The sequence below is a fragment of the Heptranchias perlo genome, unplaced genomic scaffold (assembly GCF_035084215.1).
Source record: "Heptranchias perlo isolate sHepPer1 unplaced genomic scaffold, sHepPer1.hap1 HAP1_SCAFFOLD_70, whole genome shotgun sequence".
NCBI lineage: Eukaryota > Metazoa > Chordata > Chondrichthyes > Hexanchiformes > Hexanchidae > Heptranchias > Heptranchias perlo.
In genome coordinates, this window is record NW_027139729.1 from 313,263 (window position 1) to 374,210 (window position 60,948).

General features: G+C 44.0%; 1 protein-coding gene and 2 long non-coding RNA genes across 3 annotated transcripts; 1 reads left to right on the forward strand and 2 right to left on the reverse strand.

The window, feature by feature from the left end:
- The first annotated feature begins 17,796 nt into the window (after positions 1–17,796).
- Positions 17,797–27,214, forward strand: LOC137318450 (uncharacterized). Its single transcript, XR_010961913.1, has 3 exons — positions 17,797–18,324; positions 18,698–18,784; positions 25,283–27,214. It is a non-coding gene; the product is annotated as an uncharacterized lncRNA (long non-coding RNA).
- A 16,540-nt stretch (positions 27,215–43,754) lies between these two features.
- Positions 43,755–44,144, reverse strand: LOC137318374 (histone H2A-like). Its single transcript, XM_067981262.1, has one exon. It carries the CDS (start codon positions 44,142–44,144, stop codon positions 43,755–43,757), a length of 390 nt encoding a protein of 129 aa, XP_067837363.1.
- Positions 44,145–49,744: 5,600 nt separating this feature from the next.
- Positions 49,745–59,544, reverse strand: LOC137318437 (uncharacterized). The gene is made up of 3 exons (XR_010961902.1): positions 59,296–59,544; positions 58,584–58,670; positions 49,745–51,914 (listed from the first exon to the last, which is right to left on the reverse strand). It is a non-coding gene; the product is annotated as an uncharacterized lncRNA (long non-coding RNA).
- Between the last annotated feature and the right edge of the window lie 1,404 nt (positions 59,545–60,948).

Sequence of the window (60,948 nt, forward strand, 5' to 3'; positions counted from 1 at the left end):
ACGGGGGTAATGGTCAAAAATGAAACTGGGAAATAAATCTCAACAATGCGCCACATTATGACATCAGTGATAACGACCAGGAGATCGGCCGCCGCCATTCCCACCAGGTAGCGAGTGATACATTTGGAGAGTCCGCACTTTCCTCGGGACAGGATCACAATCGCCACCAAGTTAACTGTAAGAGAGAGAAACGGAAGGAGAGAAATTACTGATCAGACCTGGAGACAATGCAGCAGTTTGAGAGGATCTGGGGTGAAATTTCCAGCTTTTTTGCTGCATCAAACGGTGGAAACTGATTCACTGACCTGGGCAGCGCTTTTGGGCAGAAAAAAGTTTTTAAACACAATTTTCAATCATGCATTGCGAAATTGATACAGAACGTGAATAAAATGATCACCGGATCGACTGGAAGGGCCGAGTGAGGGGGCAGTGCCGGTGGGGAAGGGAGAAGGGGCTGAAATGTGCGGCAATCCAACGGGCAAAATTCGGATTAGGCTCCAGAGGGACGGGAAAGTGAGCGAGGGCCGGAAAGGTGAGGGGACAGGGAGAGCTGCTGTTGGGTTTGTTGCTGTGGTTGAAGAGAGCCGACAGGGGCTGGCACAAAACGGGAAAGACCGAGATCCGCGGCGGTGTTTTTGAGGCTTTGAATCGGATTGGAATTGGCAGCTGCAGGCCGAGCCAGTGAGTGAGGGAGGGAGGGAGACGATGAAAAGGACATGTAGGAGGTGGAGGGGAGTGAGGAGCAGATGGTTTGGGAAAGGGGATAAACAGAAGTATCGGATGAGGAGACAGAGGATTCAATGCAGTGGGAGGAGAGGCTGGGATTCAGAGGGAGAGACTGCAGCAGAGTGTTGGAGGAAATCTATTTTATAGGTCCCACTCACACAATCCAAACAATAAATTCAACCATTGATTTCTGTGGTTATTGTTGTCAGGGAATATTTCGTTCATTACATAATGTTTCAATAAATTGACTTTGCACATTCGATTAAAACTAAATCAAAATGCATTAATTGAATTAGCTTCGTTCTTTATTGAATTAAGCTGACACATAGCTTCTAGAATAGAGTATCCTAATAATTCAATGCGATCAAGAAATCACTGATTTTATTCTTTGAATACATTTCAATTAAATTCAAGTAAATTGAACATTCACGTAAACAGACTGAGGACCTGATAGCGATAAGCACATCCGGAGGGAGCACAATAAAACTCTCACAATCTGACAACATCCTAATAACACCTTCAAGTGACATTTCCTTTACATAATTGCACTGGAAGTTTCAGCAGTTTATTCCGATGAATTATTCACAACGCTGCTGCTCTCTAGCTCTCTCTCATTCTCTGTATCCCTCTCTCTCTCTCTCCCATTCTCACGTTCCTTCTCCCCCTCTCTTTCGTTTTCCTTCTCGGTCACGTTCTCTTTCGCACCTCTCTATCTCTCCGCACTCTCTCTACTCTTTCTCAATGACCCTTTTCATATCCGAGTAAATCCTAGCATCCCGCGCCTGCTTTCTCCTCACCAGCCCAGCGTTCCAACGATCCTATTCTTAGTGTAAGTTTGTTAAATGGTGAACCCTCTGTGAACAGTTTAATGTTTCTACAGATCATCCCGTTCTCCACCTGTTCACCGACACTGTTCACTTCATCTACAATGCATGGAGTGAACAGAATCGAATCCCTCTCCCAGACACACCTCACAACAATTGAAATTCCTTCTCCTGTAATTACAAAGTACAGCGTTAGATGGCGGCATTGTTCAATTAACAAAACACCAACATCACCGCTGCTGCAAAAAATCCACAGATAAATGGAAGGGCTCATGATTCCATCAGATAAAGTGCAAACTGATAAAACATAACATCAAAACATTGCATTTTACAGTGAATTCATCGACAGTGAAGCAGAGAATGAGGTGTAAAAGTATCAGCAGCAAACTCAGTTCAATAGGCAGACATCTGAAGCGGCGTCAGATGCACACACAATTAAATAAACTTTCAGAATAGTGATAACCAATAAATACATTGAAATCCCAGTTAAACTGAACCATGTTATTGTGGAGGGAAGGCATTGCGCTGCCTCCTTGTAACACTGAGACCGTGAGCTGTCTCATTATCAATCACTAAAAACATGTCCATGAAAAAAATATTCCAGGACAGGTTAGTTCCACAACATGAAACTGTGAAGAACTCCTGATGGTCTGAGACCAGCTCTTAGCCCAGACACCTGATTCCAATACAATCAGCACAGAGAATAATCCAGTAACAATGCCAGAATTGGATAAACAAAATCGTAAAGCATATAATGCAGCTGCTCGAAGACCAAAAGAGCAGAGACTGAGGACAGAACAGTCCACTGTGTAATACAAGATGGGAGGAAAAAAAAGTATGAAGTACAGCAGCAGATTTAATAACGATTTATACCTTGAACAGCTGAGATAATGGCTTACCTGTGATTCCAACGGCTGCGAGAACTGGATAATAAATACATTCTATCAGATACATTACTGAATATCCCATTTCCGTGAGAAGCAATGATTTCTGTTGGCCTGGAAACCGCAGCTCCGGCAGGCACTCTGTGTGGATTCATTGCAGCGATCCCTGATTTATACAGGGGGTAAATCTCCACTGACACGGTTATACCCCTGATCATTGCTATTAGTTACAGTCATTTGAACAAACAGGCCACATCAGCAGCTTTGACTCCGATGTAAATGATGACGTGGATATATCACAAACTTCTCAAAGTTCAGAACCTTGTCTTAATGAGACCTCTCTCAGGAATAAAGTGAAAAGCTGTGCTCAGAAAGGACTGGTCCAACAATGAGCGGCTTCATTTACAGTTTTCATATAATTGTATTGACCATGTTCACTTTTACCGATTCAATTATAAATTTTATAGATTTCTCCACATTATACAGTGAATCCAGGGACACAAGCAGACCCGTTTCACTCTGTTCCTGCAGTTTCCCAGTGAAAATATGAATGTTGACACGAAGACAGCCTCTAAAAGTGTCCCCATCCTTTCAGGCAGTGCTTAACAACACTCCGTGTGAAAAATGTTCTCCTTATTTCCCCTCTAGTTGTTTTGCCAATTATTGTAAACCGATGACCTCTGGTTATCAATCCAATTATTTAATTACCCCTATTTGCTCTATAAAAACGCCTCATTATTATGATTACCTCTTTTTGATCTCCCCTTAACCTTTTCTGCTCGAAGGAGAACAAGCCCAGCTTCTCCAGTCTCTCCACATAACTGAAGTCCCTCATCCCTGGTATCACCCTGGTAACTCTCCTCTGTAGCCTCTCCAAGGCCTTTACATCCTTCTTAAAATGTGGTGCCCAGTGTTGGATACAATACTCCAGCTGAGGCCTCACCAGTCTTTTGTAAGGGTTTAACATGACTTCCCTATTTTTTTATTCAATGCCCCTCTTTTACAAACCCATGTATCCCATCCGCTTGCTTAACCACCTTATCAACTTGCCCTGCCACCTTCAAAGATTTGTGAATATGCGCCCCCAGGTCCCTCTGCTCTTCCACCACCCCCAAAATATTACATTGAGTTCCATCGAGTTATTCGAAATTACAGCACAGAAACAGGCCATTCGGTCCAACTTGTTTATGCCAGCATGTATGCTCCATACGAGCCTCCTCCCTCCCTACTCCATCTAACCCTATCAGGATACGATATTCCATTATGCCTCTTGTGCTTATCTACCTTCCCCTTAAATGCATCTACGTTATTTCCCTCAACTACCCCTTGTGGTAGCGCATTGCACATTCTTACCACTCATTCGGTAAAGAAGTTTTACCTGAATTCCATATTGGATTTATTAGTGACAGTCTTATATTTATGAACTCTAATTTTATACTCCCTCCCAAGTGGAAGCATTATCTCTTCATCTACCCGACCAAATTCTATCATTATCTTAAAGACTTCTATCAGGTCACCCCTCAGCCTTCTCTTTTCAAAAGAAAAGAGTCCCAGCCTGTTCAGCCTTTCCTGATTAGGATATCCCCTCAGTTCTGGTATCATCCTTGTGAATCTTTTCTGCACCCTCTCCAATCCCTGTATATCCTTTCTATAATATGGAGACCAGACTGTGCACAATAATCCAAGTGTGGCCGAACCAAGGCTCCACACAAGTTTAACATAACTTCTTTGTTTATCAATTCTATCCCTCTAGAATTGAACCTCAGTGCTTGACTCGACTTTTTGTAAACCTGCGTCGCTACTTTTAGTGATTGGTCTATTTGTGCCAGAAAATTTTATTAAAATTTCAAAATATGCATTATTTCATAAAATTTAATGATACACACATTTCAATGAAAATGTCACAATTACCGTTCAAACAATACAATACAGATCGTGCAAACTAAGATCTCATGATTACAATTCAAAACACAGTACAGATCTTCTAATACATTCTGTACCGTACAAAGTGACATGTCCTTAAATGGTCGCCTTTCCTCAAAGAACCTTTACGTAGGCAGCAACTCACTTCAGTGCGTCCCTCAAAACATACTCCTGAACTTTGGAGTGTGCCATTCGGCAACAGTCGGTCGTGGACAGCTCCTTCAACTGGAATCCAAGGAGGGAGTGGCCCTGGGAGTCCTCAACATTGACTCTGGACCCCATGAAATCTCATGGCATCAGGTCAAACATGGGCAAGGAAACCTCCTGCTGATTACCACCTACCGTCCTCCCTCTGCTGATGAATCAGTCCTCCTCCATGTTGAGCACCACTTGGAGGAAGCACGAAGGGTAGCAAGGGCACAAAATGTACTCTGGATGGGCGACTTCAATGTCCATCACCAAGAGTGGCTCGGTAGCACCACTACAGACTGAGCTGGCCGAGTCCTAAAGGAAATAGCTGCCAGACTGGGCCTGCGGCAGGTGGTGAGCGAACCAACACGAGGGAAAACCTGCTTGACCTCGTCCTCACCAATCGACCTGTCGCAAATGCATCTGTCAATTACAGTATTGGTCGGAGGGACCACCGCATCGTCCTCGTGGAGATGAAGTCCCGTGTTCGCACTGAGGACACCATCCAACGTGTTGTGTGGCACTACCAACGTGCTAAATGGGATAGATTCAGAACATAGAATCATAGAAACATAGAAGTTTACAACATGGAAACAGCCCCTTCGGCCCAACATGTCCATGTCGCCCAGTATACCACTAAGCTAGTCCCAATTGCCTGCACTTGGCCCATATCCCTCTATACCCATCTTACCCATGTAACTGTCCAAATGCTTTTTAAAAGACAAAATTGTACCCGCCTCTACTACTGCCTCTGGCAGCTCGTTCCAGACACTCACCACACTTTGAGTGAAAAAAATTGCCCCTCTGGACCCTTTCGTATCTCTCCCCTCTCACCTTAAATCTATGCCCCCTCGTTATAGACTCCCCTACCTTTGGGAAAAGATTTTGACTATCGACCTTATTTATGCCCCTCATTATTTTATAGACTTCTATAAGATCACCTCTAAACCTCCTACTCTCCAGGGAAAAAAAGTCTCCGTCTATCCAACCTCTCCCTATAAGTCAAACCATCAAGTCCCGGTAACATCCTAGTAAATCTTTTCTGCACTCTTTCTAGTTTAACAATATCCTTTCTATAATAGGGTGACCAGAACTGTACACAGTATTCCAAGTGTGGCCTAACTAATGTCTTGTAGAACTTCAACAAGACATCCCAGCTCCTGTATTCAATGTTCTGACCAATGAAACCAAGCATGCTGAATGCCTTCTTCACCACCCTATCCACCTGTGACTCCACTTTCAAGGAGCTATGAACCTGTACTCCTAGATCTCTTTGTTCTTTAACTCTCCCCAACGCCCTTCCATTAACGGAGTAGGTCCTGGCCCGATTCGATCTACCAAAATGCATCACCTCACATTTATCTAAATTTAACTCCATCTGCCATTCATCGGCCCACTGGCCCAATTTATCAAGATCCCGTTGCAATCCTAGATAACCTTCTTCACTGTCCACAATGCCACCAATCTTGGTGTCATCTGCAAACTTACTAACCATGCCACCTAAATTCTCATCCAAATCATTAATATAAATAACAAATAACAGCGGACCCAGCACCGATCCCTGAGGCACACCGCTGGTCACAGGCTTCCAGTTTGAATAACAACCCCCTACAACCACCCGCTGTCTTCTGCCGTCAATCCAATTTGTATCCAATTGGCTACCTCACCTTGGATCCCGTGAGGTCTAACCTTATCTAACAACCGACTATGCGGTACCTTGTCAAAGGCTTTGCTAAAGTCCATGTAGACCACGTCTACTGCACAGCCCTCATCTATCTTCTTGATCCAGCAGCTCAAAACTGGGCATCCGTGAGGCAATGTGAGCCAGCGGCAGCAGCAGAATTGTATTTCAGCACAATCTGTAACCTCATGGCCCAGCATATTCCTCACTCTACCATTACCAACAAGCCAGGGGATCAATCCTAGTTCAATGAAGGGTGTAGAAGAGCATGCCAGGGGCAGCACCAGGCGTACCTAAAAATGAGGTGCCAACCTGGTGAAGCTACAACTCAGGACAACATGCATGCTAAACAGCGGAAGCAACATGCTACAGACAGAGCTAAGCGAGTTCACAACCAACGGCTCAGATCAAAGCTCTGCAGTCCTGCCACATCCAGTCGTGAATGGTGGTGAAAAATTAAACAACTAACGGGAGGAGGAGGCTCTGTGAACATCCCCATCCTCAATGATGGTGGAGTCCAGCACATGAGTGCAAAAGACAAGGCTGAAGCGTTTGCAACCATCTTCAGCCAGAAGTGCCGAGTAGATGATCCATCTCTGCCTCCTCCTGATATCTCCACCATCACAGAAGCCAGTCTTCAGCCAATTCGATTCACTCCAAGTGATATCAAGAAACGGCTGAGAGCAGTGGCTACAGCAAAGGCTATGGGCCCCGACAACATCCCGACTGTCGTGCTGAAGTCTGGCGTTGCAGAACTAGCTGCGCCTCTAGCCAAGCTGTTCCAGTACAGCTACAACACTGGCATCCACCCGACAATGTGGAAAATTGCACAGGTGTGTCCTGTCCACAAAAAGCAAGACAAATCCAATCCGGTCAATTACCGCCCTATCAGTCCACTCTCAATCATAAACAAAGTGATGGAAGGTGTCGTCGACAGTGCTATCAAGCGGCACTTACTCACCAATAACCTGCTCACCGATGCTCAGTTTGGGATCCGCCAGGACCACTCGACTCCAGACATCATTACAGCCTTGGTCCAAACATGGACACATGAGCTGAATTCCTGAGGTGAGGTGAGAGTGACTGCACTTGACATCAAGGCAGCATTTGACCGAGTGTGGCACCAAGGAGCCGTCGTAAAATTGAAGTCAATGGGAATCAGGGGAGAAACTCTCAAGTGGCTGGAGTCATACCGAGCTCAAAGGAAGATGGTAGTGGTTGTTGGAGGCCAATCATCTCAGCCCCAGGGCATTGCTGCAGGAGTTCCTCAGTGAAGTGTCCTAGCCCCAAGCATCTTCAGTTGCTTCATCAATGACCTTCCCTCCATCATAAGGTCAGAAATGGGGATGTTCACTGATGATTCCTCAGTGTTCAGTTCCATTCGCAACCCCTCAAATAATGAAGCAATCCGAGCCCGTTTGCAGCAAGACCTGGACAACATCCAGGCTTGGACTCATAAGTGGCAAGTAACATTCGCGCCAGATAAGTGCCAGGCAATGACCATCTCCAACAAGAGAGAGTCTAACCACCTCCCCTTGACATTCAATGGCATTACCATCGCCGAATCCCTCACCATCAACATCCTGGGGCTCACCATTGACCAGAAACTTAAATGGTCCAGCCACGTAAATACTGTGGCGACAAAAGCAGGTCAGAGGCTGGGTATTTTGCAGCGGGTGACCCACCTCCTGACTCCCCAAAGCCTTTGCACCATCGACAAGGCACAAGTCAGGAGTGTGATGGAATACTCTCCACTTGCCTGGATGAGTGCAGCTCCAACAACACTCAAGAAGGTCGTCACCACCCAGGACAAAGCATCCCGCTTGATTGGCACCCCATCCATCACCCTAAACATTCACTCCCTTAACCACGGGCGCACAGTGGCTGCATTGTGTACCATCCACAGGATGCACTGCAGCAACTCGCCAAGGCTTCTTCGACAGCACCTCCCAAACCCGCGACCTCTGCCACCTAAAAGGACAAGAGCAGCAGGTATATAGGAACAACACCACCTGCACGTTCCCCTCCAAGTCACACACTATCCCGACTTGGAAATATATCACCGTTCCTTCATCGTCGCTTGGTCGAAATCCTGGAACTCCCTTCCTAACAGCACTGTGGGTGAACCTTCACCCCACGGACTGCAGCGTTTCAAGGCGGCGGTTCACCACCACCTTCTCAAGGGCAATTAGGGATGGGCAATAAATGCCGGCCTCGCCAGCGATGCCCACATCCCATGAAGGAATAAAAAAAACACACGTAGCGTTGTAAATAAAGTAGGTGATCTGCAGGCTCAAGTCGCCACATGGGACTACGATCCAGTGGCAATAACAGAGACGTGCTTCAAAGAAGGGGAGGATAATATTTAAAAATATTTATTTAAAAAGTCGTCACCTTGTAGCTCGGTTGAAAATGTAGTCAACTTGAAATTGTAGTTAGCAGTGAGGAGGATAGTAGCAGACTTCAGACAGACTGGTAATAAAATGGGCAGACACATGGCAGATGATATTTAATACAGAGACGTGTGAAGAGATGCATTTTGGGAGGAAGAATGAGGCGAGGCAATATAAACTAAATAGTGCAATTTTAAAGGTGTTGCAGGGACAGACAGACCTGGGGGTGTATGTACACAAATCATGAAAGGTGACAGTACAAGTCAATAAATCTGTTAAATAAAACTTATAGGATCATTGGCTTTAAAAATAGAGGTATAGGGAAAAGAAGCAAAGAGGTTATGCTAAACCTTTATAAATCATTGTTTTGACCGCAGCTGAAGTGCTGCGTCCAATTCTGGGCACCACATTTTAGGAAGGATGTCAAGACCTTACAGAAGGTACAGAGGAAATTTATTGGAATGATATCAAGGATAGGGAACGTCAATTAATTGGAGAGACTAGAGACTCTGGAATTGTTCTCCTTCGAGCAGAGAATGTTAAAGGGCCATTTAAGAGAGGTGTTCAAAATCATGAAGGGTTTTGATAGAGTAAATAAGGAGAACATGTTTCCACTGGCAGAAGAGTCGGTGGCCAGAGGGTCAGATTGAAAATTATTGGCAAAAGAACCAGAGGCGAGATGAGGAGAATTTGTGTACACAGTGAGGCCTATCAAGATGTCCGTTTGCAAATAATTCCAATAATCAATGGTCACTTTCAAAAGGTGGCCTTGAGCCTATTGACACAAAACAGCGTGAAAATTTCTTCAAAATGCAAAAAAGCCCTGGTTTGGGACAGAGTGAAACCGTCACTGAAAGATAAAGGAAAGCAGCTGGGTTGGGTGTGTGTCCAAACATTGTGCATTTTTACAGATTCCCACATCTCCACACCATGAAACAGAATTGCATTAGAAGTGTCGGAGCTCTATTATGGGATGGATGGATGGATGCATTAACGGTGGGAATTGATATGGAAACATTGGGGATTAAAAGCTTCATGCTGATCCCAACGGGCAACTGCAGCACTGAGTTTATTGAAGGACATTAGTCTCCACCCACTGTACAGATCTATATCTCAGTGATATGGTCAGCTCTAGCATACTGAAAGAGGAAGTGGAGTCTAAATAATGAGAACCGAATGGTGTTAGAATCCACTGGAAACCGGTACTTTGAGAGACACTTTACTCACTGTCACGAACATCATAATATGAGTGTCATCGCTTTGGAGTGCGGACTAAAAATCCAAGATAAATAAGTAAAGAATTTGAAAATATTATATGGTACATTTTGGTAGAAGGATTAAGGAGGCCACGTACTCCCTGGAAAATAAGCGTCGAAATTGGACACAGGAGCGAAGCAATGTCGGGGTACAGATTCACAAATCATTAACAGCAGCAAATAAAGTTAACAAGGCCATAAATTGCAAACAAAGCACTGGGGTTCATTTCTAGAGCAATAGAATTGAAAAGCAGATGAGTTATGTTAAACTTATATCGAACCTTGGTGAGACCACACTTAGAATACTGTGCACACTTCTGGTCGCCATATTAAAAAAAGGATGCAGTGGCAGTGTAGAAGGTGCAAAAAAGAATTACAAGAATGAAACCAGAACTGAGTGGTTACGCCCATCAGGAAAGATTGAACATGCTGGGGATCTTTTCTCGAGGAAAGAGAAGGCTGAGGGGTGACATGATAAAGGTTTTAAACATTATAAAGTGGTTCGATAGGGTAATCGTAGAGAAGATATTTCCACTTGTGAGACAGTCCAAATCCAGGAGCCCTAAATATAGAATAGTCACAATAAATCCAATCGGGAATTCAGGAGAAACTTCTTTCCACAGAGAGTGGTGAGAATGTGAAACTTGTTACCACATGGAGTAGTTGGGGCGAATAGTATAGAAGCCTTTAAGGGGAGGCTAGATAGGTACATGAGAGATAAAGGTGTAGAAGGAAATGCTGATCGGGTTAGCTGATGTAGGATGGGGCGAGACTCGCGTGGAGCATAAACACCGGCACAGACCAGTTACGCCGAATGGACTGTTTCCATGCTGTAAATTCGATATAACATCAGGTTGAAGTTACCAGTGAGAGCAAATACATAAAAAGGAAACCTGAGGTTAAACATTTTGAACGTAAATTCACTGTGTTAATCTTTCTGATATGCTTTCAACTGAAAGTTAATTTCAAATAATTATTTAATTATTTGAAAACCACCAATATTAGAGGTGTAGTGACAGACTTATTCATGGTCATTGATTTATTAATAAATTCAATTCAATTCACTTAAAATACGTAGACATATTTAATATTGCAACTAATATCGCCTAAGCCATGAATAAGGAGATGTATTTAGGTACAGCATTCAATCAGAATGGGAGAAAGCAGAGGAAACAAACAGTCTCACGGCAAGAGGAGGACAGTACCTGAGGAAACTGACCATTCACAATTTCAGCTGGTTTGGGGCCCGGAATGGAAGTTGGGTAGTCAGCTGTTTACACCGAATAAGGTCAAGGGAGCAGGAGGTGGGTCTAATGGGCAAGCTCAGCTCGGAAAGTACATGCGTGGAGATCGGAGGGAAACTCGAAAAAGGCTCAGGATCAGGGCTGGATGATGGGGGAGCCTTAGGAGAGGTTGGGCTTGGTGATATTGGGAATTGTGGGATGCAGCATCGGCATCTGAATGGATGGTCTTAATCTTAGTGACTTCGGTTATGTAGAGAGACTGGAAAAACTGGGATTGTTCTCCTTAGAGCAGAGAAGGTTAAGTGGAGATTTAATAGGGGTGTTCAAAATTATGAGGGGTTTTGTTCGAGTGTGTAGTGAAAAATAGTTTCCACTGGCAGGAGGGTCGGGAATCAGAGGATACAGATTTATGTTAATTGGCAAAAGAACCAGAAGGAAATGAGGATAAATGTTGTTACACCGCAAGTTGTTCTGATCTGGAATGGTGGTGGAAGCAGATTCAATAGTAACTTCCAAAAGTGGATTGGATAGAAAGTTGAAAAGGGAAAAAATGCTGAGAGATGGTGAAAGATCAGGGGAGTGGGATGAATTTGATTGCTCATTTAAAAGCTGGCACATGCATGACGAGCCGAAAGGCCTTCCTCTGTGCTGTAAGACTTCATGAAGTTCAGTAGGTCCTCGTATTTTTTGTTGGAGGAGAGTGTGGAGGGGGCTGGGAAAGAGATTTATGGAGATTGTGTGTTGTGGGCAAAAGAAGCTGGAGGTTATCTTTGGTCCCCAGGGTCATTCTGGAGCAGCAGGCGGTTTTCAGAGAGGACATAGTGTTTGTTCTAATTCTGGGTCAGCCATATCTGGTGATGGATGGCTGAACCAGTGGTGATCCAGATATGCTCAAGTCTGCACCCCTTGGAATTAAACCAGCAGGAACGATCAGGATAGAAGAGAGTAAACGTTTTACTCGGGGCAAAGGCATCAACGGTTGAAGAACGGGAGTGGTTGAGAAGTTCCACAGCCGCAGAAGTATGATGACAAATGGCGGGTCAAAGTCTCGGCAACAGGGAATGTGAAAGTATTTATTCCAAAGTTGGAACGCAGAAGTAATTTGATTTGAAGTAAGTAAGGAGATGTAGGTCATGATGGTTGCAAGGAAGTGACTAATGCCTTGGCAGTGTACAACTCTGGGCACCACACTTTAGGAAGGATGTCAAGGTCTTGGAGAGGGTAACGAGGAGATTTACCCGGATGATACCAGGGAAGAGGGACTTCAGTTATGTGGAGAGATTGGAGAAGCTGGGGTTGTTCTCCTTAGAGCAGGTAAGTGTAAAGGCAGACCTAATAGAGGAATACAAAATAATGAGGGGCTTTGATAGAGCAAGTCGAATGAAATTGATTCCGCTGGCAAGTGGTCTGTAACCAGAGGTCACAGATTTCAAATAGTTGGCAAAAGAACTAGAGGGAAATGAGGAGTAATGTTTACATAAAGAGGTTTGCGAAGATCTGGAACACACTACCTGAAAGGGGGATGGAAGCAGATTCCATTGGAACTTTCAAAGGGCAATTGGACATGTACTTGAAGGGGACTAATCTGCAGGGTTATGGAGAAAATAATTGGGGTGTGTTACTAATTTGGATAGCTCGTTCAAGGAGCCAGCATAGACTCGACGGGCCGAAAGGCCTCCTTTCACGTTGTAAGATTCTATGATTCTATGATTCTTGTCAACTTGAAATGTTAGTAAGCAATGAGAAGGTTATCGGCAGAGCTCAGGAGGACATTGGTAGATTGGTGAAATGGGGAAACACATGGCAGATGACATTTAATGTAGAGAAGTGTGAAGTGATGTATTTTGGAAAGAAGAGTGAGAAGAGGCAATATAACCTAAATGATCAAATTGCACAGCGGGAGCATTAACAGAGAGACCTGGGGATTCACATACACAAATCTTTGAAGGTGGTCGTTGGAGATTAAACGATAAATGCCGACCCTCCTGCCAGTGGAAACAGTCTCTCCCCAACTTCTCGATTAAAACCTTTCATTATTTTTTTCTGAGCAACGGTCAGCAGTAGCACTGTGTTTATTTAAGGACATTAGTCTCCACTCACTGTGCAGATCTATATCTCAGTGATGTGGTCAATTGCAGCATACTGAAGGAGGAGGTGGAGTCTAAATAATGAGAACAGAATGGTGTTTGAACTCACTGGGAACCGATACTTTTACAAACAGTTTACTCATTGTTACAAATGTCACAATTCGGGTGAACGGTATGGAAGGAGGAAGTAAATTGAACATGAATAAGTAAAGAATCTGAAAATATTGCAGGCAGAATTTAACAGTGATATCAAATAATTAGAACGGAAACCAATGGTTTCAGCTCAGAAGCGCTTCACCTCGGACAAAGAGGAAGTTTAACCGCTGACAGTAAGGACAGTCAGCAGAACAAGAGTGTGTTTAAACACACTGAATGAAAATTCATTGTGCCAATCATTCTGATTTTCTTCCAACCGATGGTTATATTCATTAATTCTTTGAAATCAACCACTATTAGAGGTGCATTAACAGATATATTCTCAGGCATTCATTTATTAATAAAATACAATTCAAGAAACTTAAAATGAATAAAAATATTTAATGTTGCAACAAACATCTCCGATGCTATAATTAAGGGGATCTATTTAGGGACAACACTCAAACAGAATGGGAACCCCTGACAGTAAGAACATTGTAGCAGAACCAAGAATGTGTTGAAATATATTGAATCAAAATACATTGTGGCAATCTTTCTGATAGGCTTTTAACCGAGTAATTAATTAATTCTTTGAAATCCACCCCTAATAGTGGTGCAGGAGCACACTGATTATCAGGCATTCATTTATTCATAAAATTGAATTGAATTCACTTGAAATCGATAGAGATGTTTAATATTCCACCTAATATCTCCTAAGCTAGCAATAAGGGGATATATTAGATTGTGCCCCCTTGTTCTCCATTTCACCATCATAACTGAATAAGGTCGATCGAGAGGTGTAAATTTGTAACTAATTCCATTAATCCATGGTAATTATCAATCGGTGCACTTGGGTCTAATTACAAAAAACAGCATGAAAAGTTGGAGATAAGGGGTTAATGCTGAGCACAACTTGCAGCTGCAGCACTGTGTTTATTGAGGAACATTAGTCTCCACCCACTGTGTAGATCTGTATCTTAGTGACATGGTCAATTCCAGCACACTGAAGGAGGAAGTGGAGTTAAAATAAATTCCTAGAGCTGAATACCGCCTGAGTTATTCACCAGAAACATTTATTCGTACAGACAGTACACACACGCTTTTAAATATCACAAAACCCCGAAAATCGAGATGCAAGATGGAATAGAGAATGAAAAATAAGCAAGCAAACTGAAAATGGCCAGTACTGAAGAGAACAGTAAGAGCAGTTGGCTTCATGGCGGAAGACAGCGGTTTCAACTCAGAGGAGGGTTAGTTCAAAGAAAGAGGAACTTAAACTCTGACAGAAGGAACAATGTCTCAGCACCAACTGAATAACTATAAATATATTTACTAGATTATCCACTGAATGTGTTCAAATTTTTCTTCTCCCTTTTTTCTCTCTATCTCCCCCAAAGACGTGTATTCACGAAGGGAGTTGCTCAGGGCCGCCCTCCAATACCCCACCGCATTATCTGCTCATGTCTGAGTGCAGGGGGTTGATTGACCTGAGGTCAGCCGTGGTCACCCCTGGATAACTGTACCCTCCTAACGCGCATGCTCACTTCCAAGCATGGAACATATGGTATCATAGAATCATGGAATCAGAGAAGGTTACAGCACGGCAGCAGGTCATTCGGCCCATCGAGTCCGCGCCGGCTCCATACATGAGCAATGAAGCTAGTCCCACTGCCCCGCCAGAAATAGCAGGGCTCGTCCGAGATGCAATAAGATGCGATAAGGCGACACTTGGCCGATATTTCATTCAATGGCTTTGGGGCACTGAGCCCACTGGTATCGCTGCTATCACTCATCCCCACCCCGCACCCCCCCTCCCCGCCCCTTGATGGAGATCAGCAAACTCAGTGGATGTTGATTGTTGAATTTTCCTTTTATATACATCTTACTCCTACACTGTAGACAGTAACTGGGCAATCGGGAGACCAATATCTCCCCTTTTCACCCCGTCTCAAGGCGCCTCATGGGAGCGTTATCAAACAAAATGTGACACCGAGCCGCTAAATGAGATGTTAGGTCAGGTGACCAACAGTTGGTCAAAGCTGTAGGTTTTAACAGACAGATTCTCAAAGATTCAATTGTCAAAGAAAAACTAGATCCGAGATACTTTAATACCGATATGAAGAGAGATTGTCCCCTCTCCGTTACACTCCCCTCACCGTTACCCGCAGAGAATTCAGCACAAGCAAGCAACCGCTCTGAATGCTTTCCAATGTCGAGGGCTCCACGCCAAATTATGAGTTGCTTTCATCCACTGAGATACCGGAGTTCGGACACCGCCTGGTTCAGTCGCACTCTCCCGCTTACAGTTGCCCACTCAGACCGGGAATTGGTATAAAATTGTTTCACGACTCACCAAACAGCAGTAAAAAGCCGGTTGTATCCATTTTCGAAGAAGTGCTACTTTGAGGCATGAGAGCTGCAAAGAACGGCGACAGAATCACTTGCTCCAACTCACAGAAGGACAAACCCGGAAGGGTTGAGACTTGAGAGCGGATATGGAGGATGGATGGGAATGAGTTGGTCCCCACAATTAAAGCAACAGCACCGAGTTTTGTGCAACCTGAAATAAGATGTGGTTTGGAACATTGCAATGATCCAATATGGCGGCCTTTGACTATTAGACGGTGATCATAGGATGAAGGGGTTAGAATGGACCATTTACCCAGAACAACACCGTAAATCATTTGTGTTCAGTTAGAACGATTGCTCCCATCATGGTCAAGATCTCCATTGCTGGGAAGGGACTGTGTCCCACTTCAGGCACTCGGTGTCAGCATCAAGCACCCAAAATTCAGGCGCAGCAAAATGTAACAACAAAGTGCCTCAACCCAAACCTCAGAAGAGCTGCTGTATCGATCATTGCTTTTCTATTTCCCAAAACAGCCCTCCCGTGGGCTTGTTTCGTGAAGTGTTTTCCTTATTACATTACAGACGATTAAAAATAAAACTGGAACATCCAAACCCGGTAGCAATTTAGTTCCACGGATGTCTGGTACAATGAATATAGATGGATATGTTCAATGTGACTCTGATATTGAGTTGGTTTACTCTCTCATATCGCCCTGGTAACGACTGTGAGAATGAAAATACCACCTCCAGCTTTCTCCAACCGCCAATTTCAAACCGTTTCTCGACAATAGAACCAAAACACAGCGCTCCGCACAAACCCTTACAGACTCGGTCTTCATATTCACGGATTCCCAGAAGCCCGGAGCTTTTAAATAAACCCCGTTACAATTAACAGTCAGTAATATTCCTGCCTAAATACAGTCCCTTCGATAACAAGTCAACCCGCCTCCTTCCATTGCAGTCCCAGACCCGATTCTATCTCCCCACACATCCCCTCGCAGACGGGTTCAGCAGTTTACAAACACCTTATTCCAGCTGATTTGGAGAATCTCGTGTGTTGGTGTTTGAGTTGTGGCGCAGAATTTCTCCGCCAGTGTTACCGTCTCACAGACACTCTCGCCCTGAATCTGTTAAAAAAAAATGAGCATGAACTGGGACTGGAGCCGAACACATCCCCAGTTACTGTGAGGCCCTGCCCGGACATCTCATTCTCTCTGTTTTATATCAGACGGTCTCCCACCTTCATGTTCAGCACTCGAGAGAGACAAACACACACTGTCAGTCTTACACTTCCAATCAGTGTGTCTACATCACGCTTGCCAACAGTATCCAACATACGTATACAGCACCAGAGAGAGAGAGAACGACAGACATATACAGTATTTGATCCAGACTGATCTGTAAAGTTGCGTTTTATCCAGAAAGATCCCGTTGGAGAGACAAAAGATGCGGGCTCATCTCTCACTGTTATTGTACCAGAGACAGGCACGCATTTAATCCCAAACTCAGGGACAGTGCAGAGAGTGACAAAAACAATGGGCGACATTTAACCCTCTTTTGCCTGTTCTACCATCTGCAGTTATGCAGCTCAGGGCCTTTTGGTATAACTCTCATTGACCGAGAGTTTCACTCCGGTTAAGTTAATCTGTGACTTTTGCTGTCAGATATGAATGCTATACGGTCCCAACAAACACACCGACTCACTCTTACCTCGTCTGTTTCTCCAGGATTGGTTTGAGAAATCCTCGCATCAGTTTTATCAGTAAAGGGGCCAAGAATGAACAGAATCCATAGGTTCATTTCAGAACCGCTGAGAGAAACAGCAGGGATGGAAACATCTAGTTTAATAGTTAGAGATTGTAAAGTCAGTCTGGATTCCAGCGTTAGGCACTGGTGGAATCCCATCTGTTTTCCATTCTGGTGCCTGTTCCTGCACTGCCTGTGGACCCCATTCCCTCTGACCTTTCCCCCAGACCCACTTCCTTTGCTCAGACTCGGAAAAATTCCAATTGGGGAAAGTTTCCATCGATTTTTGTATTGGGAATTAAACCAGTTATCTGCGCATGCGTGACTCAGCCCCGCCCCCAGCGCTGATTCATGGGGAACAGAAGAGCGCATGCGCGCTGCCCTCCCCCAGCTCGGCCTGTGGGCGCCATTCCCTCAGTGAGCGGAAGAAGATGGTTTAAAACAGCCGGGAATGGAGAGATCACGGCCCCCGGGGGAAGGGAGCAAAGAGCAGCCTCGTTACAGCAGCTCATCGCTTCGGGACCGTGTCCGCAGATGGGCTCAGAGATCGGCATTGAGTCCGGGGGAAGGTCAGGGGGAGTCCGGGGGCTGTTTGTAAGAGGCGGAGTGGATCAGGAACTGGTCCCGGAACATGGAGTGAGCGGGGGAAGGGAGAGGTCATTCTCGGGCTGTGTGTGTCCAGGGTGTGTCCAGGGTAAAGGAGACAGAATGGGAAGAACCTGCTATTTAAAATCATTGCTGCTTTCTCTCCCCAAAGCAGTGGTGAATGTTCCTCGTTTAGTTCCAGTCTCACGCTGTTTATTGTTATTGGACAGTGAAGAGTGGAAACAGAGCTGGACAGTCAGGATGTGGGGAGTTATACAAAGAGCATCAATTGCAGGCATCAGGTGAGAAGTGTGAAGGACACATTTTAAACAGCGGCTGTTTGGTTTCCTTTGAACGGTTAGTCCCATGGGAGAGGGGATTAGAATCCTGACCTGTACAAACGTCCCAGCCCCATCGGGTCGTCCCATTCATTTGTTAGTGGAGGGGTTGGGTTGTGTCTGGATGTCAATATATTGTTGTAAAACAGCCCAACAACCTGGTGTGCAGAAGCTGGGTGCTGCAGTACTGCAGTGGAGTCAGACACTGACACTGTTTGAATCGCTGATTTACATTTATGGATATTCAAAATAATTATTAACAGATATTAAACTGATCACTTCTGTATTTTCTTCATCACCTGTTCTTGAGTTACCAGACATACGTTTCTTTCTACAGGCAAACCCTTGAAGGATCCATAATAAATGTGATGTTTCCTCCACCCGAGGCACAAGGAACAGTGCAGTCAGCTCCTTCTCACACACAGTAAGTACATTATCACACACAGAGCACGGAGTCACAGACAGGTCAACAGTTCCACAGTCTCAGACAGCAGAAGTACTCAGTCCCACAATGATCCCAAGTTCCAGAGACACATTTTCAATCCACAGTCAAACAGAACAGGTGAGGCAGACACTGTTCCATTTCCCCCGAACTCAGTCCCGCTGACAGGGAGATACAAAAATCCAAGTCCAAAATCACACTCTCAGATTGTCTATCTCACAAAGGGGCAACATTAGCCATGAATTAAATACCAGATAGAAATCACACATGGTACCCGATTGAAAGGTAAAGAATGAATCCCAATAACGTTCCTCGAGATTCCTATTGAATTCGAGCCCAGAACTCTCACACACATGTGAGTTTAATACATGCAGTATCCATTCAAATAGTGTACCATTCGAATACAAATTGCTAGTGCAAAACTCACGTACAGTATCAGATTGAGAAATGCTGTGACAGTGTAACCTGAGAAACAAATTAGATACCAGTTTATAATACACTCATAGTATGAGATTAAAAGATACTGTATCAATTCTGTTCATCCAGACCGAGATACACATTACACACGAGTCCAAAAATCTTATGAAACAAAGTTTAAAGTTACAGTATCAATTCCTTTAGTGCAGACTGATCTACACATTAAATACCAATTCACAATATCATTTTGAAAGATTCATTATCATTCACAATAGTAATCACAGAAATACACATTTAATACGAGTCCAAAAAGCACACAAATTATCTGATTAAAACCTCCAGCATCAAATCCTAAAGTGTATCCATTTTGACCAATTAAATAATGTGAAAAACTATTTAAACATTAAGACATTAAAGCTACAGTATTGAATACCATAATGTAATCTGAGAGAATAATTCCATACAGATACAGAATGAATCTCACACGCAGATACAGTACAGAGACACACAGACACAGAATGAATCCCACACTCACATACAGTACGAGAGGTTGCCAGACATAAATTCAATCCCACACTGAAGTACGGTACAAGAGATGACAGATACAGAATGAATCCCACACTGGCCATACAGTACCAAGGACTGACAGATATCAAGTTCATCCCACACTCTCATAAAGCACTAGAGACTTACAGGTAAAGTATGAATCCCACACTCACACATAGTACCAGAGACTGACAGATACAGATTGAATCTCACACTCACACACAGCACCAGAGACTGACAGATACAGAATGAATCCCACACTCACACACAGTACCTGAGAACTGCAGATATAGAATGAATCCCACACTCACACACAGTACCAGAGACTGACAGATACAGAATGAATCCCACACTCACACACAGTACCAGAGACTGACAGATACAGAATGAATCCCACACTCACACACAGTACCTGAGAACTGCAGATACAGAATGAATCCCACACTCACACACAGCACCAGAGACTGACAGATACAGAATGAATCTCACACTCACACACAGTACCAGAGACTGACAGATACAGAATGAATCTCACACTCACACACAGTACCAGAGACTGACAGATACAGAATGAATCCCACACTCACCCACAGTACATGAGAATTGCAGATATAGAATCAATCCCACACTCACACACAGCACCAGAGAATTGCAGATATAGAATGAATCCCACACTCACACACAGCACCAGAGAATGACAGATACAGAATGAATCCCACACTCACACACAGTACCAGAGATTCACAGATACAGAATCAATCCCACACTCACATACATTATGAGAAACTGCTTATACGGAAATAATTCAACACCCACACACAGTACTGGAGAATGTATATACAGAATGAATCCCACACTCAAATTGAGTACCAGAGAGTGACAGATACAGCATGAATCCCAAACTCACATGCAGTACCAGAGACTGAGAGATGCAAAGTGAATCTCACAGTCACCTATATTCGTGCAGGCTGAGTTACAAATTACTTACCAGAGCAAAAATCTCACAGTCACAGATTGAAAGATAACGTATCAATTCCATCAATGCAGGCTTGGTTACACATTACGTACCAGTCCAAAAATCTCACAGTGTCAGATTGAAAGATACAGTGTCAATTCCATTAGTGCAGACTGAGCTACACATTAGAAACCACGACAACAAAACTGTTACAGATTCAGACTGAAATATACAGTATTCTATTCATGCAGACTGAGCTCCACATTATATACAAGTTCAAAAATGTCACCATATCAGTTTGGAAGATGCACAAATTCACAATTGTTTTCCCATCGATACAGATTTAATAGAAGTCCAAAAATAGATGCCCACATTATCTGATTATATCCGACAGCATTACATTTTAAAACATATCATTATCTACCAATTAAAGACTGGGAAATAATATTCATACATTAAGGTATTAAAGATACAGATTTGAACACCATACTGTAAACGGAAATACAAATTAGATACAGATAAAGAATGAATCTCACACTCCGATAGAGTGCCAGAGACTGATACATAGAATGAATCCCAAACTCATACAATCTACCAGAGACTGACAGATTCAAAATGAATCCCACACTCACACATTATCGCACAGACTGACAGATACAGAATTTATCTCACTGATCCACAGCATCAGAAATTGTTAGATACAGAATGAATGTCTCACCCACACACAATACTAGAGACTGACAGATACAGAATGAATCCCACACCCACACACAATACCAGAGACTGACAGATACAGAAGGAATCCCTCATCCACACACAATACCAGAGACTGACAGATACAGAATGATTCCCACACTCACATAGAGTACCAGGAACAGAATGAATTTCACTCACATACAGTAGCAGAAACTGACAGATACAGAATGAATATCACAGTCACATTACTGCAGACTGAGTTACACTTTACAGACCAGTCCAAAGATCTCCTGGTGCCAGATTGAAAGATACAGTATAAATTCCATTAGTGCAGACTGAGCGACATATTTGATATATTGGTAAATACTCAGTATTATACTGAAATAAATAGTATCAATACCATTGGTACAGACTGAGCTACACATTATATACCAGTCCAAAAACCTCATAAATGAGCAGACAGGAAGATACAGTTTCTATTCTATTAGTACCACCTGAGCTGTACAATACATACAAGACTGAAAATCCCATACAACATTAGACTGAAAGATACAGTATCGATTTCATTAGTGCAGACTGAGCCACACATTATATAGCAGTCCAACAATCTCATATCCTATCAGACTCAAAGATACAACATCAATTCCATCAGCACAGACTGAGCTACATGTTACTCACCAGTCCTAAAATCTCAGAGAATGAGATTGAAAGATTCAGTATCACTTCCATTATTGAAGACTGAGCTACACATCACATTCCAGTCCAAAAATCTCATACAGTATCAGACTGATAGATAGAGTATCAATTCCTTTAGTTCAGGATGAGCTACATATTGCTTACCAGTCCAAAAATCTCACACAGTGTTCGACTCCGATACAGAATTAGTCCCATTATTGCAGACTGAAGTACACATTACATACCAGTCCAGTAATTTCAACATGAACAGATTGAAAGGTACATTGTCATTCACAATAGAGTTTAGAGATTAATATGTAATACCACTCCAAAACTCACACACATTCTTTGATTAAGGAAAATCAAAAGAAATCCATATTTACAAATTAAATAATCAACGGAGAACTATATATAATTTAAAGTATTAAAGATACAGTTTCAAATAAGATACTGTAAACTGAAATAAGAATACAGAATGAATTCAGACTTGCACATTGTCTCAGAGGCTGAATTACAGAATGAATCCCACACTGAGATAAAGTTGCAGAGAATGGCAGATACAGAATGAATCCCACATTCACATACAGCACCAGAGACTAACAGATACAGAATGAATCCCACACTCACATACAGTACCAGAGACTGACAGATATAGAATGAATCCTACACTCACATACAGTACCACGAACAGAATGAATCTCACTCATGCACAGTACCAGGGGCTGACAGATAAAAAATGAATCTCACACTCACAAACAGTACCAGAGACTGACAGATACAGAATGAATCTCACACTCACAAACAGTACCAGAGACTGACAGATACAGAATGAAGCTCACACTCACATACAGTACCAGAGACTGACAGATACAGAATGAATCTCACACTCACAAACAGTACCAGAGACTGACAGATACAGAATGAATCTCACAATCACATTACTGCAGACTGAGTTGCGCATTACATACCAGTCCAAAAATCTCATCGTGTCAGATTGAAAGATACAGTGTCAATTCCATTGGTGCAGACTGAGCTACATATTCGATATATTGGTAATACTCATGTTATACTGAAATAAACATTATCAATACCATTGGTACAGACTGAGCTGCACATTGCATTCGAGTCCACAAACCCCATAAATGATCAGACTGGAAGGTATAGTTTAAATTCTATTCACACCACCTGAGCTAAAATTATATAACAGCCCAACAATCTCATACAATATTAGACTGAAAGATACAGTATCGATTCCGTGAGTGCAGACAGGGCCACAGATTATATAGCAGTCCAACAATGTCACAACATATCAGACTCAAAGATACAATTTCAATTCCATTAGCCTGGACTGAGCTATCTGTTACTCACCAGTCCAAAAGTCTCTCACAGTGTTAGACTCCGACACAGAATTCATCCCATTATTGCAGTCTTAGCTACACATTACATACTAGTCCAATAATTTCAAAGTGAACAGATTGAAAGGTACATTATCATTCACAATAGAGTTCAGAGATTAAGATGTAATACCACTCCAAAACTCACACACATTGTTTGATTAAAGAAAATCGAAAAGTGTATCCATATTATCAAATCAAATACTCGACAAAGACCTGTATATAATTTGGAGTGTTAAAGATACAGTTTCAAGTACGATACTCTGAACTGAAATAAGAATATGGAATGAATTCAGACTTGCACATTGTCTCAGAGACTGAATTACATAATGAATCCCACACTGAGATAAAGCAGCAGAGAATGGCAGATACAGAATGAATCCCACTCACACAGACAGTACCAGAGACTGACAGGTACATAGTTAATTCCACACTCACACACAGCACCAGAGACTGGCAGTGATGGAATTAACCTCACACTGACATAAAGCACCAGAAACTGTCAGATACAGAATAAACCCCACTCTCATGTACAGTATCAGAGATAGACAGATACAGAATAAACCCCACTCTCATGTACAGTATCAGAGACTGACCTCTACTGGACGTAAGCGAGAACTGTAAAAGAGCGGAACAAATTCACATTATCTGTGGTGGTTACAGAAACAGGACAATGTGCAATGTGAGGAAAGTTTCTGTCTGTAACTTTTACTCTTCTATTTTAGCACATTTTGACAGTGAAACATGAAGACAATTGATTAATAATAATTTTTTTGTTTCAATCATTCGATAGTTGTGAATTTGCCCCATTATATTTCACTGTACATTGCGCAGTGTTTCTCTCTGATTTCTTAGGACACGATTTACATTGCTCCTCTACCCCATTTAGACTCTTATTTTCCATGCAGTATGTGGCCTCCTTATTCCCCGTAGCGAAATGTAGCATCTCACACCTTTCCATATTGAAATTCAATGGCCATTTACACGGCCGTTCTGCAAGTTTATTTTATCCCAGTCTTCCTCAGTATTGACAATACCCCCGAAATCTATTTGAAGAATTTAACAGAGTATTAGAAGTAGTGTTTGGTCAAACCAAATGTACTTGCAGCTCGTCTCCATTCCCAGTTTTTCTAAATCCCACCCGTGCAATATAATGTGAAGAATGAGTTTATCTTCTGTCCCTCTCTCATCTGTAAACTTCAATGACCCGGGGTTTGGGGACATCTACTGGCCGGAAGCAAAACTGCAACAGTTCGGAACAAATTGCTGAAACCGGACAATGTGCAGTGTGAGCGTGTTTGTGATTGGTGGCAGGTATTAAATCTGATTTTTTTAAACCCACCCATTAAACTTTAGTGTTTGTTATTGAACAGTAAACAGAGCCGGACAGTAAGGATGTGGGGAGTTATACAAAGAGCATCTATTGCAGGCATCAGGTGAGAAGTTTGAAGGACACATTTTAAGCAGCGGCAGTTTTGCTTCGGTTGAACGCTTAATCCCAAGGGAGAGGGAAATAGAAATCTGATATGTGCAAAGGTCCCGTCCCCATCGGGTAGTCCCAATCATGGTTGGGTTGTGTCTGGATGTCACTAAATTGTTGTAAAACGGCCCAAGACAACTGGTGTGCAGAAGCTGAGTGCTGCAGTACTGCAGTGGAGTCAGACACTGACACTGTTTGTATCGGTGGTTTTCATTTGTGGATATTAAAATGATTATTAACAGAGATTCAATTGATCACTTTTGTATTTTCTACTTCACCTGTTCTTGAATTACAAGAGATACTTTTTCTTCCTACAGTCAAATCCATGAAGGACCCAGAATCAGTGTGATGTTTACTCCACCCGAGGCACAAGGAACAGTGCAGCCAGCTCCTTCTCACACACAGTATGTACATTATCACTCACAGTGCACAGAGACACAGACAGGTCATCAGTCCCACAGTCTCAGACAGCAGAAATAGTGAGTCCCACACTGATCCCAATCCAACAGTCAAACAGAGCAGGAGAGACAGACGGAATTTCCATTTCACAACAACTCAGTACCACTGATCGGCAGATAAATAATTCCCAGTCCAAAATCACACCCAGTATCAGATTGAAAGGCACTGTGTCAATCTCACATTAGTTCAGCCTTAGCTACAAATTAACTACCAGATGGAACTGACACATGGTACCGATTGATAGGTACAGAATGAATCACAATAGTGTACTCCAAGATTCAAATTAAATACCAGCCCACAACTCACACACATTATGAGTTTAAAGATGCAGTATTCATGTCAATATTTTACCCTGAGATACAAATTAGATAACAGTTCAGATGTTACCCATATTTGACTCACATATATGTACAAAAACCTCATAGTGTCAGAATGAAATGTCCAGTTTCAATTCCTTTACTGCAGATTGAGGTACACATTAGATACCAGTCCAAAATTCTCATACAGTATAAGATTGAAAGACACAGTTTCAATCCCATTAGTGCAGATTGAGCTACACATTATATACCAGTCCAAAATTCGCATGCAGTATTAGACAGGAAGATAAAATATCAATTCCTTTACTGCAGACAGAGGATCACATTAGATACCTGTCCAAAAATCACGTACAGTATCATACTGAAAGATATAGTATCGATTTGATTCGTACAGACTGGTCGACACGATACATGCAAGTGCACAAATCTCACACAGTATCAGACTGGAAGATGCAGTATCAATTCCATTAGTGCAGACTGAGCTACACCTTACAAACCAGTCTAAATATATTGCACAGTGTCAGACTGAAAGGTACAGTATGAATTCCATTAGTGCAGACTGAGCTACACATTATATACCGTCCAAAATTCACATACATCATCATACTGAAACAGACAGTGTGAATCCTATTAGTGTAGACTCAGCTACACATTAGAAACCAGTCCAAAAATCTCTCGCAGTGTCTGACTGAAAGTTAAGAGTGTCATTTCCATTAGTACACACTGAACCACACATTACACACCGGTCCAAAAATCTCATAGAATGTCAGACTGGAAGATACAATATCAATTCCATTAGCCCAGACTGAGCGACACAATAAATACCAGTCCAATAATTTCACAGTAAAAGATTGAAATGTACATTATCTTCACAGAGATTAAGATGTAATCCTAAAACAAAACTCACACACGTTGTTTGATTTAAACAAAATCCAAAAGTGTATCCATATTTACAAATTAATGAAAAATTTGCATACATTAATGAATTAAAGATACAGTTTCAAGCAACATACTGTAACCTGAAACAATATTACAGAAGGAATCCAGACTTGCACTTTGCCCAGAGACTGAGTTACAGAATGACACCCACACTGTGATAAAATACCAGAGACTGCCAGTCACAGAATGAATGCACCACTCATACACATTCCCAGAGATTGACTGATACAGAATGAATCCCACACTCACAGAATGAATTGGAGACTGATGGATATAGATTGAATATCACACTCATATACAGTACCAGAGAATTAATCCCACACTCACGTATAGTCTGACATCTACTGGCCATAAGTGAGAACTGTAACAGAGTGGAACAAATTCACATTATCTGTCGTTGTTGCAGATTCAGGACAATGTGCAATGTGAGGAAATAGTTTCTCTCTAACTTCTACTCTCGTATTTTTTCATATTTTGTTCGTGAAAAATTAGACAATTGATTCATAATAAAGTATTTGTTTTGCTCATTCGAAAGTTGCCCCATTATGTTTCACTCTACATTGCGCAATATTTCTGTCTGATTTCTCAGGACACGATTTATATTAATTCAAATAAACCGAACTGAAACACAAATAAAAACAGAGCGCTAATCTGGAAGTTTCAATGACGACCGTCAGCAGTGAAAGGGATAAAACATAGAAAAAATTAAAACTGAAAATGCTGGAAAGACTCAGCAGGTCCGGCAGCATCTGTGGAGAAGGGAAGCTCGTGTTAACTGTTCAGGACTATGACCCTTCTATAGATCAGAAAGGTTAATCCGACATAATTTAAATAAAGAACGGGAATCAGCAGAGGAAAAGACTGCAGAAAATCAATTAATTTCACTGAATCTGGGCAATTGTGTCCCGCATCCACTGTACAGATCAGCATGAATAATAATACAAAGGATCAGAGTTAAATTCAACGTTATGGGGGAAATACATTAATTTAAAACATTTTTAAATATAAATTAGACCCGTTTGTGTTTTGGAAACACTATCCCCCTGAACATCATCAAATTCGGTTCCAGTCTTGGTGTTTCTGAATTCAGCGTGCTGGGATTCAAACCTGTTGGAATTAACTGCTTGGAAGGCAGCTATACTCACCATTATAGCGCCTTATTTCACCAGGAGGGAGAAATGGAATGTTTCTGTGGAGTTTGGGACCGAATTGCTCCCTTTGGGTTTCTGGCACTACAAACATAGACAATAAATATTTCCCAAACATCAGCCCCTGAACAGACACAACAAGCTGATGGAATTTCTCTTTTATAGATAATAAATAAGAGGATGACAAAAGCGAATAGGAAGAGGTTGGGAAGAAGTCACAAAAACAATTAGGGAAGGAAACAGGAACCACGAAATCAAATTATCAAGGAATATCAAAAGAAATAATAAATTGTTCCACAGACACAAAAATAACAAAAGGAAAATCAGAATATCTTGAGGGTCACCCGGGGATTCACAAGATAAACTCACAGGGAACGTTAGCGAAATGGCAGAAATATTGAGGTTTGGGGACTTCTACTGGCCGGAAGCAGAACTGCAACAGTTGGAACAAATTGCTGAAACCGGACAATGTGCAGTGTGAGCGTGTTTGTGATTGGTGGCAGGTATTAAATCTGATTGGATATCTGAAGAAACCAATCAGAGAATGAAAGTAAATGTTTTGTGTCCTCACTCCCAATGACCCAATCACAATCATTGCCTTCCCCCATCCCTCATTACCATAGGGCTGTGGGGCTGCCTATTTAATCCGAGCTCGGAGCGGATTTGGGTCATTTCTGGGTCTGAAATTGAGTTTGAAAATGCCTGAGGACAAGAAAGCAGCTCCCAAGAAGGGCGCCAAGAAAACCTTGAGTAAAGCACCAGCCAAGGGCGGCAAGAAGCGGAGAAAGTCGAGGAAGGAGAGTTACTCCATCTACGTCTACAAAGTGATGAAGCAGGTTCACCCCGACACCGGCATCTCCTCCAAGGCCATGAGCATCATGAACTCCTTTGTCAACGATATTTTCGAGCGCATCGCGAGTGAGGCTTCCCGCCTGGCCCATTATAATAAACGCCACACCATCAGCTCCCGGGAGATCCAGACCGCCGTGCGCCTGCTGCTGCCCGGGGAACTGGCCAAGCACGCCGTGTCGGAAGGGACAAAGGCGGTGACCAAGTACACCAGCTCCAAGTAAAGCTCCACAACGTACTGAAAAAAAACAACGGCTCTTTTAAGAGCCACCCACAACCTCTCTGAAGGAGCTGCATTTCCTATATATTTACTTAGGATTGTTCTAATACTGTAATATTATTCCATCTTATTATGAAGTGATACTGTAACTGCCCCGTTGAAATCCCTAACCCATAAACTGATCCGCTCCTTCGCCTTTGCTTCGCTCTTAAAGCGTTACAATTCTGTCTCGCTCCCTTCGTGTTTCATTTAACTGTAAGAATCCAGTCTCCGAATGTTTACTAGCTGATGTGAAAATCCTCACATCAACAGCAAACCCACCCCTTGCAGAAACACAGCGGAATAGGGTCAGAATGAGAGCTCCGTCCGGGTCCGTCTTTTCACAGAAACACTCCCGGCCCTGTGAGAAGGGACCAATCTATAACGTGTCACTTTTATAAAGACTAAATTGAAACGTGTCCCTTCACGGAATGCTGTGAATGGGGATTTAGTCCCGAACGGTACAGTTTGAAAGCGATGATAGAATGAGCCATAATTTAAAGCAGATTTTAAAATAGCTCCAGCGATTGGTGACGGGTAGCGCTGAATAAGACAAGATAAAAAGAACGGGTTTAAAATCTTGTGCTCAGGGCGACATTGATCGAAATCCGGTCCTTTACTACACTGAAATTGGCGGGCTTTTTGAAATTCATCAAATTCCTGGTCTGACCGTTGAGGCCGGTAAATCCCGCCCTCTTCTGATTCCCAGCTATCTGATTGGTTAATGAAATAGGCAAATAAGGTGTGTTAAAGAACAACCAATCAGATGACCTTTCAGTCTATAAGAAGGGTCAATACGGAAATCATTCTTCATTCTTTGTGAAAGTGTTTGTGAGATTGTGGAAATGTCTGGAAGAGGAAAAACCGGCGGTAAAGCTCGGGCCAAGGCCAAGTCTCGCTCATCCCGGGCCGGACTGCAGTTCCCTGTGGGCCGTGTTCACAGGCACCTGCGAAAGGGGAACTACGCTGAACGTGTGGGTGCCGGAGCCCCGGTCTATCTGGCTGCTGTGCTCGAGTATCTGACGGCTGAAATCCTCGAGCTGGCCGGCAACGCGGCCCGGGATAACAAGAAGACCCGCATCATCCCCAGACACCTGCAGCTGGCCATCCGCAACGACGAGGAGCTCAACAAGCTGCTGGGACGGGTGACCATCGCTCAGGGCGGGGTGCTGCCTAATATCCAGGCCGTGCTGCTGCCGAAGAAAACCAGCACTGTGAGCTCCAAGAGCAAGTAAAGCGGCCAAGATTTAATCTGATAACCCAAAGGCTCTTTTCAGAGCCACCCACTGTATCTGTGAAAGGGCTGGTTACTATCTGTAGGGTCAGGAATTAATTTCATAAGGACTTGATTCCGATTCTGGAAACGAACAATAATTTCTAAAACACAAATGATCCATATCGGTCTGTTGCAGTACTCGCTTCCGGACCGCAGATGTCGCCAACCTCCAATAGATTGAAATTTGCAGTTTGTATGGTGAATGAGACAAAATACCGGAACCGTTAGAATTGTCAACTGGGCGGGTGGGATACAAAAATACCACAGTCGCTAATTATTAGTGTTCCGTCGTCGGATAACACTGGCTCAGTGTGTTATTTTACCCAGATTTGTACAACAGATGCTGACTAATGTGCTGTTTATTGTATCAGCGATTGCTGAATTAAGAATGTGAGTGAAATTTGTGTTTGGATGTGAGTGAGGTATTTATTCTGTCCATGTCCGTCTGAAATCAGCTGCCCCCCTTTATACATTTCCCGTTTAAGCAAATTTCTCACGGCTCTGCCATTTCAACCCAGGAGATCACAGCTCTTTCCATCGCCGATTTGGTGGCTCTGAAAAGAGCCTTTGTTGCACTTGGTGCTGAAGCCGGGTCGGGTTTAGGCGCGCTCCCCGCGGATGCGGCGGGCCAGCTGGATGTCTTTGGGCATGATGGTGACTCGCTTGGCGTGGATGGCGCACAGGTTGGTGTCCTCAAACAGCCCCACCAGGTAAGCCTCGCTGGCCTCCTGCAGGGCCATGACGGCCGAGCTCTGGAAGCGCAGGTCTGTCTTGAAGTCCTGAGCGATCTCTCGCACCAGGCGCTGGAAGGGCAGTTTGCGGATCAGCAGCTCGGTGGATTTCTGGTAGCGGCGGATCTCCCTCAGAGCCACAGTGCCGGGTCTGTAGCGATGAGGCTTCTTCACTCCGCCCGTGGCTGGAGCGCTCTTCCGGGCCGCTTTGGTAGCCAACTGTTTGCGAGGAGCTTTACCGCCAGTCGATTTACGCGCTGTCTGCTTGGTCCTGGCCATATTCTGAACAGATCTCAACACAACCTGAAATACAGAGACTGTTAATACGGAGTGCGCTCTGGGGCCGCCTTTTAAAGGGTCTAAGGGGATCCGCCCCTGGCTTCTGATTTGCTGACGACCAACACCCTATCAGGGAGTGACCGTCCCGGGCCTGTGATTGGCAGGTTTGTACCGAGCTCTGACAGACAGACCGAAACGGCGGGAGGTATTGGGCCCCAATTGGCTGAGCTGAAATTAATCATCAATTTCAAAAAGCCCGCCAATTTCAGAGCATCAAATAACAGTTTCAAGAAAATCTAATTTCCTTCCAGCAATTTAAGAATCTCTCTCTTTATAATCTCCATTATTTCCTACTCCTCAGCTCAAACCTCAGGCTGTTTCACATTCCGGTTCATTCTCTGATCTGTCTGTAAACGGGCGGGAATAAAGCCCCGGTCATTGCTTTCCGTAACGGGACAAAGTCCAGCTTCAATTTCAAAAATCCCGCCAGTTCCGGCCCGGTGAACCGCTCCTCAAACAGAAACTTCACATCGAACTGATAATTGAATGAGGGCAGGAAATAAAGACCGAGTAGAGAGGACACAGCGGGAGAGGGAGTGAGGAGGGATTTTACTCTGAGCGGAGAATGTAATGTCTGGGGAAAGAGTCTGTATGCCCGCCTGTTCATTTATACCGTGAAACCGGGAATTCCGCTCCTTCTCTCGGGTTGGCCGAGAACCCCTGTACCGAGTGTTGGGGAATCTCCCCATACTAATTAAATATCGGAAACTGCTTCCCCATCCCGAGATCTTTCCTCTCCGCGTTCCCAGGTCAGTGCTCTCTCTGTGAGGCGGTGGGTGGCTCTTAGAAGAGCCTTTGTTTTGTGTTAGGTTTGAAAGGGTCGAGTTGTTCAGCCGCCGAATCCATAGAGAGTGCGGCCCTGCCGTTTCAGAGCGTACACCACATCCATGGCAGTGACCGTCTTGCGCTTGGCGTGTTCAGTGTAGGTGACCGCGTCCCTGATCACATTCTCCAGGAAAACCTTCAGCACCCCGCGGGTTTCCTCGTAGATCAGACCCGAGATCCGCTTGACACCGCCACGGCGAGCCAGGCGGCGGATGGCTGGTTTGGTGATCCCCTGGATGTTATCACGAAGCACTTTACGGTGCCGCTTTGCTCCGCCTTTGCCCAGTCCTTTGCCTCCTTTACCTCTGCCAGACATGATGATTCTTCACTCAAATCGCTGCTGAATGAATAACAAACTTATGCTGCTTCCGTTTTTATGCAGCCTGCCCCGACCTGACTGAAACAGACACAGGGAGGGGAGGAGACAGAGTGAGATATTAAACAGAGAGGGGAGGAGACAGAGTGAGATATTAAACAGAGAGGGGAGGAGACAGAGTGAGATATTAAACAGGGAGCGGAGGAGACAGAGTGAGAGGACAGAGAGGGGAGGAGAGAGTCAGAGTGACGTACAGAGCGGAGAGCGGCCTCTGATATTCCAGCTCCACCTCCAGCTTTCTCCACCCGCCAATTTCAAACCGTTTATCGATAATAGAACCGAAACACAGCGCTCCGCACAAACCCTTACAGACTCGGGCTTCATATTCATGGATTCCCAGAAAAACAGAGCTTTTAAATAAGCCCCGTTACAATTAACAGTCAGTAATATTCCTGCCTAAATACAATCCCTTCTATAACAAGTCAACCCGCCTCCTTCCATTTCAGTCCCAGACCCGATTCGATCTCCCCACACATCCCCTCCCAGACGGGTTCAGCAGTTGACAAACACTTTATTCCAGCTGATTTGAAGAATCTCATGTGTTGGGGTTTGAACTGTGATAGCGGCGGATCTCCGCCAGTGTTACCCTGTCACGGACTCTCGCCCTGAATCTGTGAGAAAAAATGAACTGGGACCGGAGCCGAACACACGCCAGTTCCAGTGAGGCCCGGCCCGGACATCCCATTCTCTCTATTTTATTTCAGACAGTGGGCGTGTGGCGAGGATAGCGAATGTCAGCGAGTCACCAGGACCCTGGGTTTATTTGAAATGATTTCTATCTGAAATCTGAGCCAGGCCCCGGGACAGGAATCATCTGATTCCGGGATCAGCTCTTTTCTGAGAGACGTGGGTGGCTCTGAGAAGAGCCGTTGGGTTCAGATGGTCACAAGTTGCACTTGATATTTTTACTTCTTTTTGCCCGCTGCTTTCTTGGGCTTTGCTGACTTCGGCTTGGGCTTGGCCCTCGGTTTTTCCACCTTCTTCGCCTTCGCCTTCACTGGCTTGGGGGTCTTGGGCTTCTTCGCCGCCGCTTTCTTCTTAATTGGTGATTTCGCCGCCTTTTTCGTGGTCGATTTCTTGACCGCTGGTTTCTTGGCCGTTAATTTCTTGACGGCTGTTTTTTTGGCCGCTGGTTTCTTTCCGGGAGATTTCTTGGTCACTTGTTTCTTCACCTTCTTTACCACTTTTGCCTGGGTTTCCTTCTTAGCGACTCTGAAGGAGCCCGAGGCGCCCGTGCCCTTGATCTGCACCAGGGAGCCTTTTTCCACATTTCTCTTGATACTTAATATGATCTGGGACCGGAGCTTCTCCACATCCAGGCCTTTGGTAGCCAGAACCTTCTTTATCGCGGCCAGGGATATCCCCTTGCGATCCTTGCACTCCGCCACAATCTTGAGGATCTGTTCGCCCAACGGGGGACCGGTGGACTTGGGTCTGGGAACCGCCTTCTTCTTCTTGGGAGCCTTGGGTGGAGCGGCGGCGGCAGGAGGTGCCGTTTCGGCGGCTGCAGTGTCTGTCATGTCCGGGACTCTGTCGAAAATCTCTCTGACAGTCAGAGCTGGGTCAGAAATGAAACGAGAGGCGGCGGCACAGAGCAACTTAAAGGCACAGAGCGGACGGGGCGGAGATACCCTGCTGTCAGCTCCCGGCCCCTCCAGCCTCTCTGTGTTTCTCTCTCCTCTTAAACTCCCCGATTCCAATTAAAATCGGGCACTCCAGAGTCCCAGACTAGCCCCTTCCCATCTCTAACACCGGGATGTTTGCTGTCGAAAAACTTTCACCGGAATTAAAAGCACCAGTTTCGATTTAAACCCGTTTCATTGCTGCACTGATCGCGCTCTCTCACCCGATCGCCGACATGATCTCCGTTTTTCGGCTGAAATCTTGAATTGAACTAAAACCTTACCTTAAATTTCCACTTCGGAGCTCGGCAGGGGACGAGGACGTTCCTTTGACAGGGATTTTTTAAAATTTTACTCAGAATAGACTTGGAAATCCGGCGATGAGACCGGCCACACAAACACAGTGACATTAATCTAACCCACCCGCCCCTTTAACACACTCTCTCTGACACAATGTTCACATCTTCACATTCACAGGACAAACTGTTCGCCAGATTGACAATTCCCGGGACAGGCTTTCCTCCCCGCTCGGCCTGTGCTGCAGATTCTCGGGGGTTAGTTGTCGTTTCCCAGCTCAGTCACTGTTGAACACTCTGACGCCGGCGCTCCTCACAGTGTCTGATCCACAGATTCAGGGACAGGAGCCAATCACAGCTGTGGATGTGATAATCCACATCTGGTTTTACATTATTATATTGTTCGACACAGAAATATGTTTGATTAAGATGAAAATACAAATTATCCGCTCTGGGCTCCTCCAATCTCTCTGTGTCTCTCTCTCCTCCGAAACTGACTGACAGACAATCGTAACTGGTGTCCTATCCGTCCCGTTCTCAATCCCCTGAGACGGCTAGTTACTGAATATATTCAACACTAACAGGCAGTCCAGTGTCAGACAGTTACAGGCTGTTTCTCTCCAACTTTCCTTACTGAACTGGAGACAGTTAAATGCACCGTCAGACCGGCGCATACATAATAGAAGGGACAGTGACCGTCTGACCAACAGAACCGGAGGTCTGTTCACAGACACAGAATGAGTCTTTACCTTACAACAGGGTATCTATATTACGCTCATTAACAGTATCCTGCTTTCATGTACAACACTAGAGAGAGAGAGAGAAAGAAAGACCGACAGATAAACAGAGAGAGAGACATACACACAGACACAGTATCAGTCTCACACTTCCTATCAGTGTGTCCGTTTCACGCTCAGTAACAGTATCCCACCTTCATGTACAGCGCTAGTGAGAGAGATACAGAGAGGCACAATATCAGTCTCACATTCCCACCAGTGTGTCCGTTTCACACTCAGAATGGGAAGAACCTGCTATTTAAAATCATTGCTGCTTTCTCCCCCCAAACCAATAGTGAATGTTCCTGGTTTAGTTCCAGTCTCACTCTGTGGTTGGACAGTGAAGAGTGGAAACAGAGCCGGACAGTATGGATGTGGGGAGTTATACAAAGAGCATCCATTGAAGGCACCAGGTGAGAAGTGTGAAGGATACATTTTAAACAGCGGCTGTTGGGTTTCGGTTGAAAGGTTAGTCCCATGGGAGAGGGGATCAGAAACCTGACCTGCACAAAGGTCCCTGCCCTCTCACACTCACATACAGTTCCACGGACTGAGAAATACAGAATGAATCCCACACTCACACACAGTACCAGAGAGTGAGAGATACAGAATGAATCCCACACTCACACACAGCACCAGAGACTGACAGATACAGAATGAATCCCACACTCATACACAGGACCTGAGACTGACAGATACAGAATGAATCCCACACTCACACACAGGACCAGAGACTGAGATTCAGAATTGCTGCTTTACTCGGTCATCATCCTTTGAATCTATTGGGGAAATTGAAAGAAAGTCAGTGAAACCGCCCCATTTTAATGTTTGTCTCTGTAGAATTTACGACCCAATAAAGTGAACACGGGTCCGGGGTCCGTTCAATGCCCCTTTTGCTTTGCTCTTGCTCTCATTCAGATTTGCACCGTCCCCGGTTTTCACGTTAACAATCACTTTCAGGGCTAAGAATCAGAATTCAGTTCCTTCCTCTTTCTCACTGCGGAGCCAATCTCTGAAATAATTAGTTACTGACGTTAATATCCCGCATATTAGCAGCACGTTCCCCGCAGTGTAACAATCCAGAATGAACGCCTCGGGGAAAAGAACAGGCTCATTTTCAGGCTTCGTCAATGATTCCGTTTTCAGGACACGCGGCTCCTGTTCAGTCCCTGCAACGGAATCAATCGATAACCTGTAATTTGTTATTTTTACAGGTCGAAGTGAAATTTGTCCACATCAGCAATCTATGAATGGGGTTTTATTCCGCAAGTTATGGACAATGTGTTTTTAAACAGCGCTAGGAATCTGGGACGTGTAATACGGAATAACATTATTACAAAGAGATTTTAAGTCTTTGTCTGAAAACGACATGTCCGAGTAATTCACTGATTTCATACACTGAAATTGGCGGCCTTTTTCAAATTTTAAAAAATCGGTCAATTCTGGCCAATAATTTGCTCTGTTTTCTTATTGACGTCTCTCCGATTGGTTAAGGAAATTAGTTTTCAAGCAAAGCAACCAATGAGAAGTAGCCTCAGTTTGGAGCGGGCTTTGAGAGTTGGGCCTGTGGTAATTCCAGGTCCCCAATGACTGAGCTCAAACGGTTCAATTTCACAAACCCTCTCAGTATCAGTGTCAGAAACAACCGTCAGAGGGAAAGTCCGTATCACAAGCTGGGCCCTTATCACAGCGGCTCAGCTTAACCTGTTCTCCCATGGAAACCCCCGGTCCCACATCACAACATCTGACTGAGAAACAGAACCAAAACAGAGCGAATGGAGTGAAGGAGCATTTCACTGAGGGGGGGGGGGGAATGCAGGTCCGGGTAAACTCACTTGTAACGTTCCCTGGACAATTCAGTGCACTCATTAAGGGAAATGTTGCCCGAAGTAACCGGTTCAGCACGCCGCCGATACCACGTCGCCGTACAGCTGAGAGGAGCCGAGCCGAGCGGAGGGAGCGTCCGATAAAAGGCGGGATTTCAGAGCGCTGAGAGGAGCCGAGCGGAGGGAGCGTCCGATAAAAGGCGGGATTTCAGAGCGCTGAGAACAGCTGAGAGGAGCCCAGCGGAGGGAGCGTCCGATAAAAGGCGGGATTTCAGAGCGCTGAGAACAGCTGAGAGGAGCCGAGCCGAGCGGAGGGAGCGTCCGATAAAAGGCGGGATTTCAGAGCGCTGAGAGGAGCCGAGCCGAGCGGAGGGAGCGTCCGATAAAAGGCGGGATTTCAGAGCGCTGAGAGGAGCCGAGCGGAGCGGAGGGAGCGTCCGATAAAAGGCGGGATTTCAGAGCGCTGAGAGGAGCCGAGCGGAGCTGCGACCGAGTTCGAAGTGACGTCAGGAATCAGATCGGGACGCGACACAGGGGAGGCACCTGATTGGTGAGTAGGTTCAGGTGAGTATTTCTCCTTATCTGCAGTAACTGAAGTAAAAGGAAAGGGAAGGTCTGCAGGTCTTATAGGAAGTAGCGTTTATTTTTTTAGTGAATCAAGGTCCCTAGTGTAGTTAACATTCTCTAAATTGAGAACAATTTAAAGGAGTAAACTCCTTAAAGGGAGTGGTAAGTAGTTTTTCTTTCCTTTTTTTTTCTTGACATTGTAGTTGTTCTTAAGCTAATTTAAGGGTTAAGTCATGGCAGGAGATCCCAGCGCCGTGTCATGTTCCTCTTGTGGGATGTGGGAATTCAGGGATCCTTCCTGTATCCCTGATTCCTTCACCTGCGGGAAGTGTGTCCAGCTGCAGCTATTGTTTGACCGCTTGACGGCTCTGGAGCTGCGGATGGACTCACTTTGGAGCATCCGCGATGCTGAGAAAGTCGTGGATAGCACGTTCAGTGAGTTGGTCACACCGCAGATAAAAATTACTGAGGGAGATAGTGAATGGGTGACCAACAGACAGAGGAAGAGTAGGAAGGCAGTGCAGGGGTCCCCTGCGGTCATCTCCCTCCAAAACAGGTATACCGTTTTGGATACTGTTGGCGGAGATGGCTCACCAGGGGAAGGTGGCAGTGGCCAGGTTCATGGCACCGTGGCTGGCTCTGCTGCACAGGAGGGCAGGAAAAAGAGTGGCAGAGCTATAGTGATAGGGGACTCGATTGTAAGGGGAATAGACAGGCGTTTCTGCGGACGCAACCGAGACTCCAGGATGGTATGTTGCCTCCCTGGTGCAAGGGTCAAGGATGTCTCGGAGCGGCTGCAGGACATTCTGGAGGGGGAGGGTGAACAGCCAGTTGTCGTGGTGCATATAGGCACCAACGATATAGGTAAAAAAACAGGATGAGGTCCTACAAGCTGAATTCAGGGAGTTAGGAGTTAAACTAAAGAGTAGGACCTCAAAGGTAGTAATCTCAGGATTGCTACCAGTGCCACGGGTTAGTCAGAGTAGGAATGACAGGATAGCTAAGATGAATACGTGGCTTGAGAGATGGTGCAAGCTGGAGGGATTCAAATTCCTGGGCCATTGGAACCGGTTCTGGGGGAGGTGGGACCAGTACAAATTGGACGGTCTGCATCTGGGCAGGACTGGAACCAATGTCCTAGGGGGAGTGTTTGCCAGTGCTGTTGGGGAGGGTTTAAACTAATGTGGCAGGGGGATGGGAACCGATGCAGGAAGTCAGTGGGAAATAAAGTGGTGACAGAAACAAAAGGCAGTAAGGGAGAGTGTACAGAACATGACCGGACAGATGGTCTGAGAAAGCAGGGCAAAGACCAAGGGAAGTCTAGATTAAACTGCATTTATTTCAATGCAAGAAGTCTGATGGGCAAGGCAGATGAACTCAGGGCATGGATGGGTACATGGGACTGGGATGTTATAGCTATTACTGAAACATGGCTAAGGGAGGGGCAGGACTGGCAGCTCAATGTTCCAGGGTACAGATGCTATAGGAAAGATAGAGCAGGAGGTAAGAGAGGAGGGGGAGTTGCGTTCTTGATTAGGGAGAACATCACGGCAGTAGTGAGAGGGGATATATCCGAGGGTTCGCCCACTGAGTCCATATGGGTAGAACTGAAAAATAAGAAGGGAGAGATCACTTTGATAGGATTGTACTACAGACCCCCAAATAGTCAACGGGAAATCGAGGAGCAAATATGTAAGGAGATTACAGACAGCTGCAAGAAAAATAGGGTGGTAATAGTAGGGGACTTTAACTTTCCCAACATTGACTGGGACAGCCATAGCATTAGGGGCTTGGATGGAGAGAAATTTGTTGAGTGTATTCAGGAGGAATTTCTCATTCAGTATGTGGATGGCCCGACTAGAGAGGGGGCAAAACTTGACCTCCTCTTGGGAAATAAGGAAGGGCAGGTGACAGAAGTGTTAGTGAGGGATCACTTTGGGACCAGTGATCATAATTCCATTAGTTTTAAGATAGCTATGGAGAAGGATAGGTCTGGCCCAAAAGTTAAAATTCTAAATTGGGGAAAGGCCAATTTTGATGGTATTAGACAGGAACTTTCAGAAGTTGATTGGGAGAGTCTGTTGGCAGGCAAAGGGACGTCTGGTAAGTGGGAGGCTTTCAAAAGTGTGTTAACCAGGGTTCAGGGTAAGCACATTCCTTATAAAGTGAAGGGCAAGGCTGGTAGAAGTAGGGAACCTTGGATGACTCGGGAGATTGAGGCACTAGTCAAAAATAAGAAGGAGGCATATGACATGCATAGGCAGCTGGGATCAAGTGGATCCCTTGAAGAGTATAGAGATTGCCGGAGTAGAGTTAAGAAAGAAATCAGGAGGGCAAAAAGGGGATATGAGATTGCTTTGGCAGATCAGGCAAAGGTGAATCCAAAGAGCTTCTACAAATACATAAAGGGCAAAAGGGTAACTAGGGAGAGAGTAGGGCCTCTTAAGGATCAACAAGGTCATCTATGTGCGGAACCACAAGAGATGGGTGAGATCCTGAATGAATATTTCACATCGGTATTTACGGTTGAGAAAGGCATGGATGTTAGGGAACTTGGGGAAATAAATAGTGATGTCTTGAGGAGTGTACATATTACAGAGAGGGAGGTGCTGGAAGTCTTAACGCGCATCAAGGTAGATAAATCTCCGGGACCTGATGAAATGTATCCCAGGACGTTATGGGAGGTTAGGGAGGAAATTGCGGGTCCCCTAGCAGAGATATTTGAATCATCCACCGCTACAGGTGAGGTGCCTGAAGATTGGAGGGTAGCAAATGTTGTGCCTTTGTTTAAGAAGGGCGGCAGGGAAAAGCCTGGGAACTACAGACCAGTGAGCCTGACATCTGTAGTGGGTAAGTTGTTAGAGGGTATTCTGAGGGACAGGATCTACAGGCATTTGGAGAGGCAGGGACTAATTAGGAACAGTCAGCATGGTTTTGTGAGAGGAAAATCATGTCTCACGAATTTGATTGAGTTTTTTGAAGGGGTAACCAAGAAGATAGATGAGGGCTGTGCAGTAGACGTGGTCTACATGGACTTCAGCAAAGCATTTGACAAGGTACCGCATGGTAGGTTGTTACATAAGGTTAAATCTCATGGGATCCAAGGTGAGGTAGCCAATTGGATACAAAATTGGCTTGACGACAGAAGACAGAGGGTGGTTGTCGAGGGTTGTTTTTCAAACTGGATGCCTGTGTCCAGCGGTGTGCCTCAGGGATCGGTGCTGGGTCCGCTGTTATTTGTTATTTATATTAATGATTTGGATGAGAATTTAGGAGGCATGGTTAGTAAGTTTGCAGATGACACCAAGATTGGTGGCATTGTGGATAGTGAAGAAGGTTATCTAGGATTGCAACGGGATCTTGATAAATTGGGCCAGTGGGCCGATGAATGGCAGATGGAGTTTAATTTAGATAAATGTGAGGTGATGCATTTCGGTAGATCGAATCGGGCCAGGACCTACTCCGTTAATGGTAGGGCGTTGGGGAGAGTTATCGAACAAAGAGATCTAGGAGTACAGATTCATAGCTCCTTGAAAGTGGAGTCACAGGTGGATAGGGTGGTGAAGAAGGCATTCAGCATGCTTGGTTTCATTGGTCAGAACATTGAATGCAGGAGTTGGGATGTCTTGTTGAAGTTGTACAGGGCATTGGTGAGGCCACACTTGGAGTACTGTGTACAGTTCTGGTCACCCTATTATAGAAAGGATATTATTAAACTAGAAAGAGTGCAGAAAAGATTTACTAGGATGCTACCGGGACTTGATGGTTTGACTTACAGGGAGAGGTTAGACAGACTGGGACTTTATTCCCTGGAGAGTAGGAGGTTAAGGGGTGATCTTATAGAAGTCTATAAAATAATGAGGGGCATAGATAAGGTCGATAGTCAAAATCTTTTCCCAAAGGTAGGGGAGTCTATAACGAGGGGGCACAGATTTAAGGTGAGAGGGGAGAGATACAAAAGGATCCAGAGGGGCAATTTTTTCACTCAAAGGGTGGTGAGTGTCTGGAACGAGCTGCCAGAGGCAGTAGTAGAGGCGGGTACAATTTTGTCTTTTAAAAAGCATTTGGACAGTTACATGGGGAAGATGGGTATCGAGGGATATGGGCCAAGTGCAGGCAATTGGGACTAGCTTAGTGGTATAAACTGGGCGACATGGACATGTTGGGCCGAAGGGCCTGTTTCCATGTTGTAACTTCTATGATTCTACAGAAAACTGCTTAATTATAAAACTATTCCCGAGCCCCATATATCCCGCACCAGTTCCCAGGTCAGTGCTCTCTCTGTGAGGCGGTGGGTGGCTCTTAGAAGAGCCTTTGTTTCGTGTCCGGTTAGAAAAGGTCGAGTTGTTCAGCCGCCGAATCCATAGAGAGTGCGGCCCTGCCGTTTCAGAGCGTACACCACATCCATGGCAGTGACCGTCTTGCGCTTGGCGTGTTCAGTGTAGGTGACCGCGTCCCTGATCACATTCTCCAGGAAAACCTTCAGCACCCCGCGGGTTTCCTCGTAGATCAGACCCGAGATCCGCTTGACACCGCCACGGCGAGCCAGGCGGCGGATGGCTGGTTTGGTGATCCCCTGGATGTTATCACGAAGCACTTTCCGGTGCCTCTTGGCTCCTCCTTTGCCCAGTCCTTTGCCTCCTTTACCTCTGCCAGACATGATGATTCTTCACTCAGATCGCCGCTGAATGAAAAACTCTCGCCTTTCTTCTCTATTTATAAAGCCCGCCCCGACCTGGTTGAGAAAGGCACATTATCGGAGAGGCCGGGGAGGAGTGTTTGAATGACAGACAGAGCATGAAGTGCGGCAGGGAGGAGACTGGCTCAGAATGACGGACAAGCGGACGTGTAACTTCGAGCTCCGCCTCCAGGAATTAGTTACCGTCCTTTATAAAATTTTCACCAGCATCAAATGCGAAATACAAATTCAGACACAATCCTTACAGACTCCGGCTTAATATTCAAGGATTGCTCGGAAAAAAAGGCGGAAAATACAATTTAAATTCAATAATTGAGGCACACTACATTTCCAATACAATCACTATCATAACAGAATCAATCAGTGCCGCTCCGGGACCGTTGGAAGAGGGAGTTTTAGTTTTCAGATTTGTAGCTGACAGAAGGCGCCCAAAAGTTCAATCAACATAAATCGGTGTGGAAGGCACCCGATACCTTTCCGTGCTTGGGTCAGTGTGGGAATGGATAGATTCAGGCACCGGGATGGATGGAGACTGGTCCTGTGTGGGGACTGGATAGATTCAGAGACTGGGATGGACAGAGACAGTTCCTGTGTGAGTGCAATGAGTTTCATTAGAGCTGAGGTCATTGGGGACTGGATAGATTCTGGGAACGGAATGGATGGTGACACATCCTATGTGGGACTGGATAGTTTCAGGGACATGGATGGATGGAGACTGGTCCTGTGTGGGTTTATTGAGTTGAATTCGAGCAGGAGTCAGTGTGAAACTGGATAGATTCAGGGACCGGGATGGAAAGACCCAGATCCTGTGTCGGGACTGGATAGATTCAGGGACCGGGATGGACAGAGACTTGCCCCGGGCCACTGTGTGAGCCGGAATCTTACCTTTCGCAACCTTGGCGTCCAATCTGACCCTGAGACGGGTATCCGACCACATATCGGAATATGGGGAAAGGGCGGGAAAGTGGAGTTGAGGTAAAAGTCAGATCAGCCATGATCTCATTAAATGGCAGAGCAAGCTCGAGCGGCCGAATGGCCTGCTGCTGCTCCTTTCTCTTATGGTCTTTTCCACTCCATCACCAAGGCCGCCTACTTCCACCTCCGAAGCATTGCCCGTCTCCGCCCCTGCCTCAGCTGATCTGGTGCAAAAACCCTCATCCATTCCCTTGTTACCTCCAGACTTGGCTATTCCAATGCTCTCCTGGTCAGCCTCCCATCTTCCGCCCTGTGCAAACTTGAACTCCTCCAAAACACCGTTGCCCTATTCTAATTCCCACCAAGTCCCGTTCACCCATCACCCATGTGCTCGCTGACTGACATTGGCTCCCATTCCTTTAACCGCTGTAGCGATGTAATATATTAACGTAGACCGGGGATAACTGTGATCAATAGGTCAGTCTCTCCAGACAGTGACCAGCCCATTCATAGATACAGTGGGTGGCTCTGAAAAGAGCCTTTGGGTTGTCAGATTAAATCTTGGCCGCTTTACTTGCTCTTGGAGCTCACAGTGCTGGTTTTCTTCGGCAGCAGCACGGCCTGGATATTAGGCAGCACCCCGCCCTGAGCGATGGTCACCCGTCCCAGCAGCTTGTTGAGCTCCTCGTCGTTGCGGATGGCCAGCTGCAGGTGTCTGGGGATGATGCGGGTCTTCTTGTTGTCCCGGGCCGCGTTGCCGGCCAGCTCGAGAATTTCAGCCGTCAGATACTCGAGCACAGCAGCCAGATAGACCGGGGCTCCGGCACCCACACGTTCAGCGTAGTTCCCCTTTCGCAGGAGCCTGTGAACACGGCCCACAGGGAACTGCAGTCCGGCCCGGGATGAGCGAGACTTGGCCTTAGCCCGAGCTTTACCGCCAGTTTTTCCTCTTCCAGACATTTCCACAATCTCACAAACACTTTCACAAAGAATGAAGAAATCCTCCCGCACTCGCCCTTCTTATACCTTCTGGAGGAGGACAGTGGGGGAAATTGTGATTGGTTCATCTGTCCTCAATCTCATTGGTTCAACGAACAGCCCAATCAGAGAGATGTTTCATTCACCAATCAACAGCCGGCAATGAGAAAAGGCGGAAAATACCGAACTGAACCGTTTTTTTGAAATTTGAAAAGCCCGCCAATATATTTGTAACACAAGAAGCGGATTTGGGAAAAAAAACTCGCCTTAAGACAAAGATTTAAAAATCTCTCTCCTTTTACTCTGTTGTTCCACATTTCCCATCACAACTTCCATAATCTTTTACAATCCGGTTAAAATCCGGCTTCATTCACCGTTCGCTTTCAATCGGGCTCCAACAAAGTCCCATTTTGTAACTGGACAGATTCCAGCTCAATCTTTGTAAAAGTAACAAACCACAGATTGTGGATTGATCCCTGTTCACAGGAGCTGCAGCGCGATCGAAACCGGAGCCGAGACTCCTGGTGTAAGAAGTCGAACAGTGACAGATCCTTTAGACTATTCTGTACTCGGTGTGAAGTCCCTTTCAGGGTTGCTGCTTTACAAAGGATTGCGGTTCTGAAAGTGATATTCCCGAATAATGAACAAACAAACGTGAAAAGGAGAAAGAAATGACTGAAGTCTAATCCACCGCCTGAAAACGGCTCTGAAGGGGCAGATGCGGGGGAAGGGGTGGAAAATCAACGGGAATGAGAGGATCAGGGACACGTTTTTGGTTATTGGGACTAAATAAAAAAGCGACACACAGATTAAACCGGGCTGTGATTATGAGAATCTTCCAGATTTCAAGAGAAACTACAAAAACACAAGAGTTATAGAGAGACAGTTAGTATCAAACTATCTACAGTAAAATGATTCCATACAGAGGTGTCGGTACAGCGTCTTCAGAGAGACTGTGGGTGGCTCTTAAAAGAGCCTTTGTGTTTATTTTTTTTCAGTACATTGTGGAGTTTTACTTGGAGCTGGTGTACTTGGTCACCGCCTTTGTCCCTTCCGACACGGCGTGCTTGGCCAGTTCCCCGGGCAGCAGCAGGCGCACGGCGGTCTGGATCTCCCGGGAGCTGATGGTCGCCCGTTTATTATAATGGGCCAGGCGGGAAGCCTCACCCGCGATGCGCTCGAAAATATCGTTCACAAAGGAGTTCATGATGCTCATGGCCTTGGAGGAGATGCCGGTGTCGGGGTGAACCTGCTTCATCACTTTGTAGACGTAGATGGAGTAACTCTCCTTCCTCGACTTTCTCCGCTTCTTGCCGCCCTTGGCTGGTGCTTTACTCAAGGTTTTCTTGGCGCCCTTCTTGGGAGCTGCTTTCTTGTCCTCAGGCATTTTCAACTGAATTTCAGACCCAGAAATGACCCAAATCCGCTCCGAGCTCGGATTAAATAGGCAGCCCCACAGCCCTATGGTAATGAGGGATGGGGGAAGGCAATGATTGTGATTGGGACTGATGTCACAATATTTTTCCTTTATCGATCTGATTGGATAACTGAAGAAACCAATCAGATTTAATACCTGCCACCAATCACAAACACGCTCACACTGCACATTGTCCGGTTTCAGCAATTTGTTCCGAACTGTTGCAGTTCTGCTTCCGGCCAGTAGATGTCCCCAAATCCCGGGTCATTGAAGTTTACAGATGAGAGAGGGACAGAAGATAAACTCATTCTTCACATTATATTGCACGGGTGGGATTTTCAAAAACTGGGAATGGAGAACATTTTATAGATAAAACATTAGTTGTAATGCTGTATTAAATGCTTGTAATGAATTTAGGGGGTATTATCTATACTGACTTTGATAAGCTTGCTGAAAGGCGGTGCAAATGGCCTTGGAATTTCCATATAGAAAGGTGTGAGGTGGTGCATTTTGCTCGGGGGAATAAGGAGGCCACATACTGCTTGGAAAATAAGAGTCTAAATGGAGTCGAAGTGTAAAGGGATTTAGGGGTACAGATTGACAAATCTTTAAAAGTAACAACACAGGTTGATAAGTCCATAAATAGCAAACACAGAGGTTTGTTTCTGGAGGAGTAGAATTGAAAAGCAGATAAGTTATGTTGAACTATAATTTAAACTTTCAAACCTTCTGTCAAACTGTTAAACCTTCCCTTTCTGAAATCCGTGCTGACTATTCTTTGTTATATTTTCGGTTTCTCGATGTTTTTCTATTGCAGTCATGATGTGGAGATGCCGGTGATGGACTGGGGTTGACAATTGTAAACAATTTTACAACACCAAGTTATGGTCCAGCAATTTTATTTTAAATTCACAAGCTTTCGGAGGCTTCCTCCTTCGTCATTTTCACATCGTTCACCTGACGAAGGAGGAAGCCTCCGAAAGCTTGTGAATTTAAAATAAAATTGCTGGACTATAACTTGGTGTTGTAAAATTGTTTACAGTTTTTCTATTGCAGCATTGAGTGAAAGATTCCATGATCATTCCGACCACCGGCCTTTAGTTAACTGGTCTATAGTTCCCTGGACTTGTTCTATCTCCTGTTTTAAAATATAAGAATCACATTAACTGTCATCCAGTCCTCTGGCACTATTCCTTTTTGTGATGATTTTTTCTATATATGTAACAGTGCCTCTGCTATCTCTTCCCTTGCTTCATTTAATATGCACGGATACAATCCATCTGGACCAGGAGTTTCACCACCCTTTCTAACTTAAATGTCTTGATATCTTTATTGACCTCTTCCCCTAATATCATGTTTGTAAACAATTTTACAACACCAAGTTATAGTCCAGCAATTTTATTTTAAATTCACAAGCTTTCGGAGATTTTCTCCTTCCTCAGGCAAATGTTTCAAGATCTCCTTGAAGCCTACGCATTTATACATATTGAACAATACATGGTGTTTACAGACTGCCCCTGCAACTGCCCGTTGCCAAGGCAATCACCGTGTTCAGACAGAGAGGTGTTACCTGCAGAACCTCCGAATACACATTCAACAAAAAAACAAACAGGGAAAAAAAACAGAGAAAAAAAAAACACAGAGAGAGGCAGAAACATCCGGAAGGCAGAGAGAGCCAGCAAATGACCCATTATATTAAAAACAGATAACATTTGTTCGCTGGTGGGGTAACGTGTAGCGTGACATGAACCCAAGATCCCGGTTGAGGCCGTCCTCATGGGTGCGGAACTTGGCTATCAATTTCTGCTCGACGATTTTGCGTTGTCGTGTGTCTCGAAGGCCGCCTTGGAGTACGCTTACCCGAAGGTCGGTGGATGAATGTCCATGACGCCCTAGTAAGAACGGGATATGACGCTCGACTCATCGATCGACAGTTCCGACGGGCCACAGCAAAAAATCGCATAGACCTCCTCAGGAGACTAACACGGGACGCAACCAACAGAGTACCCTTTGTCGTCCAGTACTTCCCCGGAGCGGAGAAACTACGCCATGTTCTCCGCAGCCTTCAACATGTCATCAATGAGGACAAACACCTCGCTATGGCCATCCCCACACCTCCACTACTCGCCTTTAAACAGCCACCCAACCTCAAACAGACCATCGTTCGCAGCAAACTACCTAGCTTTCAAGAGAACAGCGTCCACGACGCCACACAACCCTGCCACGGTAACCTCTGCAAGACATGCCAGATCATCGACACAGATACCACCATCACACGAGATGACACCACCCACCAGGTGCATGGTTCATACTCCTGTGACTCAGCCAACGTTGTCTACCTCATACGTTGCAGGAAAGGATGCCCCAGAGCATGGTACATTGGCGAGACCATGCAGACGCTGCGACAACGGATGAACGGACACCGCGCAACAATCGCCAAACAGGAGGGTTCCCTCCCAGTCGGGGAACACTTCAGCAGTCATGGACATTCATCCACCGACCTTCGGGTAAGCGTACTCCAAGGCGGCCTTCGAGACACACGACAACGCAAAATCGTCGAGCAGAAATTGATAGCCAAGTTCCGCACCCATGAGGACGGCCTCAACCGGGATCTTGGGTTCATGTCACGCTACACGTTACCCCACCAGCGAACAAATGTTATCTGTTTTTAATATAATGGGTCATTTGCTGGCTCTCTCTGCCTTCCGGATGTTTCTGCCTCTCTCTGTGTTTTTTTTTTTCTCTGTTTTTTTTCCCTGTTTGTTTTTTTGTTGAATGTGTATTCGGGGGTTCTGCAGGTGACACCTCTCTGTCTGAACACGGTGATTGCCTTGGCAACGGGCAGTTGCAGGGGCAGTCTGTAAACACCATGTATTGTTCAATATGTATAAATGCGTAGGCTTCAAGGAGATCTTGAAACATTTGCCTGAGGAAGGAGAAAATCTCCGAAAGCTTGTGAATTTAAAATAAAATTGCTGGACTATAACTTGGTGTTGTAAAATTGTTTACAATTGTCAACCCCAGTCCATCACCGGCATCTCCACATCATGACTAATATCATGTTCACCCTGTTAATCTCCCGGGTAAATACTGAAGGAAAGTAATAATTCAATATTTCTGGCATTTCGCTGACGTTATCTGTTAGTTTATCTTGTGCATTCCTTCGTGGCCCTCAGATATTCTGATTTTCCTTTTGTTATTTTTGTGCCTGTGGAATAATTTACTATTTCTTTTTGTATTCCTTGATAATTTGATTTCGTAGTTCCTGTTTGCTTCCCTAATTGTTTTTGTGACTTCTTCCTAACCTCTTTCCATTCGCTTTTGCCATCACCTTATTTAATATCAAAGAATGAGAAACTCCATCAGCTTGTTGTGTCTGTTCAGGGGCTGATGTTTGGGAACTATTTATTGTCTATGATTAAAGTGCCAGAAACCAAATGGAGCAATTCAGTCCGAAACTCCACAGAAACACTCTATTTCTCCCTCCGAGTGAACTAAGGTGCTATAATGGTGAGTAGAGCTGCCTTCCAAACAGTTAATTCCAACAGGTTTGAATCCCAGTTCGCTGAATTCAGAAACACCAAGACTGGAACCGAATTTGATGATGTTCAGAGCGATAGTGTTTCCAAAACACAAACGGGTCAAATTTACATAAAAATACTTTTAAAATTCATTTATTTCTCCCATAACGTTGAATTTAACTCTGATCCTTTGTATTATTATTTGCCCTGATCTGCACAGTGGATACGGAACACAATTGCCCGGATTCAGTGAAATTAATTGATTTTCTGAAGTCTTTCCCTCTGCTGATTCCCGTTCCTTATTTCAATTATGTCGGATTAACCTTTCTGATCTATAGAAGGGTCATAGTCCTGAACCGTTAACCCCAGCTTCCCTTCTCCACAGATGCTGCCGGACCTGCTGAGTCTTTCCAGCATTTTCGGTTTTAATTTTTTCTATATTTTATCCCTTTCACTTTTGACGGTCGCCGTTGAAACTTGCAGATTTGCCCTCAGTTTTTATTTGTGTTTCAGTTCGGTTTTTTGAATTAATATAAATCGAGTCCTGAGAAATCAGACAGAAATCTTGTGCAATGTAGAGTGAAACATAATGGGGCAACTTTCGAATGAGCAAAACAAAAACTTTATTATGAATCAATTGTCTAATTTTTTACGGACAAAATATGAAAAAGTACGAGAGTAGAAGTTACAGAGAGAAACTATTTCCTCACATTACACATTGTCCTGAATCTGGAACAACGACAGATAATGTGAATTTGTTCCACTCTGTTACAGTTCTCACTTATGGCCAGTAGATGTCAGACTGCATGTGAGTGTGGGATTAATTCTCTGTCTGTCAGTCTCTGTTACTGTATGTGAGTGTGATATTCATTCTGTATCCGTCAGTCTCCAGTACAGTCTGTGAGTGTGGGATTCATTCTGTATCTGTCAATCTCTGGTACTGTATGTGAGTGTGATATTCATTCTGTATCCGTCAGTCTCCAGCACAGTCTGTGAGTGTGGGATTCATTCTGTATCTCTCAGTCTCTGGTACTGTATGTGAGTGTGGGATTCATTCTGTGACTGTCAATCTCTGGGAATGTTTGTGAGTGTGGGATTCGTTCTGTATCTGTCAATCTCTGGTGCTATCTGTGAGTGTGGGATTCATTCTTTGACTGTCAGTCTCTGGTATTTTATCTCAGTTTGGATTCATTCTGTAACTCAGTCTCTGGGCAAAGTGCAAGTCTGGATTCGTTCTGTATTCTTATTTCAGGTTACAGTATGGTGTTTCAAACTGTATCTTTAAGTCATTAATATATGCAAATCTTTCATCTAGCATTAATTTGTAAATATGGATACAGTTTCGGATTTTATTTTAATCAAACAACGTGTGTGAGTTTTGTTGTCGGATTACATTTTAATCACTGTGAAGATAATGTACATTTCAATCTTTTACTGTGAAATTATTGGACTGGTATTTATTGTGTAGCTCAGTCTGGGCTAATGGAATTGATATTGTATCTTTCAGTCTGACACTATGAGATTTTTCGACTGGTATGAAATGTGTGGTTCAGACTGTACTAATGGAATTGACACTCTAACTTTCAGTCAGACACTGCGAGAGATTTTTGGACTGGTTTCTGATGTGTAGCTGAGTCTACACGAATAGGATTCACACTGTCTGTTTCAGTATGATGATGTATGTGAATTTTGGACGGTATATAATGTGTAGCTCAGTCTGCACTAATGGAATTCATACTGTACCTTTCAGTCTGACTCTGCGCAATATATTTAGACTGGTTTGTAAGGTATAGTTCAGTCTGCACTAATGGAATTGATACTGTATCTTCCAGTCTGACACTGTGTGAGATTTTTGTGCTGGTATGTAACGTGTCGGGCAGTCTGTACTAATCAAATCGATACTATATATTTCAGTATGATACTGTATGTGATTTTTGGACAGGTATCTAATGTGAACCTCTGTCTGCAGTAAAGGAATTGATATTGTATCTTCCAGTACGATACTTTATGCGAATTTTGGACTGGTATATAATGTGCAGCTCAATCTGCACTAATGGGATTGATAGTGTATCTTTCAACCTGACACTGAGATTTTTGGACTGGTATGTGATGTATAGCTCAGTCTGCAATAATGGGATTGATACAGTGTCTTTCAATCTGATACTGTATGAGAATTTTCGACTGGTATCTAATGTGTACCTCAGCCTGCAGTAAAGGAATTGAAACTGTACATTTCATTCTGACACTATGAGGTTTTTGGACATATGTGAGTCAAATATGGGTAACATCTGAACTGGTATCTAATTTATATCTCAATGTACACTATTGTCATGAATATGGCATCTTTAAACTCATAATGTGTGTGAGTTGTGGGCTGGTATTTAATTTGAATCTTGGAGTACACTATTGTGATTCATTCTGTATCTATCGATCAGTACCATGTGTCAGTTCTACCTGGTATTTAATTTGTAGCTAAGGCTGAACGAATGTGAGATTAACACCGTGCCTTTCAATCTGATAGTGGGTGTGATTTTGGACTGGGAAATATTTATCTGCCGGTCAGCGATACTGAGTCATTGTGAAATGGAAATTATGTCTTTCTCTCCTGCTCTCTTTGACTGTTGGATTGGGATCAGTGCGCGACTGACTATTTCTGCTGTCTGAGATTGTGGGACTGATGACTTGTCTGTGTCTCTGTGCTCTGTGAGTGATAAGGTACCTACTGTGTGTGAGAAGGAGCTGGCTGCACTGACTGCTCCTTGTGCCCCGGGTGGAGTAAACATCACACTGATTCTGGGTCCTTCAAGGATTTAACTGTAGGAAGAAAAAGTATGTCTTGTAATTCAAGAACAGGTGAAGTAGAGAATACAAAACTGATCAATTGAATCTCTGTTAATAATCATTGTAATAACCACAAATGAAAACCAGCGATACAAAGTGTCAGTGTCTGACTCCACTGCAGTCCTGCAGCACTCAGCTTCTGCACACCAGGTGTGTTGGGCTGTTTTACAACAATTTAGTGACATCCAGACACAACCCAACCGCTGCACTGATCAATGAATGGGACTACCGATGGGGACGGGACCGTTGCCCACATCAGATTTCTAATTCCCTCTCCCTTGGAATGAACAGTTCAACCGAAACAAAACAGCCGCTGTTTAAAATGAGTCCTTCAAACTTCTCACCTGATGCCTGCAATAGATGCTCTTTGTATAACTCCCCACATCCTTTCTGTCCGGCTCTGTTTACTGTTCAGTAACAAACAGTAAAGTTTAATGGACAGGTATAAAAAAATCAGATTTAATACCTGCCACCAATCACAAACACGCTCACACTGCACATTGTCCGGTTTCAGCAATTTGTTCCGAACTGTTGCAGTTCTGCTTCCGGCCAGTAGATGTCCCCAAACCCCGGGTCATTGAAGTTTACAGATGAGAGAGGGACAGAAGATAAACTCATTCTTCACATTATATTGCACGGGTGGGATTTGGAGAAACTGGGAATGGAGACGAGCTGTAAGTACATTTTGTTAGACCAAACACTACTTGTAATGCTGTGTTAAATTCTTGTAATTGATTTCGGGGGTATTGTCAATACTGAGGAAGACTGGGATAAAATAAACTTGCAGACCAGCCGTGTAAATGGCCATTGAATTTCAATATAGAAAGGTGTGAGGTGGGGCATTTCGCTCGGGGGAATAAGGAGGCCACATACTGCTTGGAAAATAAGAGTCCAAATGGGGTAGAGGAGCAATGTAAATCGTGTCCTGAGAAATCAGAGAGAAACACTGCGCAATGTACAGTGAAATATAATGGGGCAAATTCACAACTATCGAATGAGTGAAAGAAAAACTTTATTATGAATCAATTGTCTTCATGTTTCACCGTCAAAATGTGCAAAAATACGAGAGTAAAAGTTACAGATAGAAACTTTCCTCACATTGCACACTGTCCTGTTTCTGTAACCACGACAGATAATGTGAATTTGTTCCGCTCTTTTACAGTTCTCGCTTACGTCCAGTCGAGGTCAGTTTCTGGTACTGTATATGAGAGTGGGGTTTATTCTGTATCTGTCAGTCTCTGGTACTGTATGTGAGAGTGAGGTTTATTCTGTATCTGTCTGTCTCTGGTACCGTTTTTGAGAGTGGTGTTTATTCTGTACCTGTCTGTCTGTCTCTGGTACTGCATATGAGAGTGGGGTTTATTCTGTATCTGTCTATCTCTGGTACTGTATATGAGAGTGGGGTTTATTCTGTATCTGTCTATCTCTGGTACTGTATATGAGAGTGGAGTTTATTCTGTATCTGACAGTCTCTGGTGCTTTATGTCAGTGTGAGGTTAATTCCATCACTGCCAGTCTCTGGTGCTGTGTGTGAGTGTGGAATTAACTATGTACTGTCTGTGTGAGTGGGATTCATTCTGTATCCGCCATTATCTGCTGCTTTATCTCAGTGTGGGATTCATTATGTAATTCAGTCTCTGAGACAATGTGCAAGTCTGAATTCATTCCATATTCTTATTTCAGTTCAGAGTATCGTACTTGAAACTGTATCCTTAACACTCCAAATTATATACAGTTCTTTGTCGAGTATTTGATTTGATAATATGGATACACTTTTCGATTTTCTTTAATCAAACAATGTGTGTGAGTTTTGGAGTGGTATTACATCTTAATCTCTGAACTCTATTGTGAATGATAATGTACCTTTCAATCTGTTCACGTTGCAATTATTGGACTAGTATGTAATGTGTAGCTAAGACTGCAATAATGGGATTAATTCTGTGTCGGAGTCTAACACTGTGAGAGACTTTTGGACTGGTGAGTAACATATAGCTCAGTCTCGGCTAATGGAATTGAAATTGTATCTTTGAGTCTGATATGTTGTGACATTGTTGGACTGCTATATAATCTGTGGCCCTGTCTGCACTCACGGAATCGATACTGTATCTTTCAGTCTAATATTGTATGAGATTGTTGGGCTGTTATATAATTTTAGCTCAGGTGGTGTGAATAGAATTTAAACTATACCTTCCAGTCTGATCATTTATGGGGTTTGTGGACTCGTATGTAATGTGTAGCTCAGTCTGTACCAATGGTATTGATAATGTTTATTTCAGTATAACATGAGTATTACCAACATATCGAATATGTCGCTCAGTCTGCACCAATGGAATTGAAACTGTATCTTTCAATCTGACACTATGAGATTTTTGGACTGGTATGTAATGCGCAACTCAGTCTGCAGTAATGTGATTGTGAGATTCATTCTGTATCTGTTAGTCTCTGGTACTGTTTGTGAGTGTGAGATTCATTCTGTATCTGTCAGTCTCTGGTACTGTATGTGAGTGTGAGCTTCATTCTGTATCTGTCAGTCTCTGGTACTGTTTGTGAGTGTGAGATTCATTCTTTATCTGTCAGCCCCTGGTACTGTGCATGAGTGAGATTCATTCTGTTCCTGGTATGGTGTGTGAGTGTGGGATTCATTCTATATCTGTCAGTCCCTGATACTGTGCGTGAGTGAGATTCATTCTGTTCGTGGTACTGTATGTGAGTGTAGGATTCATTCTATATCTGTCAGTCTCTGGTACTGACTGTGAGCTTAGTATATATTCTGCATCTGTGAGTCTCAGGCGTACTATATATAAGTGATGGATTCATTCTGTATCTGTCAGTCTCTGGTGCTGTATGTGAATGTGGGATTCATTCTGTATCTGCCATTCTCTGCAACTTTATCTCAGTGTGGGATTCATTCTGTAATTCAGTCTCTGAGACAATGTGCAAGTCTGAATTCATTCTGTATTCTTATTTCAGTTTACAGTATCTTATTTGAAACTGTATCTTTAATACTTTAAATTATATATAGTTCTCCGTTGATTATTTAATTTGTAAATATGGATTTCTTTTGATTTTCTTTAATCAAAGAATGTGTGTGAGTTTTGGAGTAGTATTACATATTAATCTCTAAACTCTATTGTGAATGACAATGTACCTCTCAATCTGTTCATGGTGAAATTACTGGACTGGTATGTAATGTGCAGTTCAGTCTGCAATAATGGGACTAATTCTGTATCGGAGTCGAACACTGTGTGAGATTTTTGGACTGGTAAGCAATATGTAGCTCATCCTGAACTAAAGGAATTGATACTCTATCTATCAGTCTGATACTGTATGAGATTTTTGGACTGGAATGTGATGTGTAGCTCAGTCTTCAATAATGGAAGTGATACTGAATCTTTCAATCTGATTCTCTGAGATTTTAGGACTGGTGAGTAACATGTAGCTCAGTCTGTGCTCATGGAATTGATGTTGTATCTTTGAGTCTGATAGGATATGAGATTGTTGGACTGCTATATAATATGTGGCTCAGTCTGCACTAATGAAATCGATACTGTATCTTTCAGTCTAATGTTGTATGGGATTTTCAGTCTTGTATGTATTGTACAGCTCAGGCGGTACTAATAGAATAGAAACTGTATCTTCCTGTCTGCTCATTTATGAGGTTTTTGGACTGGTATATAATGTGTAGCTCAGTCTGTACCAATGGTATTGATACTATTTATTTCAGTATAATACTGAGTATTTACCAATATATCTAATATGTAGCTCAGTCTGCACTAATGGAATTTATACTGTATCTTTCAATCTGGCACCAGGAGATCTTTGGACTGGTCAGTAAAGTGTAACTCAGTCTGCAGTAATGTGACTGTGATATTCATTCTGTATCTGTCAGTTTCTGCTACTGTATGTGAGTGAAATTCATTCTGTTCCTGGTACTCTATGTGAGTGTGGGAATCATTCTGTATCTGTCAGTCTCTGGTATTGTGTGTGGATGAGGGATTCCTTCTGTATCTGTCAGTCTCTGGTATTGTGTGTGGGTGTGGGATTCATTCTGAATCTGTCAGTCTCTAGTATTGTGTGTGGGTGAGACATTCATTCTGTATCTAACAATTTCTGATGCTGTCGATGAGTGAGAGAAATTCTGTATCTGTCAGTCTGTGCGATAATGTGTGAGTGTGGGATTCATTTTGAATCTGTCAGTCTCTGGTACATTGTATGAGTTTGGGATTCATTCCATATATCAGTCTCTGGCACTCTATCGGAGTGTGAGATTCATTCTTTATCTGTATCTAATTTGTATTTCCGTTTACAGTATGGTGTTCAAATCTGTATCTTTAATACCTTAATGTTGGAATATTATTTCCCAGTCTTTAATTAGTAGATCATGATATATTTTAAAATGTAATGCTGTCAGATATAATCAGATAATGTGGGCATCTATTTTTGGACCACTATTAAATCTGTATCGATGGGAAAACAATTGTGAATTTGTGCATCTTCCAAACTGATATGGTGACATTTTTGAACTTGTATATAATGTGGAGCTCAGTCTGCATGAATAGAATACTGTATATTTCAGTCTGAATCTGTAACAGTTTTGTTGTTGTGGTTTCTAATGTGTAGCTCAGTCTGCACTAATGGAATTGACACTGTATCTTTCAATCTGACACTGTGAGATTTTTGGACTGGTACGTAATGTGCAACCAAGCCTGCATTGATGGAATTGATACGTTATCTTTCAATCTGTGACTGTGAGATTTTTGCTCTGGTAAGTAATTTGTAACTCAGCCTGCACGAATATAGGTGACTGTGAGATTCACTTTGCATCTCTCAGTCTCTGGTACTGCATGTGAGTTTGGGATTCATGCTGTATCTGTCACTCTCTGGTACTCAATTTGAGTGTGGGATTCATTCTGTATATACATTCTCTAGTACTGTGTGTGGGTGTTGAATTATTTCCATATAAGCAGTTTCTCATAATGTATGTGAGTGTGGGATTGATTCTGTATCTGTCAATCTCTGGTACTGTGTGTGAGTGTGGGATTCATTCTGTATCTGTCATTCTCTGGTGCTGTGTGTGAGTGTGGGATTCATTCTGTATCTGTCATTCTCTGGTGCTGTGTGTGAGTGTGAGATTCATTCTGTATCTGTCAGTCTCTGGTACTGTGTGTGAGTGTGAGATTCATTCTATATCTGCAATTCTCAGGTACTGTGTGTGAGTGTGAGATTCATTCTGTCTCTGTCAGTCTCTGGTGCTGTGTGTGAGTGTGGGATTCATTCTGTATCTGCAGTTCTCAGGTACTGTGTGTGAGTTTGGGATTCATTCTGTATCTGTCAGTCTCTGGTACTGTGTGTGAGTGTGGGATTCATTCTGTATCTGCAGTTCTCAGGTACTGTGTGTGAGTGTGGGATTCATTCTGTATCTGTCAGTCTCTGGTGCTGTGTGCGAGTGTGAGATTCAATCTGTATCTGTCAGTCTCTGGTACTATGTGTGAGTGTGGGATTCATACTTTACCTGTAAGTCTCTAGTGCTTTATGAGAGTGTGGGATGAACTTGATATCTGTCAGTCCTTGGTACTGTATGGCCAGTGTGGGATTCATTCTGTATCTGTCATCTCTTGTACCGTACTTCAGTGTGGGATTGAATTTATGTCTGGCAACCTCTCGTACTGTATGTGAGTGTGGGATTCATTCTGTGTCTGTGTGTCTCTGTACTGTATCTGAGTGTGAGATTCATTCTGTATCTGTATGGAATTATTCTCTCAGATTACATTATGGCGTTCAATACTGTAGCTTTAATGTCTTAATATTTAAATAGTTTTTCACATTATTTAATTGGTCAAAATGGATACACTTTAGGATTTGATGCTGGAGGTTTCAATCAGATAATTTGTGTGCTTTTTGGACTAGTATTAAATGTGTATTTCTGTGATTACTATTGTGAATGATAATGAATCTTTCAAAATTATATTGTGAATTGGTATGTAATGTGTAGATCAGTCTGCACTAAAGGAATTGATTCTGTAACTTTAAATTTTATTTCATAAGATTTTTGGACTCGTGTGTAATATGTATCTCAGTCTGGATGAACAGAATTGATACAGTATCTTTTAATCTCATACTACCAGTGTATTATAAACTGGTATCTAATTTGTTTCTCAGGTTACACTGTCACAGCATTTCTCAATCTGATACTGTCCGTGAGTTTTGCACTAGCAATTTGTATTCGAATGGTACACTATTTGAATGGATACTGCAAGTATTAAACTCACATGTGTGTGAGAGTTCTGGGCTCGAATTCAATAGGAATCTCGAGGAACGTTATTGGGATTCATTCTGTACCTTTCAATCGGGTACCATGTGTGATTTCTATCTGGTATTTAATTCATGGCTAATGTTGCCCCTTTGTGAAATAGACAATCTGAGAGTGTGATTTTGGAATGGGATTTTTGTATCTCCCTGTCAGCGGGACTGAGTTCGGGGGAAATGGAACAGTGTCTGCCTCACCTGCTCTGTTTGACTGTGGATTGAAAATGTGTCTCTGGAATTTGGGATCATTGTGGGACTGAGTACTTCTGCTGTCTGAGACTGTGGAACTGATGACCTGTCTGTGTCACTGTGCTCTGTGAGTGATAATGTACTTACTGTGTGTGAGAAGGAGCTGGCTGCACTGTTCCTTGTGCCTCGGGTGGACGAAACATCACATTCATTGTGGATCCTTCACGGGTTTGCCTGTAGAAAGAAACGTATGTCTGGTAACTCAAGAACAGGTGAGGAAGAAAATACAGAAGTGATCAGTTTAATATCTGTAAATAATTATTTTGAATATCCTTAAATATAAATCAGCGATTCGAACAGTGTCAGTGTCTGACTCCACTGCAGTACTGCAGCACCCAGCTTCTGCACACCAGGTGTGTTGGGCTGTTTTACAACAATGTGTTGACATCCAGACACAACCCAACACCTCCACTAACACATGAATGGGACTACCCGATGGGGCAGGGACCTTTGCACAAGTCAGGTTTCTAATCCCCTCTCCCATGGGACTAACCGTTCAAATGAAACCAAACAGCCGCTGTTCAAAATGTGTCCTTCACACTTCTCACCTGATGCCTGCAATAGATGCTCTTTGTATAACTCCCCACATCCTTACTGTCCGGCTCTGTTTCCACTCTTCACTGTCCAATAACAATAAACAGCGTGAGACTGGAACTAAACCAGGACCATTCACTACTGGTTTGGGGAGAGAAAGCAGCAATGATTTTAAATAGCAGGTTCTTCCCATTCTGTCTCCCTTACCCTGGACACACCCTGTGCACACACAGCCCGAGAATGACCTCTCCCTTCCCCCGCTCACTCCATGTTCCGGGACCAGTTCCTGATCCACTCCGCCTCTTACAAACAGCCCCCGGACTCCCCCTGACCTTCCCCCGGACTCAATGCCGATCTCTGAGCCCATCTGCGGACACGGTCCCGAAGCGATGAGCTGCTGTAACGAGGCTGCTCTTTGCTCCCTTCCCCCGGGGGCCGTGATCTCTCCATTCCCGGCTGTTTTAAACCATCTTCTTCCGCTCACTGAGGGAATGGCGCCCACAGGCCGAGCTGGGGGAGGGCAGCGCGCATGCGCTCTTCTGCTCACCAACGACCAGCGCTGGGGGCGGGGCTGAGTCACGCATGCGCAGATATCTGGTTTAATTCCCAATACAAAAATCGATGGAAACTTTCCCCAATTGGAATTTTTCCGAGTCTGAGCAAAGGAAGTGGGTCTGGGGGAAAGGTCAGAGGGAATGGGGTCCACAGGCAGTGCAGGAACAGGCACCAGAATGGAAAACAGATGGGATTCCACCAGTGCCTAACGCTGGAATCCAGACTGACTTTACAATCTCTAACTATTAAACTAGATGTTTCCATCCCTGCTGTTTCTCCCAGAATCTTCTGATGGTAAAGAGTCTTTCAGAGATAAAGTGGGCGGCTCTGAAATGGGTCTAAGGATTTTGTTCATTCTCGTACTCTTTACTGATAAAACTGATGTGAGCATTTCTCAAACCAATCCTGGAGAAACATGTGAGGAAAGAGTGAGTCGGTGTGTTTGTTGGGACCGTGTCGGATTAATATCTGAAAGCAAAAGTCATAGATTAATTTAACCGGAGTGAAACTCTCGCTCTACTGAGAATAATGCCGAACGGCCCTGAGCTGCATAACTGCAGATGGTAGAAGAGGCAAAAGAGGGTTAAATGTAGCCCATTGTTCTTTCACTCTCTGCACTTTCCCTCAGTGTGGGATTAATAACGTGTCTGTCTCTGGTACAATAACAGTGAGAGATGAGACTGCACCTTCTTTCTCAACAATGGGATCTTTCTGGATAAAACGCAACTTTACAGGTCAGTCTGGAACTGATACTGTGTATGTCTGTCTGTCTCTGTCTCTCCGCTTTCTCTATCTCCCTCTCTCATCGTGTCTGTCTGTCTGTCTGTCTCTGGTGCTGTGTATGTAGGTTAGATAATGCTGGCAAGCGTGATATAGACACACCGATTGGAAGTGTGAGACTGACAGTGTGTGTTTGTCTCTCTCTAGTGCTGAACATGAAGGTGGGAGACTGTCTGATATAAAACACTGAGAATGGGGTGTCCGGGCCTCACTGTAACTGGGGATGTGTTCGGCTCCAGGCCCAGTTCACGGTTATTTTCTTTTTACAGATTCAGGGCGAGAGTGTCTGTGAGACTGTAACACTGGCGGAGAAACTCCGCGCTACAACTCAAACACCAACACATGAGATTCTCCAAATCAGCTGGAATAAGGTGTTTGTAAACTGCTGAACCCGTCTGGGAGGGGATGTGTGGGGAGATCGAATCGGGTCTGGGACTGAAATGGAAGAAGGCGGGTTGACTTGTGAGAGAAGGGACTGTATTTAGGCAGGAATATTACTGACTGTTAATTGTAACGGAGTTTATTTGAAAGCTCCGTGTTTCTGGGAATCCTTGAATATGAAGCCCGAGTCTGTAAGGGTTTG

Coding starts and splice junctions, on each gene's coding strand:
- LOC137318374 (XM_067981262.1), bottom strand. CDS start 44,144: ATGTCTGGAAGAGGAAAAACTGGCGGTAAAGCTCGGGCTAAGGCCAAG.